Source organism: Girardinichthys multiradiatus, chromosome Y (assembly GCF_021462225.1).
Source record: "Girardinichthys multiradiatus isolate DD_20200921_A chromosome Y, DD_fGirMul_XY1, whole genome shotgun sequence".
Taxonomy (NCBI): domain Eukaryota; kingdom Metazoa; phylum Chordata; class Actinopteri; order Cyprinodontiformes; family Goodeidae; genus Girardinichthys; species Girardinichthys multiradiatus.
The window spans coordinates 41089204-41159676 of NC_061818.1; the positions used below are offsets into that span (position 1 = coordinate 41089204).

At 43.0% G+C, this 70473-nt stretch overlaps 3 protein-coding genes across 8 annotated transcripts; 2 read left to right on the top strand and 1 right to left on the bottom strand.

Annotated features, from left to right (window-relative positions):
* The first annotated feature begins 4568 nt into the window (after positions 1–4568).
* Positions 4569–16780, top strand: LOC124863710 (protein spinster homolog 1-like). The gene is made up of 12 exons (XM_047358151.1): positions 4569–4755; positions 5808–6017; positions 7168–7233; positions 11506–11642; positions 11847–11998; positions 12402–12605; positions 12680–12835; positions 12919–13108; positions 14172–14237; positions 14507–14605; positions 16019–16187; positions 16292–16780. The coding sequence occupies exons 2-12, from the start codon at positions 5816–5818 to the stop codon at positions 16360–16362; spliced, it is 1512 nt and encodes a 503-aa protein (XP_047214107.1). The 5' UTR covers positions 4569–4755; positions 5808–5815; the 3' UTR covers positions 16363–16780.
* Positions 16781–25752: 8972 nt separating this feature from the next.
* Positions 25753–43592, top strand: LOC124864201 (linker for activation of T-cells family member 1-like). Of its 5 annotated transcripts, none has more exons than XM_047358874.1 (14): positions 25753–26312; positions 38708–38817; positions 38982–39021; positions 39105–39133; positions 39446–39500; positions 39699–39760; positions 39846–39878; positions 41061–41103; positions 41191–41240; positions 41591–41611; positions 41692–41727; positions 41853–41885; positions 42008–42069; positions 42148–43592. In XM_047358874.1, exons 2-14 carry the CDS (start codon positions 38715–38717, stop codon positions 42163–42165), a joined length of 585 nt encoding a protein of 194 aa, XP_047214830.1. In that variant the 5' UTR covers positions 25753–26312; positions 38708–38714; the 3' UTR covers positions 42166–43592. The 5 variants fall into 5 exon arrangements, with proteins under 5 accessions (XP_047214830.1, XP_047214832.1, XP_047214829.1 ...); XM_047358873.1 differs by having other exon boundaries at positions 25754–26312; positions 39108–39133; positions 41689–41727; XM_047358871.1 differs by having other exon boundaries at positions 25759–26312; positions 41689–41727.
* Positions 43593–45035: 1443 nt separating this feature from the next.
* Positions 45036–58073, bottom strand: LOC124864200 (SH2B adapter protein 1-like). Of its 2 annotated transcripts, XM_047358870.1 has the most exons (10): positions 57890–58071; positions 54184–56213; positions 53949–54050; positions 53060–53151; positions 51642–51724; positions 51153–51308; positions 49785–49996; positions 49518–49692; positions 49106–49196; positions 47878–48022 (listed from the first exon to the last, which is right to left on the bottom strand). In XM_047358870.1, exons 2-10 carry the CDS (start codon positions 55852–55854, stop codon positions 48001–48003), a joined length of 2604 nt encoding a protein of 867 aa, XP_047214826.1. In that variant the 5' UTR covers positions 55855–56213; positions 57890–58071; the 3' UTR covers positions 47878–48000. The 2 variants fall into 2 exon arrangements, with proteins under 2 accessions (XP_047214825.1, XP_047214826.1); XM_047358869.1 differs by lacking the exon at positions 49106–49196 and having other exon boundaries at positions 45036–48022; positions 57890–58073.
* Positions 58074–70473: the final 12400 nt, after the last annotated feature.

Sequence of the window (70473 nt, forward strand, 5' to 3'; positions counted from 1 at the left end):
AAGTCACCTGGTTGAGCTGTAGAATTAGAGGCTGATATTGTTCCTCTAGTTTAACAGGTGCATTATTTTCTCTGCTGCTAGGGATGTCTAGAAAAAAAACAGTTCAATGTTTTAGGAGGAGAGGGATCATCACTGATCTGCTGCCTGCTGCTCTTGTAGTCTGCCATAGTCTTGAGTCCTCTCCACATGTTCTGTGGGTCATTGGTGTTGTAAATATGAATCTGAGAATATTATTTAATATTAATATTTTACAAAATAATATTCCGGTCTGTTAAGGATTGTCCTGTGAATACCAGCCCCATTACGGCGATGGTATTAGAACAGAATAGAAAGGTGTGAGACGAGCTCTAACATTATTGAACAGCATAAACTCTGTACATATATGGAATAAATTCACACAATTTCTTAAAATACAAGAATTTATGAACAAAAATAAGTCAACTCAAAGTCAAACATATTTCAATCAATAAACTCTTTACTTTGCTAAAACAATCCAACTAAACTACCAAGCAGAATTAAAGAATAATGACAACTAATGGACTATGTACAATATAAACAAGTTGATTAAAGATGATTAGAAATTATGACCAAAAGAGTGATGCAACATTACCATGCAATGTTTATGTTTGAGAACCAAGGATTATCTTGAAGAATCTGGAAATGAAGTTAAGTTAGTCTTGGAACCAACTTAGAAAATAATCAGCAACCTTTAGACAACCATTCACAATGTAAGATCAGATAAAATATTATTTTAATAAAATAATGTTTTAAATAATGATCTGCTGAATAAAACCAACCTCCTGGATGACTAATTCTCAACGGTGTCTAATTAACTGCCTTCATTTATTAAAATAATATTTGAAGAAATATTTTGAGTATTTTGGAAAAGAGCCAAATCTTTCTGGAGAAATGGGTTTAATGGTGTTTACTTAGTTATCAACTTTAGTAAATGATGTTCAGGGATTATTATTCACTAGCTTGAAAACTAACAACCTTTCTGTTGACTAGCCTTGATGCTAGCACACGTGTTCTTACCGGCTGGCCGTTGGGCTAACAAAGAAGCTAGCTAAAGTGCTAAGCTAGAGATAGCTTAGCGCCAGAATCAACACATACCTTTAAAATACCAGGTTAATAAAAGGGTTAAAATGCATAAGCGCTGACGGCGCGTTATGAGCAATGTTCTGGTTAAAACCACCCTTTAAATAAAGTTTATCTTAGCTTTAAAACATACAAAGAACCCGAACCGGCCTCGGTGCTACAGGTAGCCTGCTAGCACCAAGATAGCCGAGTTCCACAAAACAAACTTCATAACATGAAAACGTTTAGATCATTTCATCCTAAACCAATCTGTTAATCTGCCCAAAACCCAACCTCTGAAGCTGTTGAGGGAATGTCGTCCCAAGGCGAAGTTTGAAGAAGATATCCGTCGTGAACAAAGAGTTAGCTTCCCGCTAACTTCCTCAGTTTCTCCCGATCAGAAGGTGACCAGCTGTTCGTTACCGTAAACACGGTTGCGGCCGTCGTCTTTCCTCCAGACTCGGCTTGTCGAAACAGCTTCTCTCGGAACACCGTTTGCTTCTGCGGGGCCTCGAAGAGAAAATGTAAGCAACTCTTACACCTTAATTTCTCCGTTCATGAATGAAAATACCGGATATACAGACAGTATTTCATTCTACTTAACTTTTGCATATGATCGGTCCTTGGATCCAGTTGAATTTATGTCCTTTTGCCAGCAAAAGACATTCAGCGCGCTGTGTTCCCTCCTGACCCGATGGTCATCGGTGTGGAAGAGAAAGACTTGTGGAAAGGTGGGGCTTTTATTTGGGTATTGGCGCCACAGGAAGTCCGCAGTTACCCCATTTCCTGGCTGTGCTGGAAGAAGGTTAATGCACTTTATTTTGAAAGGTTCCAGGAAAGTATGTACCGGAGTTTTAGTGTTGAACACCCATGGCTGTGTGGTCCCAACATTGGTATTGAACTGTACCTCAATGCGTCTCCTGTACTTCTGCTTTGCCAGTTGTATTCCTTTTTTCAGCTCTCTTCGGGCATTACTGTAAGCCAGCCTGTCAGATGACCTGTAGGCAGCATCACGGGCTCTGAGCAGCGTCAGTACAGCTGATGTGTAGCCCTCGAGATCTGATCTCTCTTTGAAAACCTCCCATTGAGTGATCTCGAAGCAGTCCCAGAGCGATGAGGTGGCCTCCTCAGTCCAGACCTGAACAGTTTTGATGATGGGCTTTGATCTGCAGGTCAGGGGTCTGACAGGGATGAGTTGAGCAGTGATGTGGTCAGACAGGCCCAGATGTGGACCAGCAGCAGCCTCGAATGCCCCTTTGATGTTACAATAGACCTGATCCAGGATATTTTTATCTCTTGTTGGAAAATTTATGAATTTGTGCAATTTGGGGAGAACAGTCTTGAGTTCTGCATGATTAAAATCTCCACCCACTATCACAACTGTCCTAGGGTGAGCGTTCATCTGTCTGCTTATCAGGCAGTAGAGCTCCTCCAGAGCCATCTTAGTATTAGCTTTTGGTGGATATAGACAGCAACGATCAGAATGGAGCAGAACTCTACCAGCTTGAACGATCTGCACTTTACCACCAAATATTCCAGGTCAGGTGAGCAAAATGTTCCAATGGTTTTAGTGGCTATGCACCAGGAGTTGTGTACATACAAGGCCAGACATCCACCTTTACTCTTGGCTGATGCTGCAGTTCTGTCTGCCCGGAACAAAATGCGCTCCTCAAGCTCCATAGCAGCATCAGGGATGTTGTTATCCAGCCATGTTTCAGTGACAATCATAGCACAGCCGTTTATCCTTCGGGAGGCGATTCGTACACAAATCCCATCTAGTTTGTTGACGAGAGACCTGACGTTAGCGATGAAAAGGTTGGGCAGAGCCGGTCTGTGTGGTTTTGCTCGTAACCTAGCGTGTATGCCGCTCCGTTTGCCCCATTTTTGTTTGGGTTATCTTTTCTGTCTCTTGGGCCACAGAGGTGTAACAGTAAAAACCTCCTCTAACCGTCGTAGCTCTGGTGGGATAAAATCCCGCTTTAGAAATACAAATTGGGAAGTCTGATCCTTAATTTTCAGTAGTTCTTCCCTGCTGCACTGTTTTAGTGCTTCAGCTGTCTGACCAGATAACAAAAAACAGACCAAAAACATTAAAAACATAAAAAAATAAGAAAATAACGGAGAGCTTTGAGCCGCTGCGTGTTTACCTGCCGCCATCATGAGCCGCATTAAGACACTTTTCCATGTAAATGACGAAAGTTCATATAGAAGCCTTTTAAAGTTGACCTTCCTTTTCCAAACTTCTACAACTATATATTCAAACTGGTTCCTTCTCCTAAAAGCCTGAGCTGACTCCCTCCTTTAAACCGCTATAATCTTAGCCGTCATCAGTCCAGTCCAGTCAGGAACCAGTTCCAGGAAACCACTAGCTCGCCTCCACACCGCCAACCCTACTTCCTCCTGCCTGCCATGTCCTTCTTCCACCCAGCCTCCCAGGCTCCTCAGCCAGCCTGAACTTTTTCTTTTTAATTGAAGGAGGTTCATTTAGCATTATTAAGGCATATCAGTAATGACATATACAACATCTCTCCATAGGGCACATTTAAGCATAAATGAAAGCAGATCCAACAACACAAAAATAAAATAAAATACAGGGAACAAATCAAATACAAAAGTAATGATGTTATGACCTGTGCAAGTCCATTAGGGGTGAATGTCGCATATTCTTCATATGCTACCAGAAGGTGATTTTCCAGAAGAGACTTTTGAAGACATAAATTGGCTTTATTTTCCTTCATTTGGAAGTTTTCTATAATTTTGCTAGGATAATCAGGTTGTTTACAATCTAGTCAGACTTTCTGTTTTCCAAATTAATACCAAATATAATATGATTTCTTGTGAAGGGAGTGATCTGGAGTCTTGTTGATAACCAGTCCAGCATGTCCTCCAAAAAGTCCCAGAGTAGGCCTTCATATTGTGGAAAAACACATGATCGGTCCTTTCCATGTCCGTTTCACAGACAGCAGTTATGATCAATGCCAAAAACTCGTTGGATGGATAAAATTACTCAGAACTTAGAAATGGATTGCTTTTATTTTATGTCTTACAGGTAAGAAATATATTTGGTTCTAATGTTTGATTTAGAAAAAAGTTGCTTGATAGTTTGTGTTTGATTGTAATTCGGGTACGTTGAAGAAGCTTATCTAGAAAATGACTGATGTAAAATGTAGTTAAATCAGTTTTATTTGAGGGAGAATCGGAGTGTTAACCTTTTCACAGCATCGGGAAGCTTTAATTACCTCATTAAATGACGCTTGTCTGCAGACAATATTATATTTTAAGCAAAGGTCGAGGCTAGCCAGTCAGTGGCCATGGTCAATAAGCAGGAGTGTAATAAAGCACATATTTTTCAGCCAGACAGGAGCCAGTCTACCTTAATCGATCCCGTCATGTGACTCGCTGATCAAGTCATGTGACTCGCTGATCAAGTCATGTGAGCCTCAGAGCGGAAGTTGGCTCAGCTGGATGATGGCGGCGGTGAAGAAGTGTCATTTCTGAGCGGTTCGGTGGAAATCTTTTAGATTTTAAGTCTAATTCCCCTTTTCTTTGAGTCTCCTGACAAGTTTTAACTGTAAACGGACAACATGGCTTCTATGTAAGTTTTATAACTTTCAGTTGGAAGATTTGAAATCGGCAGCAGAAGGAGCCAGAGAGAGTCGTCCTGATTCACCCCAACAGGTAAACAACACCGGGAGGGGTCGGGGGTTCTGGGATGGTTCTGTTTCTGTTTGTTCCTGTTTCATGGTACTGGTGCCGAATTAAGAAGGGAACCTGAAAAATGTTTTACGTTTCGTTTAACTCAATAAAAAATCAACTTTCCGACTTCTGCGAAGCAAAGAAAAGAAAATTGGCTGAAATTTGAGTGGAGTTTGTTGCGTTGAAAAGCAGCAGCTGTTTGGCTGGAGGTCTGAAATCCTGCAGTGTGGAGATCGAAAAGAAGTTTCCGTTGATTATTTTTGTTTTAAAATAATCCGAATTTTACACAACAAATATGGATCAAATCTCTGTTTGATTCTTTCAATGTTTCTCAAAATCCTTCATTTTCTTTTTGCAATTTGAGTTTTTTTAATATCGTTTGTTTAGAAATATTCAGTGTAAAATAATCAGAAATCAGAAGTGTGTTCCTGCTATGGAGCAGTAGTAGTATCGTATTGTAGTGTCAGCAGCATACATGTAGAAACTATTAATAATCTTATTTATTAAAGATTCCAAACAGCCAACAAGTGAAAAGGTCTTTTAAAGATGAAACCTGGTAGTCCTCATCTCTCTGTTTGAAACTAAGGAAGTGTTGCTTTTTCTGGATATGCAAACACCTGGACGTACCTGCTTTGAGTAACCAGTATTTGTTTGTTGCACTGAGTTTAGGAAACACACGGTCTGGTAACCTTCACTTCTACAGAACTGTAGAGTTGTCATTTTTCTCTCTGTAGTTCACATTAACTGGGAGTTTGGTTCCTCTTCTTGTTAAAAACCAGTTTAACATCCAGAGTCACATGGCTGTGCTTTCACTCCACTTTATCCGCTTCATCATCATCTTCTTATCTGCTCATATGAAGCTCTGCAGCAGCAGCAGACCCGGTGCGGTTCAGATGAAGGAGGTTCTACAGAAACAGGATAGACAGGATTTTTCCGTATCGCAGCTCTGATTGTTGATTTCTCTTTCAGTTTTTGTGTTGGGAACATTTTATAGAATCTCCATCAAGTGTAATAAAATATCTTGGGTTCCTCAGCTGCCGCCATGCCTCTGGGTGAGCACATGTCGGACTCGGCGCCGTTCTTCTCCTCCGACAACGAGACCGAGCCTCTGGAGGGAGGGGCTGAGAGGCAGCGGGAGGAAGAGGAGTCAGCCAGCGGGGTGTCCAGGGTCCGAGCGCTGCTGACCGTCTTCATCCTCTGTTACATCAACCTGCTCAACTACATGGACCGCTTCACCGTGGCAGGTACAGAGTCCATCAACAGCTTCTCCACACAAACATTTTATTTCCACGCATTTTTCATTAATTTACAGGCTGTGCAGAACCAATAAATCAAAACCTGAACGTTTCTGGAGTGAGGCTGAGCAATGAAGCCAATAAAAAAACCTGAAAGTCGCTTCCACAGAGAGGAAGATCATTCCCAAGAGGAAAACATCTCAGCCAGCTGGAGATGATGTCCCAGCAGATTCAGTCCAAGGTGTGAAGCTCAGAAAAATGACCAGAAAGCCAAGAGCTCCATCTCTGACTCTACAGACCTCAATTACCAGGTTAAAGGTCATGACACTGAACCAGTATGGCTGTTTGAAAGAGGTGAAGGAGAAAGGTTCTTCTATCTAAAAACAGGATGACAGCAGGTCTGAGGTCATAAAGCTGCATCTTGATGAAGACCAGGACTTCTGGGACGACATCCGATGGTCAAGCACGGTAGTGGAGGGCTGATTATATGGGCTTGTTTTGCAGCCACAGGTCCAGGCCATGAGGAAACTGAGTGAACCATGATCTCCTCTAGAGATGAGTCAAATCAGTCCGACAGCTGAACCTTGGCCCAAACGGGTCACTAAGAGAACAGTGATCCCAAACACATCAGGAATCAGACCCAGAATCTGATTCCTCTGAATACAGACGACCAGCAACTCTGCTCTAACAAAACTGGCTCCCAACATCAAGTCCGGGTCCACAGGTCCTGGTCTCCCTGTTTGGGTTTAGGTCTCAGGATGTGCAGATGATCCACAGTGAGCTTCTCTGTTCTAGCAGGTAAAGGTGTGAAGAACAGATGGATGGAGTTGCTTCTCTGTAGACTCCAGACAGCCAGGAAAGGTTAATCTGGAAACATTTAAAGAACTTGACCACAAGTCAAAGTTTTCTTACTTTTATTTTTGACTTTCTACGAGTTTCGGATGGATTTAACAAAATCCAAACTAATTTTGACTTAAAGAAGATGCTAAAGAAGGATAATATGGATCAGACGTCCTGTAGGAGGTAGAATCCTCGGCTTTAATATGCTGAGGTCAGAACCAAATGAAAGTTCAGATTAAACTAGTTTCTTCGTTGTTCTTGTGGAACATGTCAGCAGTTTGTTTCTTCCTGTCAATAACCCTGATTGTTGTTCCTCCAGGAGTCCTTCCTGACATCGAGAGCTACTTCAACATTGGTGATGGGAAATCTGGCTTATTGCAAACAGGTGAGAACACTTTACTGATACCAGAACAAAGTGGATCTTGATGAGTGGGCCCGCCTGCAGTCAGGCTCTGGTCCGAGAGAAAGCAGGTCTTTATCTGAGTCCTGACTCAGCAGGAACTGGGTTCTGACCCAGATTTAAATATTCAATTCAGTTTATTTATAGAGCGCCAATTCACAACACATGTCGTCTCAAGGTTCTTCACAACAGTCAGGTTCATACATTCCTATTAATCGTAATCATTGAACAGTTCAGTCAGATTCAGTTATTTATTCAAATTGGATAAAAAGTTTTTCTATCTAAGGAAACCCAGCAGATTGCATCCAGTCAGTGACTTGCAGCATTCACTCCTCCTGGATGAGCATGTAGAGACAGTGGACAGTCACTGGTGTTGACTTTGCAGCAATCCCTCATACTGAGCATGCATGTAGCGACAGTGGAGAGGAAAAACTCCCTTTTAACAGGAAGAAACCTCCAGCAGAACCAGAACCAGGCTCAGTGTGAGCGGCCATCTGCCACGACCGACTGGGGGTTTGAGAGAACAGAGCAGAGACACAAAGAGAACAAAGAAGCACTGATCCAGGAGTACTTTCTATGGGAAGGAAAAGTAAATGTTAATGGATGTAGCTCCTTTAGTGGTTTCATCTAGAAAGAAAGAACAGATAAACTCTGAGCCAGTTTTCAAGGTTAGAGTCTGAAAGAGAGAACATAGAGTTAGTCACAGTAGAAGCTCAGTCAGTATCCATGTCTAGGAGAGAGAAAGGGTTAAACACTAAAAGACAGGGTCATGTGGATCATCTGTAGAAGGTGAGCATTAAGTTGTTGCCAGCAGAAGCTTGGATGATGACCCTCTCCAGAAAGGTGTCACAGGTAGACACAGAGTCAGGCCAGGTGTAGCTTCTAGGAAGAGAAAAGAGAGAACAAAGTTAAAAGCTGAAATAACAGCAAATAATACAAAATTGGAGAGTAGTATGAGAAAGTAGCAGAGAGGGTGAAAGTGGTCAATATGTCCTCCAGCAGCCTAAGCCTATAGCAGCATAACTACAGAGATAGTTCAGGATAACCTAAGCCACTCTAACTATAAGCTTTATCAAAAAGGAAAGTTTTAAGCCTAGCCTTAAAAGTAGACAGGGTGTCTGCCTCACGGACTAAAACTGGGAGCTGGTTCCACAGGAGAGGAGCCTGATAACTAAAGGATCTGCCTCCCATTCTACTTCTAGAGACTCTAGGAACCACCAGTAAACCTGCAGTCTGAGAACAAAGTGCTCTGTTAGGAACATATGGACCAATCAGATCTCTGATGTATGATGGAGCTAGATCATTAAGGGCTTTATATGTGAGGAGGAGAATTTTAAATTCTATTCTGGATTTAACAGGGAGCCAATGAAGGGAAGCTAAAATAGGAGAAATATGATCTCTCTTTTTAATTTTCATCAGAACTCTTGCTGCAGCATTTTGAATCAGCTGAAGGCTTTTAACTGCATTTTGTGGACATCCTGATAGTAAAGAATTACAATAGTCCAGCCTTGAAGTAACAAATGCATGGACTAGTTTTTCAGCGTCACTCCTGGACAGGATATTTCTAATTTTGGCAATGTTCTGGAGATGAAAGAAGGAAATCCTAGAAACCTGTTTAATATGGGATTTAAATGACATGTCCTAGTCAAAGTTAACACCAAGGTTTTTTACTTTATTATCAGAGGTCAATTTAATGCCATCCAGGTTAAGTGATTGACTAAGCAGTTTCTTTTTTAAAGACTCCGGTCCAAAGACGACAACTTCTGTCTTGTCTGAATTTAGAAGCAGAAAATTTAAAGTCATCCAAGTTTTTATATCTTCAAGACATGCTTGTAGTCTATCTAACTGGTTGGGTTCATCAGGATTTATGGATAAGTAAAGCTGAGTATCATCAGCGTAACAGTGAAAATTTATCCTATGCTGCCTGATAATTTGACCTATTGGAAGCATATATATAGTGAAGAGAATTGGCCCAAGTACTGAACCCTGTGGTACTCCACAATTAACCCTGGAGTTTAAAGATGATTTATCATTTACATGAACAAACTGGAATCTGTCAGACAGATAAGATTTAAACCAGCCTAGCGCTGTTCCCCTGATCCCTACAGCATATTCCAGCCTTTCTAAGAGAATATTATGATCGACTGGATCAAATGCAGCACTGAGATCTAACAGAACCAGAACAGACACAAGTCCATTATCTGAGACCATAAGAATATCATTAGTGACTTTCAGCAGAGCTGTTTCAGTGTTATGATGAGCTCTGAAACCTGACTGAAACTCTTCAAACAGGTCATTGCTGTATAAATGTTCACACATTTGATTAGCAACTATTTTCTCAAGACTTTTAGATAAGAATGGAAGATTGGATATAGGTCTGTAATTTATTAAATCATCTCGATCAAGCAAAGGTTTCTTAAGTAAAGGTTTAATTACAGCTAACTTAAAAGCCTGTGGTTCTGATCCATTTACTAAAGATAGATTAATCATATCTAAAATGGGGCTGGTTATCAGAGGGAACACTTCCTTAAATAATTTGGTTGGGATTGGGTCTAACATACAAGTTGAAGGTTTAGATGAAGCTAATATTTCTGATAACTCAGGAAGCTCCACAGGATCAAAACAGTCCAAACACAATCAGGTTCTGCAGTTATTTCCAATGTTGTCTCACTTGCTGAGGATGAAGTAATCATCTTCAGGAGTATGTCAAAGATTTTATTTTTAATAGAATCAATTTTATTTAAGAAGAATCCCATAAAGTCATGGATGCTAAGAGCTAAGGGAATGGATGGCTCAACAGAGCTATGACTCTGTGTAAGTTTAGCAACTAAAGAGAAACCTAGGATTATTCTTGTTCTCTTCTATTAATGATGAGAAATAAGCTGTTCTAGCTTGGTGAAGTGTCTTTTTATACAACAGTAGGTTATTTTTCTAGATTAAGTAGGAATCCTCTAGGTGTGTAGAGCGCCATTTTCTCTCCAATTTTCTAACGTTGTGCTTTAAAGTATGCAGCTCTGAATTAAACCAAGGAGCTAGCCTCCTATAAATAATTACCTTCTTTTTCAAGGGGGCTGCATTGTCTAATGCATCACGCAATGATGAAGAAACACTATGAACAAGAGAATCAATTTGTGAAGGGGCAGAAACAAAATTATTGCCCTCCACTGTGCTTTTCAGTGATAATGAGGAAATTAAAAGTGGAACAGATTCTTTAAAGGTTGTTACAGCATCGATTTTTATGAGATTTTCCTGATTTCCTCCTTTTAGATTATATTTTAATCTGTTCAGTTTTGGCCGTGGGTGAGACACTGTCTTAATAGGGTAATGGGTGGGTAGCAGTACAGAAGCTGCAGAGAGGAGTGTTAAACTACGACCCTACTTCCTGGTCTGAACCCTGGGTTGTCAGAGTTTTGGAGAACTAATAAATTCGGTCAGATTCCTAGAAAGAAGAGCTGCTCCATCCAAAGTGGGATGGATGCCGTCTCTCTGGATCAGACCAGGTTTTCCCCAAAATGTTCGCCTGTTATCAATATAACCCACTTTGTTTTCTGGACACCACCTAGACAGCCAGCAGTGGAATGACAGCATGCGGCTAAACATGTCGTTACTGGTCCGATCGGGGAGGGAACCAGAGAAATATGTGAAGCGTGTCTTTCATACAGAACCTCCTGAGCTGTGAGAAGTCAGAGATTTTCTGCTATCCAGTTCCAGGTCTGGAGAACCTAGTAGAGCTGCACGATATTAGGAGAACATTTCATTAGGATATTATCTCTTGAGTATTGCTCCGAACCACATCGATTCTGATGATTCTCTTCACATTTTAGCTGGCGCTCTCCACTAACTTCAGCTTCTCAGCCATTACACAGAACCATCAGTCCACTGGGCCTCAGAGATCAGCACACACTGATAAGTCCTGACCCGGGTATGCAGCTCTAGAATCAGAACCGAATGCAGTAGTTTTCCTCTGGATGTGACGCTAACTTGTTGTTCAACGGGATCTTGGTTTTGAACTCAATAATTTCTCCTCCCATCTAACGAACTACGTGATTGGTCTCCTGCTGCTATCCTGGTCCAGATGGTACCAGAGTGGCCTCCAGATAAGAAGAGCTGTCTCTAATTAAGCCTAATTAGTTTCTAATGAAACCTCCAGACTTTTGCAGGAAGCACCTTCAGTGATGGAAATGGTTCCGATGGAGATATCTGATGTAAGCTCTGCTGCTGGAGATCATCCTCTGCTTTCTGTGTTTCTCTGGACAGTTTTTATCTGCAGCTACATGATCCTGGCTCCAGTATTTGGTTACCTTGGTGACAGGTACAACAGGAAGTACATCATGTGTGGCGGCATCACGTTCTGGTCCGTGGTGACGCTCACCAGCTCCTACACGCCCAAACAGGTGAGTCAAGCTTTCAGAGAGCAGGTGTGTTGAAGCATCTGTAGAGCCGCACAGAGACCGGGCTCACACTGGACCCGGTCGGGTTTGCTACAGTGAAGCAGGTTTTTCTGATGGTTCCTTGATCTTCCTCTCACACCTCTGGGAAGCTGTGGTGGACCCAAAGCTCATCCTGCTGCCTAACTATGCGTTTGTGTCTGGCTGCAGCATTTCTGGGCCCTGCTGCTGACCCGAGGTCTGGTCGGGGTGGGCGAGGCCAGCTACTCCACCATCGCTCCCACCATCATCGCCGACCTCTACGTCAAAGAGAAGAGGACCTGCATGCTGTCCATCTTCTACTTCGCCATCCCAGTGGGCAGGTCGGTCTCCTCCAGATCCGCCCTCAGAGACGAGACAGAAACGGTTAAAAATGTCCAAAACACCGAAGCTCTCCGGGTTAATATTAATGCCATCATCATTATTATTGTTATTATTATTGGATCTTCATTGTTCCATGAGAACCCAGTAGTCCAGTGCTGTTATTATTATTTAGTGTTCATTTATTTTCATGGTATTATTAGAAGTTATTATTAATAATAACTACGATGTGATAACCCGGATGTTTGACTTTCTGACCTGTTGGCGCAGGAAAAGAGGCTCAAAACATGTTTTTGATTGAAAATCATCTAAAAAGATGTGCCAGAAATGCTCTGGATTTTATTGACTTGTGTCCTCATGATTTCCTCCTCTGACCTGGAATCGGGCCGTTTCTCCTCCTGCCAGCGGTCTGGGATACATCGTAGGATCTCAGGTCAGCGTCGTAGCGAAGGACTGGCACTGGGCTCTGCGAGTGACCCCGGCGCTTGGTCTGATCGCCGTCCTGCTGCTGCTCTTCGTGGTCCAGGAGCCGAAGCGAGGAGCCGTGGAGGCTCGGGCGGAGCTGCACCAGACAAGCTGGGTGACCGACCTGCAGGCGCTCAGCAGGAAGTAGGTGACCTAACATTTAAGAACTCTCAGGTCATTCTGTCTCATTGTGCTGACCCGGTCTGTTCTCCATGCAGCTGCAGCTTTGTCCTCTCTACCTTCGGCTTCACGGCCGTGGCGTTTGTGACGGGCTCTCTGGCTCTCTGGGCCCCGACGTTCCTCTTCAGAGCTGCTATCTTCACTGGGAAAAAGGCTCCCTGTGTGGACGAGGCCCACTGCGCCTCCTCAGAGAGGTGTCTGATCTGATCTGGTCAGAACTGATCCAACACCTATCAGTTCTGCAGGAAAACTGACCGTGGTCCTTTTTCCTCCACAGCCTGATCTTTGGCATCATCACCGTTATCACAGGCATGCTGGGCGTCTTCAGCGGCGTGCAGGTGAGTCGGCAACTGAGGAAGAAGACGCCCCGAGCTGACCCGTTGGTGTGTGCCGCCGGCCTGCTCCTCTCGGCTCCATTCCTCTTCCTGGCCATCGTGTTCGCTCAGGGAAGCACCGTCGCCACATACGTGAGTTCATCTAAAACCAAACCCACGGCGACCTTCAGATGTGGGTGAAGGTTTCCACACAGCTGTCCATGAAGCAGGGATGTGTTGAGGTCAACCTTTAATGTGACAGATATCCAAAGTACTGGACAACATGTGGTTGAATGTTCTCCTGAACCGGTCAAAAGAAACTGGACAGATAGGCTGCCGAGCAGGCAACAGGTTCTCTGAAGAACTGCAGGACTGGTCCAGTTTCTGTACGTGCTTGGGATAAGGAGGAGGGTTGTTCTCCAGAAAATATCCAGGCCCAAGACCTCCTAGCTGATTCTATTATGGTCTGATAAAGCCAAATTGGACCTTTTGGGTCAGACTTCCAGAGGAGTACCAGCCCCACAGCGCAACACCGCAGCAGTGGCAGCATCATCCTGTAGAGATATGTCTCTTTAAAGTGGATCATCTTAGGAACCGGTCCAAATCCCAGTTATTTTTGGCCCAAACGTTGAAGCGTCTGCTGGAAAGCTGAGGATGAGGAGAGATTTTATTTCTCAGAATTTCAGTGAGTCCAAGACGACTTTCAGGTCCATGAGGACAAAAGATTTCTGAAACAGCCGAGCCAGAGTCCAGAACTAAATCTGACAGAATATCTGTGGGCTCACCTGAAGAGGGTTGAGGGCAGGAGATGACCTCACAGTCTGAGAGATCTGGAGAACGTTTGGAGACAGAGTGGTTTCGTTCAGAATGAAAGTCACCCAGAAGGTTCTCCAGCAAGGTGTTAGCTAAAGACTGAGCTCCTCAGGTAGAGGGTTGCAGCACCTCCAGGGATATCTGACACATTAAAGGTTATTTCTCATGTTTCCATCACAGGGGTCTGGATCCGGTTCTGTTTACCAAAACAGACCATCTGGTCTTCATCAGGCCCGTCTGGGACACTCTGGAGGTCTATCCCAACAAGAAGTCCTCTGCTGAAGCAGAGTTAAAACTCTTCAATACATTTACAAACACCTCCAACATCAGAGGCCAAGGGAGAACGTCTGGTTGGTTTTTTCACACACATCCTGAGAACCATTTCTCTTCTCTGTGTCCTCAGGCCTTTATTTTCTTCGGGGAGACCTTCCTGTCCATGAACTGGGCCATCGTGGCTGATATCCTGCTGGTGAGAACCTTAAATCTAATGTTGGTATATTTCCTGAAGTGTTTTATTAGGAACTATAGAACATCTAACCAGACCAAAGCTTGTTTAGTTTCCCTCAAAGAAACCAGACCTTTCTTTGAACCTTCTCAAGATCTTTAATAGATCTTTGTAATTCAGGACTGGACTGTATCATCTGTAGAACCTTTGGTCCAGAGAAATTTAAAAGACGTTTTGTCTGCTTGGAAGGAAAATGCTGATTCCAGTTTTTAGCTCCATCTCTGTGTGTTCAGTACGTGGTGGTCCCGACCCGCCGCTCCACGGCTGAAGCTCTGCAGATCGTCATCTCTCACCTGCTGGGAGACGCTGGAAGTCCATACATGATTGGCGTGGTACGTTCCCAACAAACATCCACACACCTTCATCCCAAACATGAAACATTCCCACGCTGAACAAACAAGTTAAACAGACCTGAAGCTCAGCAGTGATGAAGCTTCAAAATAAGAGCATAGATAAATCATAAACTTACCAAACCCAGGTCTGATTACTGCCAGACCTGTAGAATCAACAAATCACCTAAACAGAACCTTTCTGAAGTAGGCTAAAAGATCTCAGAAAGCAACCCATCATCTAAAGAACTTCAAGAACCGATGAGAAACAAAGTATCTGATATCATTCAGTCTGGAAATGGTTCCAGAGCCGTTTCTAAGACTTCTGGGCTCCAGAAAACCTCAGTGAGAACCATCGTCCACACATGGAGAACACATGGAACAGTGGAGAACCTTCCCAGGAGAGGCCGACCTAGCAGAATGACTCCAAGAGCTCATCAACGACTCACCCAGGAGGTCCCAGAAGAACCCAGAACAACATCTAAAGGTCCGCAGGCCTCACTGCCTCAGTTAAGGTCAGAGGTCATTATTCAACACCAGGAAAGAGAGACTGGGCAGAGATGGCCTCCATGGGAGAGTTCCAAGGCCAAAACCACTGCTGACCCAAAAGAACACAAAGGCCCGTCTCACATTTACCAAAAACATCCTGATGATCCTAAAGACTTTTAGGAAAATATTTTGTGGACTGACGAGAGAAGAGTGGACCTTTTGTAGAAGGTGTAGGTCTGGTTGCATCTGGTGTTAAACTAACACAGGGGTTCAAATCCAGAACATCATGGCTACAGTTAAACATGGTGGTGCTGGTGTGATGTCTGGACTGCTTTGCTGCTTCAGGACCTGGACGACCAGCCGTAATTGATGGAACCATGAGTTCTGATCTCTAGCAGAAAATCCTGCAGGACAATGTCCCACCATCAGTTTGTGACCTTATATTCAAGATCACTTGGGTTCTACAGCAGCATGCAAAACACACCAGCAAGTCCACCTCTGAATGGCTAAAAAAAGAGGGTTTTGAAGTGGCCTAGTCAAAGTCTAGACTTTAATCTGATAGAGATGCTGTAGCCTGACCTTAAACAGGTTCTTCATGCTGCAGTACCCTTCAGTGTGTCTGAATTAAACAGTTCTGCTAAGCAGAGCGGGTCAAAGTTCCTGGACGATGTTGTTGAAGATGCACTAAACCCAAACGGTTCTGAATATTCCACCGGGTCAGACTAAACTATGATTGTGGAAAAACTGGAAAATGGATCAAAATGATAAGTGGGTCAGGTAAAGTCCAACTTTCTGTAACCCGGTTAAACATTGAAGCGTGGTTCTGATGGAACAGATGACTGAACTGTGCTAAATATTCCTGTTTTTGAATCTGGACTTCAGCTTCAGATGTTCTCACCAGCTTCCATCTTCCCGTTTTCTTCCCAGCTATCCGACAATCTGAGGAAGACCGACTCGTTCCTCTGGCAGTTTCGTTCTCTGCAGCTCTCTCTGATGCTCTGCTCCTTCATCGCCGTGGTGGGCGGGGCTTTTTTTCTCGCCACCGCCCTTTTCATCGAGAGTGACCGCAGTCGGGCGGAGAACTACGTCCCCATAGGTGAGGCCTGCCTGCTGGCTTGAAGTCACCACAAGTAGAATCTTCAGTTGTTGACCAGAACTGGATCTCCTGAATAAACTGATCGTTGTCCTCTCGTTTCCCAGCTGACGAGCCGATCGTCGTACCGAAAAGTGGGCGGTCCACTCACGTGCCGGTGTCCAGTGTGCTGATTTGAAGCTCCTCCTCCTTCAGCTGATTGGACGATCTACAGAAAAGCTGTTTAATTTTTTTAAATAAATAGGAGTTCCTTTTATAAACTTGAACCTTCTCAGTTGGGTTGCCTAGGAGACGGAACCAGGAGCGGCCCGGTTTACTGGTTTCATGAGCAGCTGATCTCGGACCAGAACCTCCAGAAACCGCCAGCTTTGTTTTCCAACTTTCTGAGTCTCGCAGTCTAAGAAGCAGGTTTGTGGATGTTGTAGCTACTTTTCATAACCGAGACAGAAGAAAGTTCTGACCCAGTTTGGGATGTTCCCAGGGATTTGGAGCGAGAACTGTATCCAGTCTGCAGGTCGGCTGCAGCACATTTCAGCTTTTTAATTCATGTTTGATTTCAGACTCGTTTTTGTCAAATAATAAATTAAATGTTCAGATGCTTGTCTGTTATTCTGCAGAAACCCTCATGTCAAAGTTAAAAACATCTTTATTTCTTTTATTCCTCCATAGTGGGTCGTGGGGGAGCTGGTGCCTCTCCAGCAGTCTATGGGGGAGAGGCGGGGTCCACTCTGGACAGGTCGCCAGTCCATTGCAGGACAACACAGAGACACACAACCTCGCACACACTCCAGATTCACACCTAAGGGCAACAGAGAAAGACCAATTAACCTAACATGTTATGCCTTTTTTGGATTGTGAGAGGAAGCCAGAGTACCTGGTGAGAACCCACGCATGCACGGGGAGAACATGCAAACTCGATGCAGAAAGACCCCCGGCCGGGAGTCGAACCCAGGACCTTCTTGCTGCAAGGCACCAGGGCCACCAACTGCGCCACCCTGCAGCCCTATCTTTATTGCTATCATTTCAAATTAGATTTATTTAAAAACCCAATAATAGTTTTCATACTTTAAACACAGTAAACCTTAAATATTGTAAAACAATTCTTCCAAAATGATCTTGATTGTATTAATTTGCTCTCCAGCAAACCCTGAATCCAATAAAATTAAATCTGTTTTTATTCATTCTAAAAATAATTTATCTTTGTTACACTAAGAATTAGTGCATTAAGTAACCCCGGTTTACAATTATTACAAAATAAAATCCTTCATAGAGGACCCTCTACAGGTCTATTTGATTACAATGCAAAGGCAATATACCTGACAACTACATCCAGGACCTATGGTGATGTACACCTGTCCAGAGGTTCTGGTGCCGGATATGTGAAGAATTATCAAAGTGTCTGAGATGTAATATTTCACCTTCCCCCTCACTTTGCTTGTGGGGCAACTTAGATGATTCAATTCAATTCAGTTTTATTTATATAGCGCCAATTCACAACACATGTCGTCTCAAGGTTCTTCACAACAGTCAGGTTCATACATTCCAATTAATTGTAACCATTGAACAGTTCAGTCAGATTCAGTTATTTATTCAAATTGGATAAAAAGTTTTTCTATCTAAGGAAACCCAGCAGATTGCATCCAGTCAGTGACTTGCAGCATTCACTCCTCCTGGATGAGCATGTAGAGACAGTGGACAGTCACTGGTGTTGACTTTGCAGCAATCCCTCATACTGAGCATGCATGTAGCGACAGTGGAGAGGAAAAACTCCCTTTTAACAGGAAGAAACCTCCAGCAGAACCAGAACCAGGCTCAGTGTGAGCGGCCATCTGCCACGACCGACTGGAGGTTTGAGAGAACAGAGCAGAGACACAAAGAGAACAAAGAAGCACTGATCCAGGAGTCCTTTCTATGGGAAGGAAAAGTAAATGTTAATGGATGTAGCTCCTTTAGTCGTTTCATCTAGAAAGAAAGAACAGATAAACTCTGATCCAGTTTTCAAGGTTAGAGTCTGAAAGAGAGCACATAGAGTTAGTCACAGTAGAAGCTCAGTCAGTAGCCATGTCTAGGAGAGAGAAAGGGTTAAACACTGAAAGACAGGGCTATGTGGATCATCTGTAGAAGGTGAGCATTAAGTTGTTGCCAGCAGAAGGTTAGGGGCATTGTCCAAGCTTCTGCTGGCAAATAATGCAAAATTGGAGAGTAGTATGAGAAAGTAGTAGAGTGAGTGAAAGTGGTCATTATGTCCTCCAGCAGCCTAAGCCTATAGCAGCATAACTACAGAGATAGCTCAGGATAAACTAAGCCACTCTAACTATAAGCTTTATCCAAAAGGAAAGTTTTAAGCCTAGCCTTAAAAGTAGACAGGGTGTCTGCCTCACGGACTAAAACTGGGAGCTGGTTCCACAGGAGAGGAGCCTGATAACTAAAGGATCTGCCTCCCATTCTACTTCTAGAGACTCTAGGAACCACCAGTAAACCTGCAGTCTGAGAACAAAGTGCTCTGTTAGGAACATATGGACCAATCAGATCTCTGATGTATGATGGAGCTAGATCATTAAGGGCTTTATGTGTGAGGAGGAGAATTTTAAATTATATTCTGGATTTAACAGGGAGCCAATGAAGGGAAGCTAAAATAGGAGAAATATGATCTCTCTTTTTAATTTTCATCAGAACTCTTGATGCAGCATTTTGAATCAGCTGAAGGCTTTTAACTGCCTTTTGTGGACATCCTGATAGTAAAGAATTACAATAGTCCAGCCTTGAAGTAACAAATGCATGGACTAGTTTTTCAGCGTCACTCCTGGACAGGATATTTCTAATTCTGGCAATGTTCCAGAGATGAAAGAAGGAAATCCTAGAAACCTGTTTAATATGGGATTTAAATGACATGTCCTAGTCAAAGTTAACACCAAGGTATTTTTACTTTATTATCAGAGGTCAATTTAATGCCATCCAGGTTAAGTGATTGACTAAGCTGTTTCTTTTTTAAAGACTCCGGTCCAAAGACGACAACTTCTGTCTTGTCTGAATTTAGAAGCAAAAAATTTAAAGTCATCCAAGTTTTTATATCTTCAAGACATGCTTGTAGTCTATCTAACTGGTTGGGTTCATCAGGATTTATGGATAAGTAAAGCTGAGTATCATCAGCGTAACAGTGAAAATTTATCCTATGCTGCCTGAATAATTTGACCTATTGGAAGCATATATATAGTGAAGAGAATTGGCCCAAGTACTGAACCCTGTGGTACTCCACCATTAACCCTGGAGTTTAAAGATGATTTATCATTTACATGAACAAACTGGAATCTGTCAGACAGATAAGATGTAAACCAGCCTAGTGCTGTTCCCCTGATCCCTACAGCATATTCCAGCCTTTCTAAGAGAATATTATGATCGACTGGATCAAATGCAGCACTGAGATCTAACAGAACCAGAACAGACACAAGTCCATTATCTGAGGCCTATAAGAATATCATTAGTGACTTTCAGCAGAGCTGTTTCAGTGCTATGATGAGCTCTGAAACCTGACTGAAACTCTTCAAACAGGTCATTGCTGTATAAATGTTCACACATTTGATTAGCAACTATTTTCTCAAGGATTTTAGATAAGAATAGAAGATTGGATATAGGTCTGTAATTTATTAAATCATCTCGATCAAGCGAAGGTTTCTTAAGTAAAGGTTTAATTACAGCTAACTTAAAAGCCTGTGGTTCTGATCCATTTACTAAAGATAGATTAATCATATCTAAAATGGGGCTGGTAATCAGAGGGAACACTTCCTTAAATAATTTGGTTGGGATTGGGTCTAACATACAAGTTGAAGGTTTAGATGAAGCTAATATTTCTGATAACTCAGGAAGCTCCACAGGATCAAAACAGTCCAAACACAGATCAGGTTCTACGGTTATTTCCAATGTTGTCTCACCTGCTGAGGATGACGTAATCATCATCAGGAGTATGTCAAAGATTTTATTTTTAATAGAATCAATTTTATTTAAGAAGAATCCCATAAAGTCATGGATGCTAAGAGCTAAGGGAATGGATGGCTCAACAGAGCTATGACTCTGTGTAAGTTTAGCAACTGTACTAAAGAGAAACCTAGGATTATTCTTGTTCTCTTCTATTAATGATGAGAAATAAGCTGTTCTAGCTTGGAGAAGTGTCTTTTTATACAACAGTAGGTTATTTTTCCAGATTAAGTAGGAATCCTCTAGGTGTGTAGAGCGCCATTTTCTCTCCAATTTTCTAACATTGTGCTTTAAAGTACGCAGCTCTGAATTAAACCAAGGAGCTAGCCTCCTATGAATAATTACCTTCTTTTTCAAGGGGGCTGCATTGTCTAATGCATCACGCAATGGTGAAGAAACACTATGAACAAAAGAATCAATTTGTGAAGGGGAAGAAACAAAATTATTGCCCTCCACTGTGTTTTTCAGTGATAATGAGGAAATTAAAAGTGGAACAGATTCTTTAAAGTTTATTACAGCATCATCTGATAATGATCTACTATAATGAAATTTTCTTTCAGGTGTGGAGTACTCGGTTAAATTAAACTCAAAGGTTATTAAGAAATGGTCAGACAGGACCGGGTTATGAGAGAATATTGTTATGTCTTTACACTCAATGCCATATGTCAGCACAAGGTCCAGAGAATGAAGACAAAGGTGGGTAGGTTTGTTAATGTTTTGAGCAAAGCCAATTGAGTCTAAGATAGCATTAAAGGCTATATTTAGGCTATCACTTTCAGTGTCAACATGAATGTTAAAATCCCCCACTATAATAACTTTATCTGTATTTAACACTAAATCAGATAAAAGGTCTGAAAACTGATCTAAAAATTGAGAGTAAGGACCTGGTGGACGGTACAAAACAACAAACAGAAGTGGTTTTAGTGCTTTGCAATTTGGATGAGGAAAACTAAGGATTAAATACTCAAAAGAGTTGTAGCTATTGATTGGTCTGGGACTAATCAATAAATTGGACTGAAAGATGGTTGCTGCTACTCCTCCTTGCCCAGTATTTCGAGGAATGTGAAAATTTAAATAATTAGTAGAAGTTGACTCATTTATAGTAACATAATCCTCTTGCTGCAGCCAGGTTTCTGTGAGGCAAAGTAAATCAAACTGATTGTCACAAATCAGGTCACTAACTAACAATGTCTTCGAAGAGAGAGATCTTATGTTCAGTAAGCCGCATTTAATTGTTTTATTTTTCTTTTTATTCTGAGTTGTGTTTATTTTTATTAGATTTTCCTGATTTCCTCCTTTTAGATTATTTTTAAATTTATTCAATTTTGGCCGTGGGCGAGACACTGTCTTAATAGGGTAATGGGTGGGTAGCAGTACAGAAGCTGCAGAGAGGAGTGTTAAACTACGACCCTGCTTCCTGGTCTGAACCCTGGGTTGTCAGAGGTTTGGAGAACTAATAAATTCGGCCAGATTCCTAGAAAGAAGAGCTGCTCCATCCAAAGTGGGATGGATGCCGTCTCTCTGGATCAGACCAGGTTTTCCCCAAAATGTTCGCCTGTTATCAATATAACCCACATTGTTTTCTGGACACCATCTAGACAGCCAGCGGTTGAATGACAGCATGCGGCTAAACATGTCGTCACTGGTCAGATCAGGAAGGGGACCAGAGAAATATGATCTGATAATGATCTACTGTAATGAAATTTTCTTTCAGGTGTGGAGTACTCGGTTAAATTAAACTCAAAGGTTATTAAGAAATGGTCAGACAGGACAGGGTTATGGGAAAATATATCTTTACACTCAATGCCATATGTCAGCACAAGGTCCAGAGAATGAAGACAAAGGTGGGTATGTTTGTTAATGTTTTGAGCAAAGCCAACTGAGTCTAAGATAGCATTAAACGCTATATTTAGGCTATCACCTTCAGTGTCAACATGAATGTTAAAATCCCCCACTAGGACTATGCTTTCTACGTACCGTCAACCAGCCGGCCTGAGGCCCCGGCTGCACGGGCTCTGCTGAAGAACTGCTAAAGCTACAAAATGCTACATTTATTATACGTACCATTATCACTAAAGGAGGCAGAGGAGTAACTGAACATCTGACAGAGAGAGCAGGAGAGAGGAGGAGACTCAGAGAGAGAAACAGCAGAACGGGTAGCCATGGTGGAGCTAATGCTAAGCTAGCGACCCCTTACCACTACTAGAAAACCATGTAAAACACGGAGAGTCCCCAAACGATAGATGCAGCAACAGGAAGTATGTGTTTTAACGTGCTTATGTATTAGAAGAAGTAAGAGATATCACAGTAGAGAGAAATCAGATCAAACGAGAGAGCTTCACACACCAAACAATCCACCGAGTGCAACAGCGAACACAGGAAGTGACGTTACCCAGAGCTCCAGCAAGTTCACAAAGCTTAAATTAAGTTCACATGGTTTTCACTGTTTTATGTCTCGCAAAGAAAAGTATCCTCATGAAAAACACAAATGTTCTTAGTAGTAACCAGTATAGAGACCTTTTGTTGGATTACATAAGTGGAGACACCCTCTGCCTCCACGTCAGATCAGTCTCTCTGGGCTCCTTTAATCGGCTCCATCACCTAGTGGGGGTGGGGGACCAGACGCCCCTCCGCATCTGCCCACACAGGGGCGGATACGTGGGGGGTGTCTGGTTTTGGGGCATCTAGGTGGGGGGTCTGGCGCACGGAGATCTCCGTTTCTGTCTTGGGTCCAGGGGGGCAGGTCTGTGGCTCCTCACACTCGCTATTGCATATGTTTATGGAGAAACCTTGATCACACATGCGCACTCACACTCAGACCTTCAGGTGTTACCAGATACACAGGTGTTCTATATTGAGCCGCATTTACCACTAAATACATCTTGCATTCATTATTACCGTGCACTTTAAGGTAACATAGCTTCTTCTCCAGATGTTCCAAACAATCAGCAGGAGAATTCATCAATGAACTTTGCTCCAGGCTTCTGCTGCTGTCCATCCTTGTTCTCCCTGCAGATCTTCCATCTGCTCTTTATGCTTTTCTTGTACAGAAGAAGCTTCTTGGTCCCCTTATTGTTTGCCTGCTGTGCTCTGAGATGTACCCCCACCTGTTTCTTGATTCAAGCTCTGGTGGCAACATTCTCAGCTTCTTCTCTGCAACAGAACCTCCCAGCTTGAAGTTCCTGATGCTCCAGAAGTCTGTTCCCTCAGCTGTAATGTTCTCAGCAGCAGTTTCCTGCATGTGAAGCTATTTAAATGTAAAGTGATGATGCTGCAGCTTCTCTTTGGAGGGAACTATTTCGAACAGAAGAATATCTGCTCCTCTCTTCTAACAATCAGCCTGATAGTTAGAAAATCAATAAAGCTTTGTTATAAATGAATCTTTTTCGCTGTTGAATCATCTGTCTGGTTCTGATTGGTCCAAACGGGCTGTGACATCACCGACTGCTGCAGATTTTAGATAAGCTGAGGGAAAGTTCATGTCGTGTTGCTTTCCACACAGCAAGGCTGAAGCTGAGCTGCAGAAACACAAAACACACGTTAAACCACAGAACATCTGAGAGCTGCTCATCTTCACAGAAAACAAGCTTGAATCCAAATCTGTGAAGGAACATCTCACTTTGCTGCATTGTAGGATTTTCATCTTCAGTTTTAGTTCAGTGTGAAGCAGCAGGGAGTGGACTTCATTAGCACATTGGGTCGTTGGTTCTGAGCTTCTTACGTCTGTGGAGGTAATCAGGTCAAAGTAACTTGGCACAGACTCAGGAAGAGACAGAAGAACCTGTGTTGGATTGTCAGACTGGTTCTGGCCTTTGTTTTTTTACTTGACAGCTTAGAACTGGTTATGGACTAGTCTTCAGTCTGGCCTTAGTCCTGGTTATGTTTTATTCTAATTTTATTGTATTTTTGAATGTGTCCTGTCGCTGCGTTTCATGAACACCATATGGAGCAGATGGTTGCCTACATGTGCCAGGGCAGTTTTGCTCTACAAAGAGGGGATCTGGAGCTAGAATCCTAATTGCATGATTAACGTTTAATTAATTAAATAATTAATTCCAGATTCAATCCAGCATCAGTGTAGGCCACATTGATGTTATAGGGACATGTGTGTCTTTGAACTTCAACCATTTTAAGTAATCGTTTGTTGGTTTGTGTGTGTGATGGTGGTTAGGGGTATGTGTAGAAATAAGAGTGTTTACGTTGAGTTTGTCACCTGGTTGTGTACAATTGTAAGTGTGGCGAATACAGTAGAAGGCCTTCAATCCACAGCACCTAAGAGCAAGAAAAGAGAGGTAGACATAAAGCTTCACCTCAGGTCAACCGTACGCCCAGCATTGAAGTTGGTCGCCAGCAAGGCACAGGAGCAACAGCCCCCGCAGGCTTCAACCAGCCCAACGCATCCCCGGGGGAACCATAGGTCACCAGACGGGGGCCCACCACTCCAGGACGTGGCCCAAGCACCCACACAGATGACATCCCACCTAAGCGGACACCCCCCAGGCAATCACCATAACTCAGGTTTCCACCGAACGAGCAAAGGCTCCATGGCAGGCGCCAGGAGACCACATCATGCCCCCTGAGCACAGCCCCTTTCTCTGTGGTGTTTGTCTGTGGTAATGTGTTGTGATGTATGCCAATGTGTATATCAAAAAATGCATTATCACTGGGGTTGTGGCTGGGGTGTACGAGACCCAAAGCCCTAGGTGTCTCTAATGCATTAAAATTGAGGTGCAGGATGGGGCCAGAAATAGCAGAGAGGCCCACCTCCCATGCCCAACATTCCCATCACCCCCAACTCCAAGACCCTACTGCTGTGTGGTGTTGCATGTGTAGGGGAGGATGGGGTGGACGTCAAGGCATCAGCAAGGCATCTCCCTAACTGGTCCTCTCTTGTCCCGCTAGCACCTACATCAGCCCAGTGCCAACCCCCAGACCCCCCAGAGATCCCCAAACACACTACAGGGAAGCCCCACAGAGTTCTGGTTTTAGACAGTTCTGAACCAGTATTTTAGACTCTCAGACCTTGGCAGGTTTTGGGCTTTCAGACATTTAGGTTGTTTTCAGATGCTTTTGTCTTTCAGAACAGTTGAGAAGCTGTTTCCTGTTGCTTTTACAGTTCGTAATCTTCTACCATTTGGTCTGCATCTCATGTCTTCGTCATTTATCATCAGTAAAATTTTTATTAGTCTGTTTACTTAGCTTGATAAATTTTGTGGTGCGTTCTGGTTTTACGTCTGTCCTGTTTTTAACCTCGTTTCTGCACCTGTATGACTGTATGAGAACTACTCTTATTAGACTTTGGTTTGGACTTTATATCTGTTCTGGACACAATTTAGACGGTCCTTTTCGAACAGGGAAGAACGTTTTTTGGGGTTTTGATAAAAGAAACCCACCAGATTTTGGAGACCTTTGCCTCTTGAACATCTTTTAGGACAAACTAGTAAAAATACATAAAATTTATGGTCCTCAGGAGTTCTCCAACCTTTGCTCTGCAGGTCTTGTACCTTCTGCTCAGGGGGTTCCTCCAGCCTACTCTTCCTCAGGTTCCTCTAAACCTTCTGCAGAAGACGTTAGGAGGTTGAGGGGAGTGAGGAGGTGGAGGAGGACTCGGCTTCCTCTCCTCGGTGTGGTTTCCTGTTTGTAGGTAGGAGGATGTTCAGACGGTTGCAGCAGCTTTCTCACAAAGTTGCAGCTTTTTACCAGCCGGCGACACTCTGAGGTGTCACAGTTGCAGCAACACTCTCAACTGCAGGACTCACCTTTCCAGTTTCCACCAACAGTTTGCAGATGAGCTGCTGAAGGAGGGCAAGTTGATCGGCCCACACACTCCTCACCACAGCTGAACTTTTCTGGTAACCGCTTGGTTGGTGAGTCAGACCTTCAGTAAGTGATTCAGAGGCTTCTGAAGGCTTCAGGTGGACCATCTGCAGACAGTTTGAAGGCTCTGTTTACTTGAGATGATACAATAAGAGACAAAGTTCATCTGACTGAAGAGGGTAGAGAAGGAGAAGACATCTTGAAAGATGGTGGCTCTTTGGTTCCAGTAAGTTTTTTTGTGAATCAGACAGTGAAGAGGAGACCATCTGCAGTGCCTGAATCTTCATCCACCGCCATCCATCCAACTGAATCTCCGCTCCCTGTCATCCACGGCTGCAGGTCAGTTTTACCTTGGAAAGGTTAGGCTGAGGAGAAACATCTCAACTTGGCTGCTGGTGGACAGTGAATCTCTTCTTATTCCAAGTTGACATGGAAGCATTGTGGCTTCATGACGTTTATTACCTGCAGGCTGTTTCCAAAACAGATAATATTCAGACGTATCAACTGAAGCAATTCCTGCTCTGGGTTTTTTAGATTGAATTGTTTGCCTGATCCGTTTTATTTCAGAAACAAATCAAACTGAACACATGGATACCTGAGCAGGGTTTTACATCTGAGAAGATAAAACCTGTAGAAACCCTGATGAGCTCCTTCGATCCTAACCTGGTTTCTTCCATTCTTTGCTGTTTGCGGCTCAGACTCAGGTTTCTCTTTTAAGCTTTCTGTTAACATCTCTGTCAAAGACTTTTAGCCATTAATGGCTGCATATCTGTGAGCCTGCAGAGAGGTAACACTCCCTAGAAACCATCATAATGACCTGGTTCTGATCCAAAGTTCTGGGTATAATAATGTCTGTTTTACAGAAGTGGTTATGAGGGCAGAGCAGCAGCTAGAGCAAAGAAAAGGCACCAAACTCCACCCTCAGAGCCGCATGAAGCCATTTTATCTGTAGCATGACATGCAGACAGGTTCTGAGAAGGAACCATACCTGATTAGAAGATCGTTAGACTTCCTGCAGTCGAGTTTGTTAACCTCGATGTGGAACCGACAGGAAGTTAGTTGCTGTTTAACACAGTTACTGATTCAAACATTCATTGTTTTTCATTTCAACACGTTGGACTCTGGCTCGGTGTCGTTGGGTCTTCGTTTCCTGGAGAATCTCAGTAAATCGTTAAAAAGTCACTCAAACAAAATCAGATTTCTTTCACACAGAGTGAAACATTTTAGCATTTATTTTTGTTCTTTTATATGATTCTGTGTCCCAACTCATGTGAACCCAGCATTCAATTCAATTCAGTTTATTTATATAGCGCCAATTCACAACACATGTCGTCTCAAGGTTCTTTACAAAGTCAGTTCAATCGAATCATCCAGATTTCAAGTCAGGTTCATTCATTCCAATTAATCCTAACTATCAAACAGTCAGATTCAGTTATTTATTCAAATTGGATAAAAAGTTTTTCTATCAAAGGAAACCCAGCAGATTGCATCCAGTCAGTGACTTGCAGCATTCACTCCTCCTGGATGAGCATGTAGAGACAGTGGACAGTCGCTGGTGTTGACTTTGCAGCAATCCCTCATACTGAGCATGCATGTAGCGACAGTGGAGAGGAAAAACTCCCTTTTAACAGGAAGAAACCTCCAGCAGAACCAGAACCAGGCTCAGTGTGAGCGGCCATCTGCCACGACCGACTGGGGGTTTGAGAGAACAGAGCAGAGACACAAAGAGAACAAAGAAGCACTGATCCAGGAGTACTTTCTATGGGAAGGAAAAGTAAATGTTAATGGATGTAGCTCCTTTAGTCATTTCATCTAGAAAGAAAGAACAGATAAACTCTGAGCCAGTTTTCAAGGTTAGAGTCTGAAAGAGAGAACATAGAGTTAGTTACAGTAGAAGCTCAGTCAGTAGCCATGTCTAGGAGAGAGAAAGGGTTAAACACTAAAAGACAGGGCCATGTGGATCATCTGTAGAAGGTGAGCATTAAGTTGTTGCCAGCAGAAGCTCGGATGATGCCCCTCTCCAGAAAGGTGTCACAGGTAGACACAGAGTCATTCAGTTGTTCTGAACATTACAACAGTTCATCAGACCAATAAAAATTATTTTTAATACAGAAATATTCTGTTCTGGTCCACACCATCATGGAGAAGACTGCTGACCTGACAGATGTCAAGCAGACAGTCAAGGAGAGGAGGCTGCTTAAGCTGTTCACTGTGTGTTGTAGCCAGACATTTTTGGAAAGTTGAGTGGAAGGAAAATCTGTGGCAGAATAAGCAGCACAAACAGCAGAGATAACTGCAGCTTTGAAAGGATTGTGAAGCAAAGCTCATTCAAGAGTCCAGAGGAAGAGTGGAGAGGACCAGAATCCATGTTTCCTGAAGTCCAGTGTGAAGTTTCCACAGTCAGTGATGATCTGGGGTACCATGTCATTTTCTGGTTCTGGTCCACTGGGTTTTCTGACAACACCCAGAATATTTTATAGCACTTCATGCTTCCTTCTGCTGACAAGCCTTATGGAGATGCTGATTTCATCTTCTAGCAGGCTTGGTACCGGCCCACACTGCCAGAGGTGTCAATGCCTGCTTCATCGCCGTGGTAACACCGGGAAACTGACCTGACCAGAACCTCACAGAAAATGTATGGGTCAAGGGGAAGATGAGAGCCACTAGAACAAACAATGCAGACAAACTACAGGCTGCTACCAAAGCAAGCTGGGCTTTCTGAACACCTCATCTGAAATCTTTGACTCTGGGTGGAACCGCTCTATAAACACTTTTCATTCGTTGGACCGAGTCTCGGAAATAAATGAGTTTTATGATGATATTCTGATTTATTAAGGTGCATCTGTAATCCAGATTACCTTCTTTAGGTTGTGAGTGGGGTTCTGGACATACAGGTCCTTCTCAAAAAATTAGCATATTGTGATAAAGTTCATTATTTTCCATAATGTCATGATGAAAATTTAACATTCATATATTTTAGATTCATTGCACACTAACTGAAATATTTCAGGTCTTTTATTGTCTTAATACGGATGATTTTGGCATACAGCTCATGAAAACCCCAAATTCATATCTCACAAAATTAGCATATCATTAAAAGGGTCTCTAAACGAGCTATGAACCTAATCATCTGAATCAACGAGTTAACTCTAAACACCTGCAAAAGATTCCTGAGGCCTTTAAAACTCCCAGCCTGGTTCATCACTCAAAACCCCAATCATGGGTAAGACTGCCGACCTGACTGCTGTCCAGAAGGCCACTATTGACACCTTCAAGCAAGAGGGTAAGACACAGAAAGACATTTCTGAACGAATAGGCTGTTCCCAGAGTGCTGTATCAAGGCACCTCAGTGGGAAGTCTGTGGGAAGGAAAAAGTGTGGCAGAAAACGCTGCACAACGAGAAGAGGTGACCGGACCCTGAGGAAGATTGTGGAGAAGGGCCGATTCCAGACCTTGGGGGACCTGCGGAAGCAGTGGACTGAGTCTGGAGTAGAAACATCCAGAGCCACCGTGCACAGGCGTGTGCAGGAAATGGGCTATAGGTGCCGCATTCCCCAGACCTGGGCTACAGAGAAGCAGCACTGGACTGTTGCTCAGTGGTCCAAAGTACTTTTTTCGGATGAAAGCAAATTCTGCATGTCATTCGGAAATCAAGGTGCCAGAGTCTGGAGGAAGACTGGGGAGAAGGAAATGCCAAAATGCCAGAAGTCCAGTGTCAAGTACCCACAGTCAGTGATGGTCTGGGGTGCCGTGTCAGCTGCTGGTGTTGGTCCACTGTGTTTTATCAAGGGCAGGGTCAATGCAGCTAGCTATCAGGAGATTTTGGAGCACTTCATGCTTCCATCTGCTGAAAAGCTTTATGGAGATGAAAATTTCATTTTTCAGCACGACCTGGCACCTGCTCACAGTGCCAAAACCACTGGTAAATGGTTTACTGACCATGGTATCACTGTGCTCAATTGGCCTGCCAACTCTCCTGACCTGAACCCCATAGAGAATCTGTGGGATATTGTGAAGAGAACGTTGAGAGACTCAAGACCCAACACTCTGGATGAGCTAAAGGCCGCTATCGAAGCATCCTGGGCCTCCATAAGACCTCAGCAGTGCCACAGGCTGATTGCCTCCATGCCACGCCGCATTGAAGCAGTCATTTCTGCCAAAGGATTCCCGACCAAGTATTGAGTGCATAACTGTACATGATTATTTGAAGGTTGACGTTTTTTGTATTAAAAACACTTTTCTTTTATTGGTCGGATGAAATATGCTAATTTTGTGAGATAGGAATTTTGGGTTTTCATGAGCTGTATGCCAAAATCATCCGTATTAAGACAATAAAAGACCTGAAATATTTCCGTTAGTGTGCAATGAATCTAAAATATATGAATGTTAAATTTTCTTCATGACATTATAGAAAATAATGAACTTTATCACAATATGCTAATTTTTTGAGAAGGACCTGTACTTTATTTTGGACTGGTGTTGGATTATATCTCGGGTGGTTCAGACCAGCCAGGAGACCGGCAGGATTTCAAACACATTTAGGTATTAGTTCATCTTCCAGATCCTTAAATTTCCTTCAGTTAGTTTTGGACCTTTAAAAATGGTATTTGTATCACATTTTAGAACCGTTTGTTCAGGTGTGTTTGCTGGGTCTAGATTCATTTTCTTTCTGCCTGTGTGCTGGTTCTGATAACCTTTTGGTAACTGATAACATTATGAATTAGTTTAGTATGTTTTGACCCGTTTCGAACGGTTATCTGGGCTGGGTTTAGGATTTATTTTAAATTTTGTGTTCTGGACATTATTGGAACTTTCTGCTTAGTTGAACTCATGTGTATGAGTTGGGACTGGGTTGGACCCGTCTAGTAGACGTGCTATGTAAGTTGGTGTTGGGCTAATTTCTTATCCAGATTTCTACCTCGTATATTTAGACTGATTTCGTTCTTCTTTTGTCTTGATTGGACTTTGTCTTGCATCGGTTGGTTTTAGGTTGTGAATTAGGGTTCTAAGAGCCCATGGAGTGGACGGTTTTTTAAAAGCTTTCTGGACTTTGGGCATATTTTCGATTCAGTTTGGACTTGGTTTTAACCAACGTCGGTTGAAAGGATTCGGGTTTCTTGTATTTTATTTCTGATTGTTTCTTTGCCTCTTTAACAATTAGTTCTGGCCAACATTTTTTTGTGATTAGTTTCAGACTCCGTTCTATAAGGTTCTAATATAATTTAAACTTATTTTTTGTGATATTTCTGGATTGTATTTGATTATTTGTGATTTTTAGGTCTTTTAAGGTACTATATAACTAAAGGTTTACTTACTTACTTAATTTAGAGCAGATACTGGCCGTTAGGTTCTGGTTGTTGTTCAGTGATTTAACTATGCTGGACTTAGCAACACAGCTCATTTTCATGGTTATTTGTTTTTTCCTCCAATTTTTAGAAGTTAATTTATGACAAATTTGTTTTTAATCTTGTTTTTGGACCATTTTGGACTAATTTGGACTCTGTCTTTGGGTTGCAGTTTGTTGTGGAATATTTAATATTGATACTGTGCAATGTAAATGAAGTTGTCATCAGGATATAAAGACATCAGAACTGGAAGGAAGTTTCACACGTTGCAACAGAAGGTCTGCTGAGATGCTAAAGCTTCACTATTCACTGGAAAATGTCACGATCTAACAATCAGGAGGTGCAAATCAATCTTTACTGTGAGAGTTTTTGATTCAGTTGAAGATACATCTTGCATTTTTATAAGAAACTGCTGCAAGTCAGCAAAGTTAAGCTGCCTATCATTGGGGTTGTGGCTGTCTAACGTTATCTGCCTTTTCCTGTCTCGCTTCCTTCCTGACCTTCTGAGACACATTTCTGTTTGCAGTCTGCATTTAATAAACATCTCCAAGTTTTAATTTCAGGGTTAAACATGGCTGTGTCTCATGCTGTGAGGTTGATAATAAGAATGAGAGTAAATGTTGAGGTAGTGGATCTACTGCTGAGGAGGAGACTGGAAGTGTTGCTTCCTCTCTGGGTTGAGATGCAGTTGTTTTCAGAACTTCGTGGCTCTTGAGCCTGCAGATGACTGTCTAATGGAGACTTGAGGTCTTCAGAGGAAAGACAATGATCGGTACCGTCAGCGGCATCATGTGGCACACAGTTCTCCTTCCTGTGTGATGTACCGCTGCGATCAGGAGCAACATTACCTCCTGGCTCTAGTGGTGCCTCAGGAAACAGAGGGAGACAAATTTAAAAATATCCAGTAAATTCAGATCATTTTTGAGAACAAAACGACTGAAAATCAGTTATTGGTGGTTTTGTTGCTGAGAGTGAATCAGACTGTTGCACTAAAGAGGTTTGCTTCTCCCTTGTAAGGGACCTTTAGCTGGTTCTGGTCTGGAGTTCAGACTTAGTATTTATTGGATTTCTAACTGGGTTTCGAATCGTTTTTAAAGCTGATTGCTCATTTTAAAATGGTCCTCGAGTTCTTTTCAGAGCCCACATTGGACTTGTTTTTAACTGGTTCTGAGTTACTTTTCCTTTATTCTGAAACGTGGTTTTAAACTGGTATCAATTCAAGTTGGTTCTAGGGTTCTGGAGCTTGTTCCCAGCTGTTGTAAGACTTAGACTTTATTTTTAGTTGATTTCCATCTAGCTTTGGGCTTGTTTTAAACTGGTTCTGGGGTCAGCTTTTCCATAGTCGGACTCAGATTTACATTAGCTTTAACTAAATTTTTTTTATTGTCTGGTGAATTTCTGTTCAGTAGAATTTCTGTTTAGTTTTGGACTTTGGGCCTCGACTGGTTTGACTTTTGTGGTGGTTTTGGTATTTTGGAGTAGCTTTAAATTGGTTTCACACCGGGTTTCTTTCTCTGCTTCTGGACTTGATTTCAAGATGTTTCAGCTTAATTAGATCCTTGCCAGTGTCTGTTTTTATTAGTGGCGTTGTTCAGATAGGAAATGGGCAGAGAGACACGGGAGGAAGAAATGCAACAAAGGTCCCAGGTCAGGAATCAAACCTGGGACTTATAGCCTCTGAATGTGGTACATGCGCTCTACCTCTACACCACAATGCACCTCATTCCAGTAGTGTTTGACTTGGTTTCAGATATCATTTTGGGACAGGTATAAACTGGTATTTGAGTCATATTTCCACTAGTTCCTCATTTGATTTTATGTTGGTTGCAAGACGTTTTAAATCAGTTTTGGAGTTAGTTTGAAACTGGTTTAAAACCTGCTTTCTGACAGGTTTAAGTGGTTTTCTGGGACTGCTTTGTGTCTTTTGGTAATTGGAAATCAAAACGAACAAAGATCCCACTCTAGAGCCGGTAATAAATCCGTCTACCTCCACCATCAAACATTACCAGAAGGTTTCTTTTATTGAAAGTGAACACAGATAAACTGGCGTATGCTTTTATTCCAGTAAGGTCAGACTGTGATGGCGTCTTTAGTGGTTTCTGTAAACATCATCTCATAAAAAATGCTGGTACCAGGGAAAATGGATCATATCAGAACCGCTTCTTAAATACCGGCATTGTTCATCAGAAGTAAGATTTAAAAAATCTGCTATTGGTCCATAAGCACTAAATGGTCTTTGGGCCAACATACATCTCAGGGTTGCTGGCACCTGAGGCAGCCTGTTGGTTTGTGAATTCAGGGTTGGTAACCTCAGGGGGTCTTCCAGTGGACTACTCTGACTTGGAACCTTTGGTTTGTCCAGGTCCAGACCATTGGTCTGATACACCTGTCACACTGTTGCGTATATGTTTTTAACACCATCCATACACTTTAGGGCTTGGCCTGGAATGACCTACTTTCTGATAAATGTAGCTCATTCTCCAGACAAGGTTGAAAAGCGTAGCCTCTAACATGGACATGTTCTGCAGTATGACATCACACCCACTCCTCATACTCCTGACCTATTCAGAACCAAAGTGGGTCAAAAGGGACACATATTTCAAAGAAGTGACCGGACTTGACGTTCTTCAAAATGTCCATCATTTCCTCACGTTTAGACCCAGGAGCAAACGTTTTTAACAAACCACCAAACTTTGCAGGAAACAGTCTGACAGCAGCTGGTTTCTGATTCAAACTGAAACTGTTTTCTGCAAGTTTAAAATGATCGCGTGGTCTTGGATTTATTTCAGATGGCTCTGAACATTTCTGACTATTTTGAATCAACTGTTTTGGACTAATCTAAGACAGTGTTTGGCTCTATTGGTTGATGTGGTCATTTTTCCTACAGGCCCAACTAGTTCTGGTTTGGTTTGATATGAGCTTTGAGGCAGTGTTACATTGGTATTGACATTTTTCCAATTGATTTTAAAATGGGTTTAGACGCAGGCTAAACTGGTCGCAGATAAACTATTATTCCCATATAGGACATGTTTTAACCTTGGTTTATTGATTTGGTTTTATATGCACTGAACTTCAGGGCCTGGTTTCTTATCCCTGTTTGGTACCTATGCATTTCATCCCTTCCTACTTCCATTTTGTACCCATATATTTAACCACTAAATAACTTTATGTATGTATTTTAGCTATCGAAAATGAGTAAAAGTCATTGATTGAGTCCAAACTGGATTACAGTCTGTATGAAACGTCCTGGCGTACAACATTTTTGTCCAAACTTTCTTTGATTTGATGCAACTAAATTACAAAAATTAGAAAATAGTGAATGGGCAAAATAACCAGAAACTTTGAAGATGGCTCCAGGAGCCATTTTGGGTGGACTGCAGAGAAGAGCTTTAGAGGCTGTTGGTGATTTCAGTTTTAGATGTTCTGGCTGGGCTGTGGTCATCAGGTTCTCCCAGTGGATCATTTTACACATGAAAAAGGAGGCGGGGTTTCAGCTGTCAGTGGGTCCATGAAAACACAACCGGTTCTGTACAGAGTAGAGCGAGACAGAGTGGAGCAGAGCCTCTTAAAACGAGCCAGTGGAAAAACTACATCAATACAGGGGTTGGACAATGAAACTGAAACACCTGGTTTTAGACCACAATAATTTATTAGTATGGTGTAGGGCCTCCTTTTGCGGCCAATACAGCATCAATTCATCTTGGGAATGACATATACAAGTCCTGCACAGTGGTCAGAGGGATTTTAAGCCATTCTTCTTGCAGGATAGTGGCCAGGTCACTACGTGATACTGGTGGAGGAAAACGTTTCCTGACTCGCTCCTCCAAAACACCCCAAAGTGGCTCAATAATATTTAGATCTGGTGACTGTGCAGGCCATGGGAGATGTTCAACTTCACTTTCATGTTCATCAAACCAATCTTTCACCAGTCTTGCTGTGTGTATTGGTGCATTGTCATCCTGATACACGGCACCGCCTTCAGGATACAATGTTTGAACCATTGGATGCACATGGTCCTCAAGAATGGTTCGGTAGTCCTTGGCATCTAGCACAAGTATTGGGCCAAGGGAATACCATGATATGGCAGCCCAAACCATCACTGATCCACCCCCATGCTTCACTCTGGGCATGCAACAGTCTGGGGGCGTACGCTTCTTTGGGGCTTCTCCACACCGTAACTCTCCTGGATGTGGGGAAAACAGTAAAGGTGGACTCATCAGAGAACAATACATGTTTCACATTGTCCACAGCCCAAGATTTGCGCTCCTTGCACCATTGAAACCAACGTTTGGCATTGGCATGAGTGACCAAAGGTTCGGCTATAGCAGCCCGGCCGTGTATATTGACCCTGTGGAGCTCCTGACGGACAGTTCTGGTGGAAACAGGAGAGTTGAGGTGCACATTTAATTCTGCTGTGATTTGGGCAGCTGTGGTTTTATGTTTTTTGGATACAATCCGGGTTAGCACCCGAACATCCCTTTCAGACAGCTTCCTCTTGCGTCCACAGTTAATCCTGTTGGATGTGGTTTGTCCTTCTTGGTGTTATGCTGACATTACCCTGGATACCGTGGCTCTTGATACATCACAAAGACTTGCTGTCTTGGTCACAGATGTGCCAGCAAGACGTGCACCAACAATTTGTCCTCTTTTGAACTCTGGTATGTCACCCATAATGTTGTGTGCATTTCAATATTTTAAGCAAAACTGTGCTCTTACCCTGCTAATTGAACCTTCACACTCTGCTCTTACTGGTGCAATGTGCAATCAATGAAGACTGGTTACCAGGCTGGTCCAATTTAGCCATGAAACCTCCCACACTAAAATGACAGGTGTTTCAGTTTCATTGTCCCTGTATATACAGGTCCTTCTCAAAATATTAGCATATTGTGATAAAGTTCATTATTTTCCATAATGTCATGATGAAAATGTAACATTCATATATTTTAGATTCATTGCTCACTAACTGAAATATTTCAGGTCTTTTATTGTCTTAATACGGATGATTTTGGCATACAGCTCATGAAAACCCAAAATTCCTATCTCACAAAATTAGCATATCATTAAAAGGGTCTCTAAACAAGCTATGAACCTAATCATCTGAATCAACGAGTTAACTCTAAACACCTGCAAAAGATTCCTGAGGCCTTTAAAACTCCCAGCCTGGTTCATCACTCAAAACCCCAATCATGGGTAAGACTGCCGACCTGACTGCTGTCCAGAAGGCCACTATTGACCGGACCCTGAGGAAGATTGTGGAGAAGGGCCGATTCCAGACCTTGGGGGACCTGCGGAAGCAGTGGACTGAGTCTGGAGTAGAAACATCCAGAGCCACCGTGCACAGGCGTGTGCAGGAAATGGGCTACAGGTGCCGCATTCCCCAGGTCAAGCCACTTTTGAACCAGAAACAGCAGCAGAAGCACCTGACCTGGGCTACAGAGAAGCAGCACTGGACTGTTGTTCAGTGGTCCAAAGTACTTTTTTCGGATGAAAGCAAATTCTGCATGTCATTCGGAAATCAAGGTGCCAGAGTCTGGAGGAAGACTGGGGAGAAGGAAATGCCAAAATGCCAGAAGTCCAGTGTCAAGTACCCACAGTCAGTGATGGTCTGGGGTGCCGTGTCAGCTGCTGGTGTTGGTCCACTGTGTTTTATCAAGGGCAGGGTCAATGCAGCTAGCTATCAGGAGATTTTGGAGCACTTCATGCTTCCATCTGCTGAAAAGCTTTATGGAGATGAAGATTTCATTTTTCAGCACGACCTGGCACCTGCTCACAGTGCCAAAACCACTGGTAAATGGTTTACTGACCATGGTATCACTGTGCTCAATTGGCCTGCCAACTCTCCTGACCTGAACCCCATAGAGAATCTGTGGGATATTGTGAAGAGAACGTTGAGAGACTCAAGACCCAACACTCTGGATGAGCTAAAGGCCGCTATCGAAGCATCCTGGGCCTCCATAAGACCTCAGCAGTGCCACAGGCTGATTGCCTCCATGCCACGCCGCATTGAAGCAGTCATTTCTGCCAAAGGATTCCCGACCAAGTATTGAGTGCATAACTGTACATGATTATTTGAAGGTTGACGTTTTTTGTATTAAAAACACTTTTCTTTTATTGGTCGGATGAAATATGCTAATTTTGTGAGATAGGAATTTTGGGTTTTCATGAGCTGTATGCCAAAATCATCCGTATTAAGACAATAAAAGACCTGAAATATTTCAGTTAGTGTGCAATGAATCTAAAATATATGAATGTTAAATTTTCATCATGACATTATGGAAAATAATGAACTTTATCACAATATGCGAATATTTTGAGAAGGACCTGTATGCACTACTGGTCAAAAGGTTTACATACACATTCTCACCTAATGGGTTTCTTTCTTCTCATGACTATTTACATTGTAGATTCTCACCAATGGCAACAATCCTATGAATGAACAAACATGGAATTATATAGTAAACAAAAAGTGTGAAATACCTCTAAACATTTTTATATTTTAGATTCAGCCTCCCTTTGCCCTGATAACAGCTTCGCTCTCTTTGTGTTCTCTCCATGATCTTCATGAGGTGGTCACCTGAAATGGTTTTCCAAAGAGTCTTTAAAGAATTTCCCAGAGGTTCATTGAGAGACGATCAAAGGTTAATATTTCAGTCATCACAGCAAAGGGCGGCTACTTTAAGGAACATAAAACATATTTAACGTTCTTTTACAGTTTTAGTTTGCTACATAATTCCATATGTGTTCATCTACAGTTTTGATGCCTTCAGTGAGAATCTACGTACAATAGAAATAGTCATAAACATAAAGAAAACCATTAAATGAGAAAGTGGCTCTAAAACGTTTGAATATATTGACTCCAATATTCCAGCAGCGTAGAGTTATTTTGGCCCAAACAGGAATCAGAACCAGGGTCAACAGAAATCAGGTGTAATATACATTTTGATTAATTAAGCATGAGGTTTGATCATATTTAGTTGTATAATTCATGAAAATATATAACTAAAATGAAGAATGAAATGTCCCGTGGTCGATACAGCGACCCGTTTTAGACCAATCCTAAATGTGGTTAATAACCAGTTTAAAGCTTCATTTTAAACTGGACTTGTTAACAATTTAGTTCAGATCTAGTTTCGGTTTGGTCCAGACATTAAGGCGGGTTTCATTTTAACTCGGATTTGGTTCTTGGTTGGGGGTTTTGTACTGATTAAAACTGGATCAAGGTTTAAGGTCCATTCTTGACTGATCTTGGGTTTGGACTTCCTTCCAGGGGAACTAAAATTTGTTTTCAAAATAAAGCTGTTTTTTATTAACCTTTTGTTCAGGGTTCAGATTTACTTTTAAATGTTCACATAAAACTGGTTTTATTTGGACCTTGAATGTCCTCCTCAGATGAAGGATGGAGATCTCCGGGCTCACCCTGCTTCTGTCGGCCACCGTCTTCATCGCCACAATCCTGCTGGCCATCATCTGCCTGGACTGCAGGAACAAAAGTCCTCTGGGTGAGATGAAGCTTCACTTCACACATCATTCAGATGCAGCAGATATTCCACCCTGTGGGTTTTACAAACGGACCTCCCAGTCCACATTCAGACCACAGCTGTCCGACTCAGATGTTTGGTTTCAGCAGCTGGAGGGTTTAGATTTTGTTTTTGTCTGTCTCCAGCCTCCATCAGTCAAACGCCTGCTTCAGACGAATACGTGACGTAAGTCTTCTTCTGCTCTTACCGATTAATTTACCGACCAATGACAGGTCGACTAACGGAACTCTCTTCTTTCGTTCAATCAGAAGTTCTGGATTCAGCGTCATCCATCCATGTGAGTCCAAAACCCCTGAGATGGTTGACCCAACCCCTGTAGAAACATCTGCTTTGAATTCAATGTGTTTGTTGTATTTGTTCTTTAAAATTGATTGAGGATCCTGAAATCTGAGTCGGAGTTCTGGAATGAAAAGCTGTGGTAATCTTCTAAGCGGGTTAAATGTCTGGCTATGATCAAGCCTTTGAAAGGCCACCAGAGATAGGTTTGCTTTTACAGGACCAGCATTCAGGATCATCCTGTTTTATGATGATGTTTTCACTCATGTTGAGGATGATGAGAAAATAGATGATCTGTCCATCTGAGTTGCAGGCCATCCACGCCCAGAGCCGAACGCCATCCACTCCCCCTCCAACCTGATGCCTCAGTGAGTCACTTTACTTTAAAACCAAACCCAGAACTTCCCAAAGCTGACTGAAGATCCAACTGGAGTTTTTAGATTTCTGGTTAAAGTTCAACAATCTCCCACAGATTTTTTTTAAGATGACTTTATTTAAAATAAAATGAGGTCATTTTACAAAATCAGCCATATTTTTTTTTTATTTGTTATTTGTGTTTCTTTCAGCCCAAATTCTGCTGATCGTGGTTCTGAACGGAGACTCCGACCCTATACGCCAACAGAGACGGGTGGGTCTGTCCCTCCTCTGTGTTCAGTCTTATTTAGGAACTTGTTCATGTCAGGTTTTGCCCCAATGATTGTTTGTCTTCACAGAAAGTAATCCGAGTTACGAGAATCAGGTTCCGGGTAAGAGCTGCCATTATTTCTCTGTATCAGATTCAGTCAACAATGTGCAGCAGTGGATCACACACTGGGTTTAGAAAGCCAGAACATACAGACGGGTCTTCATGAGGATCTCCGTCCCACTCTCAGCCTGTGAACCCAGGAAAGGAAAATGCTGCAGTCTGAACTGAAATGACTTGATTACGCTTTTAAAGCACAAAGTCCCATTTTCATAAAGAAGAAACTGAAGTTTTTCTCCTTTCAAACTCCTGATTTATTTTTTCAACCAAGTTTTTCCCAAAGAACTCAGACTTGTTGCCTTTTATTATCAGCAACTTGGATAGGTTCTGTTAGAGGGAAGAACGTCACTTGGACTATAGAACTATATGGAGCAGCCTCAACATTTGGTGACTTGTAAGGCACCTCAGGATGACTTCTTGGATGTTGCACTTGTCTGTTGACTTGGCACTTGGACTGGGTCAGAATCTGTTGAACCTGTTGGCTCAGATTAGGGTCCAGTCTGGCTTCGTGACTTGTTGGTTGGATGACCACCTGTTTTGACTTGGATCAGACTTGTCAGCTGTAAGATTTGGTCTGATAGGTTGGAAGTGTTTGTTGGACCTGCTAGTTGATTTACAAACCCGTTGGACCGACTTGTTCTGGGGTCAGATAAGCCTCTTGTCTGACTATGGAGCCTGAGATGATATCCATCAGTCCCAAGGTCTCTATACTGCTGAGGACCTGTTAGTTGGTTACAGACTTGTTGGACAGGAACGTCTTGGATCGGACTCAGGATTCCTTGCATGGTGACTTGTCAGGTGACTTCGGTATGCACAACTTACTAAAATCAAATTGGAATCCTTGGTTGATTAGGAACTAGGACTGAATTCAGGACTTGTTAGTCAGTTGAGGACTTGGATGATCTGCTAGACAACATGTTTGATTACTTGTTGCCGGGGTGTCTTCATTGCCAACTTGTTGAACCAGGCTTAGGTTGTTTTCATCCAGGAACTGAATGGACATGTGTCTTTAAGGATTATTTGATGGGACGTTTTGGACCAGATTTGAGATTTGCTCCATGGTAATTTGTTTAATAAATAATGGACCTCTTAGATGATTGGGGACTTGGACTGGATGAAGCACTTGTCAGGCAGGGAAACAGTTCTGATGAGAAGGCATTTTTGTTCTGTTGTCTTTTTTCTGCAGGAACTGATTTCCCGGACAGTGACGCTGAAGACAATGGATACATGTAGGTCTGGTCCAACTCCGATACCTGCTGCTCCAACCCTCTCTTACTAGAATCTGATCAGGTCACATTTTTCTCTGATTTCTGCAGAAAGGTACTTCCTGAAACCGAGCCGAGCCGAGCCTCAACTCCCAGTTCAGGTACAGTCTGCAGAAATCTTGCTTTAGACCAGCTGATGGCACAACGATAAGGAATTTCTGAGGATATCGCTGATGTTTAGTCTCACCTAAAACATTCCTTTAATATCTTCATCCCAGACGGATGTGTGAAATATTACCCATCTTCCCGTAAATTTAGCTGCAGCATGTTTCTTAGAAATACAAGAAGCTATGCAGGCCTCCACAAAGCATAACACCTCCTCTACTGTGCTTGTGCAAGCATGTTGTTCTGGAGGCATCAGAACTGCAGCTATTAGCCTGAAAAGTTAAGTTCGTTCAGCAGAAATCTCGACATGTTCAGTTGGTCACGTATCTGTTTGTTTCACCCACAGATAATCACTACGTGAATGTTGGTAAGTGTTTCTGAAGGAACATCGTCCTGGCACCTTTTCTTTCTGCTTTATGTCTGCATTTCATACTTTCATTTCAGAAGAAGCAAAACCAGACTCAGACTCAGACTCAGACCCCGGTAAGTTTACATGTCTGGCCCCGCCTCCACAGTGCTGATTGGAGAGCTCCAACCAGCAGAACATTTGGGTTCTGATCATCCATTAAAATTAATCTAAAGTAATTTTCTTTGTTTTCTTCCTTGAGACTACCTGAATGTGGACAAGATACACCAACCATGTGAGTGAAACGTCCAGCTTCTCTACTGGACCTTCTTCATGACACACGGTGTCAGATGGGACAGAAAATGCATCCTTAACCCTGCAGACATGTTGCCCTTCTAACAAACTGACTTCCTGCAGGTTCAACACCTGACCTGTCATCTCAGAGCGAGGACGACGACAACTATGTGAATCAGCCACCTGTAGGTGTAACTGCTCGCCTGTGAGGTAAACATCCACCTGTGGAACAGCAGACGACTCAGTCTGTTTCCTGCTTTCAGATGATCCCCAGCGCCTGATTGGAGGAACCGACCAGCTCTGACTGCCTGATTGCAGCGTCCTCTTCAGCCTCATCTTCATCAGAACCTGAAACTGGATCCTTGCAGAGGCCTGACAGAGATGTTTTATGTTTTACTCTCATTGTCTTACCAGCGGCGAAACGCCAACAGGCAGCCTGACATTTAGAAACGTTGACTATACACTCAGGCCCAAAACGTTTAATTTTTCTGGGAGATTTAGGTTGAAAGTGATCTTCTCATTTCACCAACATTGTTCTTCTGGCTGCAAGTATTCTGGAGCGGTCCAGCCAGAGTCCAGACCTGAATCTGATAGAGAATCTGCGGAGGGAACTAAAGATTAGGGTGATGGCAAGGAGGTCTTCTAACCTTAGAGCTCATCACCAAAGATAAATCATGTATACCAGAGGAGCCCTGCAGAAAGCCGACTATGAACAGTGATTAGAAGGGTTTGCTTGGTGTGATGCCAATAAAAGGCTTTTCTATCAATCAGAAGGGTCGACATAAGTTTGACATTTTTTATTAAAACGGAAATAAAAACTGAGACTCTTTTCCAGTCATCAAACTATTTGGCTGAATAAAAAAAAAAAAAGGTCAATCGGACAGGGGTATGAATAGTTTTGGGCTTTACTTCGTGTCACTAAAAGCAAGACTTCCAAAAAACCATTAATACAGAAGTAAGGAAGTGAAAACATAAATATTTCCAGTTTCTGGAATGATCAGGGAAGCTCCAGGACCGAAACAATGAGTGGTAGAAGATTTCTGGTCATCTAAGATGTCGTCATAGAAGCCTGCAGCTTCAGACATTAATCTGTAATCTCTGAAGCTGCAGATAAACTACAGATTTTATCTGCAACAGATAAAATCCCCCAAACATAAGAGTCTGGAAATGAAACCGAATGAAACCTCTCTGCATTACTGGAAAATTACCGATCTACCAGTCCACAACACCTCCTGAGGCCAGTACAGTTTAGTGGTTTTTAGTCCAAAGGATTAATTATGAAATGAATGAAAAGTTCTGAGTCTGGTTCAGGTTTATTATTGATCACCGCTGCTCCAGAGCTTCATGTTCACCTCCTGAGAATTTCCTTTAAATGTGATCGTTTTAAATCCAGAAGAGGCATCTCTGAAAGACTCGTTAAGGTTGGGAACACTAACATCAGACAAGTCCAGATTAATCCAGATTAGCACCAAGGCGAGGAGACTTCCTGCTGTCAGGCGTCAGGTTAAGATTAATTCATTGCAACATCGCAAATGATCCATAAGTAGTTTTTCCTGGTGTCAAACATCCTGAGGCACCAGCATGTTTCAGCTTTACTTTCATTTTACTGACAACTCCTGAGAATATCTTAATCCATGTCTATTTAATGTCTTCATCACCGTTTCATCTAGAAATGTTTTTATCTGAATTAAAGTGAAAATTACACAAACCTGAGACTCTGACTTCATTACTTTAGAGCACACGCCGTAAACATGTCAGATTATAGCGCCCCCTAGGGGCCAGGTTGTAATCTGTAATGAAGACTAGTTTATTTCATGAATTTAGGTGAAAACATTTGATAGTTTTTAGGAGAAATAAAAAATATTTTAAAAATCAATAGATCCACCTTCCTGTGGTCCAGGTGTGGATGTTACAGGTCCAGAAGAAGAACCCAGGATGTTCCCAGACCAGATGGGACATATAGTCTCTGCAGAGTGTTCTGGGTCTGACCCGGGTCTGGGTCTCCTCCCAGGGGGACACATCCAGGAAACCGCGAGCAGCAGCTCCACTCTGAACTCCACCAGGATGACGGAGCTCCTGGTGCTCCACCAGGATGGCCAGAGCCCGGCCATCCTACAGAGGAGCTTGTTTTAGTTTGCTTGGATCCAGGTTCTGGTTCTTTCGATCATGATCCAGATCTCAGTAACATAGGTGGGCTCAAAAGCAGCAGACACAGCTCCATCTTCATCACCACCTTCATTGCTGCACAGCGGAGCAAAGCGAACTCGCTCCAACGCCGGTCAGAATCCGAGCCTGAAGACGACAACAGAACCGCATCATCTGATAAACAGCAAACATGAGACCGGGAAGTTCCCCAACCAGGAACCGTCCTCTCAATGACTGCACCCTGCAACCCTGACCACGAAGACCACAAGCTGGATCCGTAACCTGGTGAAGGACTGGACGAATCCAACCAGCACCCAGAACCAGATCCACACTGGACCTGACAGCTTATGGAAGTGACTCCTTCAGAGCAACCTGCAGAAGGTCTTACTGACCAGTAGGTCCACAAAACACTCGTGGACTGAACAATCAAACCCATATTGGCCCCTCAAGGACTCTGAGGATCAGGTCCACCTCTTCTCCAACACCCTGCAGCAACGTCTCTGTATCAGCAGGCTGGATGTCTGCTCCCTGAAGGTTGGGACGAGAGTAAAACCGCCCAAAATAAGGTTGGACCAGGATCAGGTGTCTGGGTCCATCCATGTTCCAATCCTCACATAGTCAGGACATTCGGATCATGACTGAAAGAACCAGATTCTGGATACCAGCAGCTGGAATGGCATTGTCTTAGAGACCCGGTAAGATCCTCAGAGTAGAGCTGCTGCTCCTCCACGTTGAGTGGAGTTAACTGGATCCCGTCAGACTGGGCCTGTTCCACCAGAAACAGACCCAGAACTCTCTGAAGGATTTCATACAAGCTTGAGATCCCATCTAGAAGGAGCTGGAGTGTTGCTTAGAAGAAGGATGCTTGGGTTTTCCTCCTGGACCTCCCACCTCCAAGAACTAATCTTGACTAAGGAGAAGACAATGACTGAACGGATCAGAACCTTAAGAACCGATTCTCCACAGAGAAACCAGGAGTGAAGAAATAAAAACACCACACATCAACTTCAATGTTTCACTATATTTATATTATATCATTAAATTCAACGTAGTACCTGAAACTAACCACACAGGATGGACAGACGGTTCTGTCCTCCACCAACGGTCCCAGCAAAGACAGAAAGAGACAGAAAAAGGCACGAAGAGTCTTCCAATGAGACGAGGACACGGGACATGAAGGAGGGGGACTGAAGAAAGACAGCGCAGGAGGATGAGCAGACAGACAGAAAGGCACAACTAGAAATAAGAAGGTATGTCCTCTGAAATGTTCTCCAGATGTTGATGACTGCAGGATGGGGTTGAGGAGGAGAGGACAGCAGGAAAACAGGAAGGGACCCCGTCAGCCAAATAAAAAAGGCACAAAGACGTCTGAACTGGGATGGAGTCAGAACCAGAGTTACAAAAGAAAACACTTTAATGCTATTAATCCGACCATCATTATTATTTTTACTACGACTGTCCATGCTGAGGTAAACGGTTCCTACTCCAGACCCAAAACGTTACACAGCGCTTCACTTCCAGCCCGGAGTCTCTGGGATCAGAAACATCTTCTGGAAACAGAAGGTTTTAATCAGCGAAGTGAATTATTGCTCGGTTTGTTCTTAAACAGCAGCGACGTTCCCAAACATCCAGTATTCCCTGACCTCCTGGTGGCTCCGCTGGGAAAGAAGGATTAATAGAAGAAGAAGAAGCTGCTGATTGAAGCCAGAACCAGAGAGGGAGACTTTAAACTACACTGATTACACCAGAACCTTCTGGTGGGCTCACATCTACATCTGCATGGGTCTGCAGTGTTTCCTGTAGCAGAACCTTCAAGTCCAGTTTCTACAGAACCACCCAGAGGTGAAATCTACAGGGAGTGAATAAGAGCATGGGCGTGTCTATCTGCACTCTGGGCTCTGATTGGACCCCTCTCTGACGGACCGTAGCTGAGCTGGGCTCTCCTAGAAGAAGTTAGGAGGAAGGTACCGAGCACCAGGACGTCTCTGACTCTGGGTCCAGATGTGGACCATTTTTAAAGGAATATCCCCCCGTTATCAAAACACATAACGGGTAAGAACAGTTCTAAGCAGTTGCCTCCTTTCCAGGGAGAAACATTGGATTCCTTGTGAAGAAAATATGGACCTGAAGGCAACATTCTGTGGAAAAATCTGTAAAACAAATCCTCAAACTGAGTCAGGTAAAGTCCAACCTCCTGAGACCCGGGTAAACTTTGAGTGATGGTTCTGATGGTAAGGATGGCTAAGCTATGGATCAGTACCTAAAGTCAGAGCAGATCTTCATATTAACATGTTTGCTGCAGGAGGACTGACCCAAAAATCCTGAAACAAACAGAAGAATTCAGAAGAAATGGAGTCCAAAAGGAGTCCATCGCTTCTGGACCGTCAATTAACTGCAGTAAGCTGGTGGACCTGGAACAGATCTGAGTGGTTTATAGGTTTAACTGAAGACCAGATCAACTGTTTTATATACAACTGGGTCAATGTGAGGAGTACATTACAGGTCATCATTTGGTTCTACTCATTTCTACCAGCTGGGTGATCTCAGCAGGACATCTCCACTTGACCTCACCAACCTCCTCATAACTCAAGTCTCAGTTTGAGAGTCATGAACAAGGCGTCTGGACTGGATCGGTCCGTTCGGACACTTCAAAGGTTGAATAAATAAAGCAAACGTGAAGAAAGCCGGACCTCCACATGTAAACGGACCCATTAGTGTCTGTTCTACTAGTAGTGGAATCGCATACGTTCAATGAAAAACTCCTATAAACTGACCCCAGGGTGAAAGGTCAGAGTCTAACCTGTATCAGTCTACAGGTAACAACATGCCTGTTTGCACAATCAGAACCGGTTCTGATGTCCACCCAAATGTTTCACAGTCCTCCTGGATGATAAGATCTCCTTATCATCTGACCTGACACGACTTGAGGGACGCTCCATCTTCTCCTAGCTTCTGTCTGTGGACCTGGGTTAGCTTTGGGATTCTTGAGAGATCCGACTGAAGAAAAGGGGCAGGAACCCTGATGATCTAATTTAGACTCAACTCTAGTTCATGTGTTTGGTTTAGGAACCTTTCCCCCTGAACAATTAATAGCTCAGCGCTCCGGTTCTGGACTGAAACTGAATGAACATGCCTAAGCCCAAAGAAAAACTCTGAAAAACCTTCAGAAGGTCTGGAGAACTGCTCATCCAGACCACGTTAACTGAGGGAAGTCTGGATCCCCGAAAGGAAAGTAGAAAGAAATAGACCCGGATCAGAAGTCAAGGTGAAGCTTGGATTCGGTACCAGCGACGGTGTAAGGTTTTGGGTCTGCTTGCCGCAGTAGAAACACAGAGTATGTTTGGCTGTCTTGGCAGGACCACCGTGAGGTATTGGATCTGCTGGCTTCACCAGCTTGAGTTCTCACTACTCACACGTAGGATTCAGAGTCTTCTGTGAGGCGGACCGGCAAAAGCCCGAAGCTTATCTGACTAGAAAGTGAAAAAAGTACTGCTTGTTAGTGTCGTAAAGCTGCTCTCACCTGCCTGCTCCTCTCTCTGTCTCATTTAGTGTTGGGACCGCCCCTCCTCCTCGCTAACAAATTAAAATACTGGTTATGAATGGCTGTGATGGATACCGCATCATCTAATCTCACTTCATTCCACACATAAACCCAGGCATACACCTCCTCCTCCTCCTCCTCCTCGCCTCTTCATCAGAAGAAGGAGTACTGGTTATCGATGGCTCGAGGGACCCTCGCTCCATCCCTCTCCTCTCCCTCCACAGCTTCTAACTGTTGCAGAGGAGTCTCCCTGTCCCTCTCCTCCCAGTCCTCCACTCCTCCTCCGCTGCCTCCACTTCCTGCTCCGCCTGCTGCTGCTGCTGTACCCAGGGGTGGTCCCCGTCCTCCAGGCTCGACCTCATTTCCTCTCTCCTGGGGGGGGCTCGGTGGCGGCGGGCGTCCCGGGGGCAGCGGGGGAGGCTGAGGTGGACTACGGGGTCTGCTGCTCGAGTCTGCAGGAGAATCAACAGAGGAGGGGAGTAAATAGGAGGAAGGCAGAGAAGAAGAGGAGGGACAGAAGGGAGGCGGGTGAGTGGGAGGAGTTAGGTGAAGCAGCTCCGTGGTTATGGACTCCATGAAACATAAACATCAACTCTCAGTGATGGCATCATTTACACATCCTTTAGTTTCATATCAACCCAACCGAACCTTTCTCTCCATGCAGGTTTACATGTGGTTCTGATGTTAACACACTAAATATATTTAGCGGGTTTCAGACTGCAGCTCAGAACGATGCAGATCAGAGGAACACTAACAGAGTCCAACTGCTTTTCTCCAGGTCCAATGAGTCTTCATTGGTTCCCTGGGTGTTTAGACTTGATTTTGATCTTCTTCTGTTTTTAGAACCATTAATGTTCTTATTGCAACATATTTATCTGATCTGTGTGAAGATCCATCAGGTCTCCTGAAGTTAGAACTACAAGCTGGAAGGAGGCATTATTTCCCATCAGCCTTCCTGAAGACCCGAGGGACACTGAGCGTTCTGCTTCTACTGATGTTCTAGATTAGACTTTTAATCATCTAACTGTCATTTCATCATTTATCTGTTCAGCCCAGGACAGAAATGACTGGATGTTCTGGTACTGGTGGTATGGGTGGTACAGAACCGTGTAGAACTGGGCAGCATGGACTCATAACATATAGATGTAAATGGAATGAGATGGTACCGGATGGGATATTCGGGACTGGTTGAAATATCTCCTCCTGCTGTTTCCCAGCCAGTGATTCATATGGAATATTTTTCAGAATAATAATTTTTGATATAATAACTATTTTTCCAGACTACGTAGGAACCCTGTAATGTACAACTGGTGTCGGAAACGACCACACGCAGAACCTTTTCCTGAACATCTGCGCTACTGTTTCTGAGAATGTTTTGGACTGGATGCCCCTCACCGAGCCGGAGCTCCTCAACTAAGCTTCAGAACCTGACTGGTTCTGATAAGAAGTCACTATGAGAGTCTGGATAAAATGGGAAATACGTCCTCACTGCCACACACACGTCCTCTCTTTCAGCCGAGTCCGGTCGCACTTACACACAGTCAGAGATGGGGGTTGATGGAGAATCGGGATGGCGCGTGGTGATGGCGTCGCAGACCGCAGGCCGACTGCCCGCCCTGTCCCGGCCTGCAGGGGGTGAGCCAACGATACAAGACAACAACAGAGAGGTCAGATGGGCCAGGCAGATGGACGGTGCTGCTGGGATTCAAACAACTTCTCCTCTGCTTAATGTTTGAAACATATTAGAAAAACAGTGATATTATACATCTGAAGCCTGTGATGAAAGCTATGAGAATGGCGAACCATGCAGAACGAATAGAGAACATGGACTGAAGCATGCAGGAGCACCGGTCCAGGCTATGGTGATGCACACAGCTGACTAAAGATGGCTGATCAGAGCAGATCAGGAGTGAACACAAAGCCGTCTGCTCGTCGTGTTGGTCCTACCTGGCTGTCGGACTGCGGTGGACCCAACGAAGCTGATGAGCGTGACATCAGAGGCGCCGCCGGACTCTAGAGGGATCGGGTGCACCCGGAAGTGTTCCAACATGTCAAAGATGGACTGAAACCAGAGGTGCTGCACTCGGCACTGACCGTCCTCATTCAGGGACAGACGGAGGTGCTGTGAGAGACCCAAGATGTTCACTGAACTGCAGAGACACGAAGACAGTCTTCTCTCTGTGTCTGGGAGTCGTTCCCAGAACTGAAACTCACCTTGGCCTTTCCCTGGAAGTTAAAGGTGAGGACGTATTCTCCTCGCCGCGTCTCGCTCTGTCGGACCAGGAACACGCCGTGGCTCGCCGGGCCTCCAGCTAGGACCAGCTGAGCCGCTTTGAGACGAGACAGGGTGCCGTGGAACCACTGACACTCACTGAGCGGGTGCTCCACCGCCTCAGATGTCACCACGTCAGAGAAGAGGAATGACCCTAACAGGAGGGAAAGACAGAAGGTTACAGAACATAAGTGTCGTTTATTTTCCATGTTTTCTGGAATATAGCAGCAGGTTGTTTCCTCTGAACATCAGGCTGTTTCTCCAGCTTTTCCATTCAGTCTTTCTACTCATATGCTAAACAACACCAGGGTTCTACTGATGCTGCTAACCTGGATCCATGGACTTTTATTCAAGAGTTCCTTTAGACCTAAATGAGACAACTCATGGCTGATGTCTTCAATCATGGTGCCACCATGTAGGATCCATCAATTAATAAAATGCCTCTGCATAACAAACTAATTATACATAAACAGATTCACAGATATTACATTCTTCAAATTCTGAAGTTTACATACACTCCGATTACTGTGCCTTTAACTATTAATGAAAGCTCAGATGATGATGAGGTCATGGTTCTGTAACCTTCTGTCTAGGAAGCAGCCGGCGCAAAAGATCCACGTTCATCTGTTCAAACAATTATATGTGGCTATAAACCGCATGGAGATGTCCAACCATCAAACAGTTCCCTGAAATGAACGGGTTCTGGTGAGAAATGTGTGAATCAACCTCAGAACAAAAGCTAAAGACCTTGTGAAGATGCTGCTGGAGCTGGCAGGAGAGTCATTATCCACAATGAAACCAGTCCTGAACCAACATGGACTGGAAGAAGCCAGCACTAAATATTAACAGAACCAGCCAGGATGAGACTAAAACTGAGGTGTTTGAACATTATGACCCCTGTTTGAAGGAAAAAGGTGGAAGCTTGAACCCTGAGAACAGTACGGAGGTGGTACCATCATGCTGTGGGGATTTATTGTTGGAGCGTTTCACAAAACAAAGGCCTCATGAGGAAAGAACATTATGTGGAAATATTGAAGCAACATCTGCAGACATCAGCCAGGAGGTTAAACTTGGACACAGATGGGTCCCCATGGACAATGTCAGATACAGAGTGGCTGAAGGACAACAAAGTCCATGTTCTGGAGAGGACAACATAAAGTCCTGTTCCTAGTGTTCATTTAAGCCTCTGAACTGTAGTCTAGTTGTTGTTGTACATTTAAGATGATCCTAATAAAACAATAAGGCAGATTTCTGCTCTCCCTCCAAACCAAATATTTCAGTTCTTCACCTCTGGTCTGGGTCATGATTACCTGTCGCATCTGGCGTCTCAGCAAAAGGGGTGCCCAGACTAGCCCCGCCCCCTCCAAAATTCCTGCCATCTGGTTCGTCAAGTGGAGCTCGAGGTGGAAGCTCCGGAGGAAGCGGATCCATCAGAGTGGAGGAGCCTCCGATTCCTCCGTAACAGACTGACAGGAGCAGGAGGATCAGCACATGGTTAGATGTTTGGAAAATTACACAATATGTTGATTCATTAAAGCAGTACAAAGACTTCATGTTTCTTTCTTCCAGCCTTGAAAAGAAGTCCTGACCCAGCTCTGATTTCTGTTTGCCTTCAACTGATCCAGGTGATCTGGATCTACAGTTCTCTGAGCTTTCTGAAGGTTCTTTAGAGTTCTTCCTTGGACTTTGGTTGCTCTTTCACCTTCATGTCAGAAAGTGAAAGAGCAAAGTGTAATCTAATGAAATGAGAGCTGGCAGAGTCCTCGTCCACCTGTGGAGACAGGAAACCAAACACTCACCTTGTGAAAGGCGCTCGCTGATCTCAGGTGTTCCACTGAGGTCCAATGAAGCAGCACACACACCTTCAGCGTCTTCCTGCTCACTGCAGCAGGAAAAAGACAGTTAAACACACTAACATCTGCTGGACATCTGGGCCATATTCTCAAATATTTATCAGACTGAAAGTAGCTCCTGGTGACGTCATCCTAAGAAAAATCTTAGAAAAATGATCAAATTCTCAGATTTTTCTTATAATTTCCCCTCGATAAGATAAAAGTTATTCATTTAGCATCTGAGACCTTCAGAGAGCTCCTAACGTGAGGAGATGTTAGTGAGGAGGACCTTTAGTGACCCTAAGAGTGTCTGAAGCAGAGAAGATGGAGGAAAGACAGAGAGAAAGGAGAGATCTTCTCCTCCAATGAACAACAGTAAATGAATAAAACGCTACCAGCTCCATGGTGCAGAGATCCACCTCCTAAACAGTCGAGTTAATGAGAACAGAACCTTCTAGAACAATCATATAATTATTAATATAGAGATAAGATTAACTTTATCATCCCTCTAGGAGGAAATGAAATAGTTTCAGCAGCAGGACAGGTTAAAGGTCAACCTCTAGTAAGATGATATTAGGAAGGATCAATAAATACTAGAAACAATAATTAATAACCATGAATAAAAAATTACAAACAATATAATACAGAATTATCTAAATATTTACTGAGTATAAAATGCTTCAAAAAATTAATTTGGAAAAACTCTTTAAGAAATATAGATCTACATAAATAGAAAGTGTCTCCAACAGTCCAATAATCTGAGCTCTATATCCAGAGCAGGAAGATATAAATGAGGTGAATCTGCTGTATTGTTCATGATGATGTCAGCAGTCTAAATGATCATCTCCAACATCTGTGGAGAAGTTCTCTGGTGCTGCTATCTCCTCTCTAGCTTCTGAATGCAGCAGGAACCAGAGCTGCTCACATTCCAGGTTGGTGCTGAAAGCAGAGGGAACGACGCATTGATCTACTGGTTCCCACCGTGATCCCAGAACTAAATCTACCTTTAACACTCCTCTCTTCTCCTCCACCAGCAGGCTCTGCTCCTCTGTTCACTTCGCTTACTTCCAGTAGATCAGAATACGGCAGCAGCCCCGGCGCGACAGCAGAGTTTTCAATTTTAATTTTCATAGAGGCGAAATTAATCATGTTGGTTTTTACGGCACTCAACTTTACCACGTTCAGTATTTCACACCTTTAATTAATTTTAAGTTCATTTTTGTTACCTTGACCCCGCATACACAGTTAAACACTGAATTGAATATGAAATGAATTAATATGAAATAGATGCAGTATGAAAACCACCAGCATGGGGCGTGAACATAATAATCAAATGGTAAATAAGCTACTTTCAAACATTTAACAGAGTTAAACAGCATCACTACCTGAGACAGATGGCGTTCCTGATGTCACTCAGCCAGGCTCTCATTTGAACAGCATCTCGTGTTTCGATCACATACTGGGCCGACCCCTCCAGCTAAGGAAGAGCAGAACTCTGATCAGAAAGAAGCCCGCTCCGTTTGGGCTTCGAGGAAGAAAACCCTGACAGCTAAACTAGTCTGCAGATGATAAATATGTCAACTTTTATAAAAGTTAGCTGAGAGAATTTAGAAAAAAAAACTCTCTCCTTTAAAAGTCAGACAAGTTGTGATATAATTTACATATTTATGCTAAATCCGTGTTCAAATTATGGCTTCATGGCCAATAAAACCCATGCATCTAAATAAATAAAGTAGAATCTGCATCTCAAATTGTCCCGTTCTAAACACCAAGTAAGATTTCTGCTGTACTTTGAGTTGTTTTGTCACATTAAATAGGTTGTGGTGGTTCTGTGGAAACGTTTCAGGCATGTAAATACTTTTAGAAAGTACTGAAAGGTTTCCATGAAATGTTGTCAACCAAGGCAGCAGGAGACTGATTCTGGCGCTGAAGTAAAGCTTCATAATAAAGCAGAAAAAGCTGGAAAACCTCTCCTGAAATTCCAAGGCAGGATCTTCTAACTGAATCTGATTAGAAGCTCCTGGTCTTCAGTGACATTCTGGGTCTGGTATGTTTCCTGATGCATGAAGCTCATTCGATTCAAAATGAAGCACAATCTGAGAGACAGAACCGGCCCACAGGCAGCGGCGCTGAGGTTCTAAAGACAACCCGGTTAACTTCAATTTAACAGGACAAACTGGTCCATCTGTGACCAGACCGAGGAGCGGCAGAATCTCCAGACCTCTACTCTTCCAGCATCCTACAGTGAAGACATACGGCGAACTGGATCAGTACCTGCAGTAGGAAGGTATTCTCCTTGTCAGGGACCTCCAGGGCTGTGGTGCTCCTCACATCCATGATGGAGAAGCAGGGAACGGTCAGCCGAGGCTTCGAGGACTGAAAAACAGACAGGACCTCGTTAATAAAACTACTTGCTGCTTCAGAGGAGGAGGATCCCTGAAAATATTAACTTGTGTTTTTATTTCCACGATGTGAAACCTTTGATCTCTCAGGCAGGGAGAAGACTCACCTTTGGTGGGATGAAGAATTCCAGGTAGTATTCCTCTCCCCCTTCTCGGTCCCGCTCTCTGAGGACCAGACGACATTTATGCCAGCGGCCCCCCCTCCAGGGCACATTCCCACCACTGGCCAGAGGCTGCACTGGAGCCGCCTGGGCCCCCGCTGACGCGGCCGAGCTGTTGCTTTCTGCGCCATGATGCAGCAAACCGAACGAGAAGCCGGAGAAGCCGTGGTTCCCACCTAACTCGTCGTTAGACGAGCTGACGCTCACCCCGCCCTCCCGCACCAGCCGCCCCACCTTCCTGGGAGGACCGATGGTAGCGGCGCTGCTTGGAGGTTGCGGGTTGGTGCCGGGGTGAAGGGTATGAGTGAGGATTGGAGGTGGTGAGCGGGACAATCTGAGTTTCTCCAGACGATGGCTCCACTTGTCCTTCTCACCTCCTTCGCCGTTGCTTCGCCGGCGGTCCCGAGCAGCCTCGGACAGAGACAGCGAGGTGGCGCTGCTGGATGATGAGGGAGGCAGGGAGGAGGAGGAGGAGTGAGGAAGGGAGAGGGGCATTGACAGGGACACCGGCATCGAGGAGGTGGGCGTAGGAGGCTGTGTGGCAGAGTTCCTCTTGGCCAGGCCGGAGTCCTGGACGCCCAAGGTGTAGCTGTAGCTGGAGGGCATCTGGCTCTGAGCCGCGTCGCTGGAGGAGCTTCTCCAGTGCAGGATTCCTCGGACACTTCCACGCACGCTCCGACCCACGTTCCGCAGCGAGAAGCGTTTCTTCAGTTTGTTTTTGGAGCAGTTGGGCGTGCCGTTGCCTTTGGAGTCAGGCGGAGGAGAGACAGAAGAGGGAAGAAGATGAGGAGTGTGATCAGCCTCAGAGGACTCTGCTTCCGGCTCTTCGTGCTCCACACCTTCGCCAACTAAAGCTATTCCGGGCCAACTGTCCTCCTCCTCCTCCTCTACTGGGGCGTCTCCGTTTCCAGGGACGAGCACGGCTCCCCTCTCCTCCCGCCTTCCGTTGTTCCCTCCCACCGAAGAGCAGCACGATGACGAAGAGGATGGTGGCAGGACTTGACCCTGGGCATAGGAATCCTGAAAGCGATCGCCACTGCGGGTTTCCAACACCAGCCGGGACGGGGCAGGCTTGGACGTTACCCGCGCCATGCTGGAGGGGGGGCTCTGGAGGACTGCTCCTCCAGTTCCTGACAGGGGCGAGACCGCCTCCTCTTCCAGGGAGGTAGCATCTGATGGAGGAGCCCAGCTCACCATCTCGTTGCGCCCCGGAGCACAGCTCGGCGGGAGTCCCCCCTCCAGTTCACTCTGGAAATGACGAATGAAGCGGTCAGTGAAGCGCCGGCAGAAAGCAGCAGCAGAGTCTGTTGTGTAGTGTGGGTTTTCCTGGAGAAACGCCCGGAAATGGCGTGCAAAGTCGCCAGCCGCAACACGTGCATGGAGCTCACAGAATTCGGTCCAGCTCAGGGAAGGGGAGGGGGACGGTGTGGGGGTGTCGGACAGGGAAGACGGGTGAGCCTGGGGTGGCGAGCTCACCAACGGGGGGAGAGGGGGAGGTCTGGAGGACAAAGGTAGCAGTGAGGGAGACGGCGGGGAAGGAGACGGGGAGGGTGACGGAGGTAGAGGGGAGGAGTTGGTGGCCTGCGGGCTGGGCGGGGTTAAAAGAGAGCCGTTCATCCTGGTGAAATGTTTAGGACTTCAGTCGAATCACTTCAAACATGCACAAAATCAGTGGAAGTGAATGCACAGCTGGACTAAATACCCGGGGCAAACACAGCACATCTGTCTGCTCATTTAAAGCTGAGTGTGAAGCAAAGTACAGGACTCAGCATGTCCACAGCAAAGAGTTCACAAGATCATAGTCTGGACCCATAAACCATGGGCTTTAAGCCATTCAGAACGCTGCAGCTCGGCTGCTTGTTACATTATTTTCTGGGGGCTAACAGCAGCTTGCTCCTCAAACAAGCAGAAGAGTATGATTTAATAGATCTGTCTCATCATCAGCTGACGGACGTCCAGAGATCTGAGGCCACATGCTGGAAAACACACAGAAACAAACATTAACCAACAGGAAGCACATGACGGAACAACACGAGACCCTCCAAACTACAGCTGAGGTGACCTCAATTACCGCAAAAGTAGAAAGTACTGAAAAGTTTCCATGAAATGTTGTCAACCAAGGCAACAGGAGACTGATTCTGGCGCTGAAGTAAAGCTTCATAATAAAGCAGAAAAAGCTGGAAAACCTCTCCTGAAATTCCAAGGCAGGATCTTCTAACTGAATCTGATTAGAAGCTCCTGGTCTTCAGTGACATTCTGGGTCTGGTATGTTTCCTGATGCATGAAGCTCATTCGATTCAAAATGAAGCACAATCTGAGAGACAGAACCGGCCCACCGCAAAAAGAATCACGAAAACCATGAATCACTTAAAGACACTGACTGAGTTACTCATTTTAAAGTGCAACTTGAAGCACTAAACATTATTTTCTCCAATGTATATAATAGAAACGTATAGTGTTCCTTTAGGGAAATGAAACTATATACAACATTTCTATTGTTAGTTGTAATTTCAATTGCAATTATAACTATTTGTATAATGTTTTCTATGCAGTGTTTTTTTTTTCTTCTTAGTTATTTAAATGCTATTATCTCACAAACATTTTGTAGGAACAGTTTAGTGTTGAATTAAGAATAATTCCTAAAATACAAGTTTTATTTTGTGAGATGGTGAAACACCAGTTCAGTTGTGGGTGGATTTGCTCGTATTTAGATCCATTCCAGTTTAAAATGTATTAGAACTGCACAATATCTGGAAGGCAAGATATTATAATATTATCGTAAAATATTGTAAAGACAGTTTAAATTGCCCAGAAGCCCATTTGTCCTAACTCTCCTTGGCTGTGGCAGGTTGATGACTAAGATCGGGTCTGGGAATAAAGGCAGTGAAAGTCCATCAACCTGGCTCAGCATGGTACCTGAAATATTAGATCCAAACTCATTTTGCATCCAATCTGTCCTTTGTAATGGCGATATTGCACTAATTGTGATTACAACTGTGATTCAATCCATTGTGCAGCTAAAACTTTATAATACGCAAGTTATTCTACACTAAATGCAGTGTTAAAACGTGCCTCCAGGCTTTACTTGTCGTTTTGGATTTAATTAGCCGTTTAATCAAGTGCTAAATCTGATACTAGCTTCATTTATGTTTTATTTGGATAATCCTTACATTATATATTCCTAAACTAAACGATTTATCAGACTATTCCTACTAATTTATTGATTCCATAAATAATAATAATTTCATTATTCAGATGCTGTTTATTTAACCCGTAGAACATATTTTTGACCCTGTGGTGTCGGACTGTATAGCTGAATAAATGCTGAGTCCTTCCTGCACCACAGGCTGATGATAAATCACAGCTAACTGCAGGTTAGTGACTCAAAGAGCAGCGTTCATGTGCGATTATTCAGCTCATTAGCCTGCTAACAATAGCTACCCGTCTGAACGCAGTCCTGCCGTTCACTGCCAGCTTCAATCAGCTCCACTGGTTGTTTTAAACTGGTTTGTGTGGTTTGTTGTGGGTTCTGCTTCAAAGAATCCACAAACTGAATCAGAAAACTGTAGCTAACAACAAACATTAGCTCCGAGCTAAAGGCTAACTGTTAGCCCCCTAACTAGCTGCTAATAAATGAGCGACCGCAACGTACCTGTTCATCCCAGCCTGGTGTCTCATCTGCGGCTGAAATGGCCGCACATATCGGCATCCAGCCTGTCAACACAACAAAACAACCATTTCATCAAAGCTTGTTGTTGTTGTTGCTAAATATGAATATTGCTATGCCTTTACTGAACCCCTTTTTCTCGCGCTGCTTCATTTCTCGCGATATTTACAGGAAGGTCCGTCTTATAAGAACATGCAGCTCCAATATTGAACTACCTAACTCATCTAGTGCTATTTGTCCCCAACGGGGAAATAAAATGCTCCTAAATATTATATTATTTTACAATATAATAGTAATAATAAACCCAAAAACATCACATTAGAAATATTCCATTGAATTAAACTAATGTATGTATAAAATATATTAAAAATGAAATGATCTAAACAGTATAAATATGAAACAAAAAAAAAAAAATGTAAACAAAATTTCAAATCTGTAAAATGAAGTAAGAACTTAACAATATAGAAGTTGTGAAACATAGGTAAAAAATTTAATTATCAAAATTTTCCTTTGGGATTTATAAAGTATTTTTAAGTTTTATGAAATTGAATATTAAAAATTATTAATTAAGTAAAATCAGACAAAACAATAAAAGAAACATATAACTAACTTAAATTAGAAATCACTCAAAAATGAAATTAAATATCTAAAATAATTAGGTATTTCAAAATGAAATTAAATAAAAATAAAACATGCATACATTCTATGAATTGAACAAATGATGAAAATAAAATGTTTCTGTTCATATATATTTTAGTTTAGTTTTTTTTTTCATTTATATCTTTAATTTAGTTACTCTCCTAACCCACTTTATATGAAAAGTAATTTCTACATAAATAGATACAAATGTGAAATAAAATGATATCTATTTCCATAAAGTAATTGTAGCAACTATCAAATTCCATCCATTTTTAGTCGCTTCTGGGTGCGGGGAATCCAGGTCCTAACGCTCTCATAAGGTAATGTCCAGACTGGGAGATAGGTTTGGGAATGCTCCCATGTATTAAATACAAGCTGACTATTGAATGGAATCCAAAATCCAGGGTGGTAGTTTATGGGAGCATGCAAAAAGGTGGCAATTATGGTCAATAGGTGGATATGATGAAGCCAAACCAGTATACAACAGAGAGCGGTAAAAAACAGTATGACCTCCACACACCCCAACACCTGATGCCCTCTAACCCTGACACCTATATAGATTTACCCCACACCGCCACCAGTGGTGGAGTAAAATATAGGTCAGAGTGTCAATTCACATATATACCAAACAGAATTATCAAAACTAAATAAGACAGACCAAAACTATGACCAAACACCAAAAAAAAAAAAATCTACAAATGGCTCCTATGGTAATGCTTTATGATTATGATACAAACAGTTGTATGAATTCCCCGTGCAAGCATGAGACCCTCTCTCTGGGTCTCATGCTTGTCCTAGATATAATCTTAACAGTGTGGCATTACTCTAAGACTAAATAAGAGAAGAATGGATCAACACTGAGGGGTTCTAATACTTTTGTCAGTTCCTGTAGAGAATCAAAGAGTAAATCAAGCAAGGAACTAAATTTTCTATAACAATCCACCCTCTTCGATCATAATGAAAATATATGTTATCGAACACCCAAGAACATTTTTACTGAATGACAATGAAGGAAAGTTCAAAGAAAGTTTCAAAATGTGAATTGATTAGTAATAAAATTAATAATAAAAACGAATTGAAAATTGATTATATGAAGCAAGTAGTAATAAAAATTGACTAAATAATGTAAAATGAATAATGAAATATTATTACAAAGCTAAACACTACAACAAATCAAATCTACTATAACTGTCATCCTCTTTGTTGGAAACAATTTGTCATTCTGATGGAAACAAAACATCTGTTCAATCAACAACATTTTAAGGAACGATCAGATAAAATGAATACACAGATAATAGAAAGAATTCAAACACTCAAAAAATTAAATGAAGAAAATATAATAGAATATTAAATTAGTACACCAATATACTAGCAAAATGAAATGTGTGTGTTCGGTACACAAGCAAGGTAAATTTATTAGAAAGCGTCATCATCATGAGAGTCACTGTCAGACTCATCAGAGCAATCCATGGGTTCCTCTACACCTGTAAGGAGAGGCATCTGATATGACCTAGAGGAGTCCTCCTTTGACAGAGCTGTAGTGATCAATCTGTTAATTAGTGCGCAGACAGGGAACGGCACAACATCCACAGAAAATGAGAATACCTGTGAAGATGGCAAAGGAAGTCATACCTGTAATAATAAAATCCTTCCATTTACCAAGTGTCAGCAAACCAATCAGGTAAAGGATCTACACCAGAGTCTTCTGTCATGTGATGAGCCAGGGTCCGCAATTCATCTAGGGCTCTGGCTACTGAACCATCAGGAGCTGTATTATTTGGAATAAAAGTACAACATACAGCGGTTGGACAATGAAACTGAAACACCTGGTTTTAGACCACAATAATTTATTAGTATGGTGTAGGGCCTCCTTTTGCAGCCAATACAGCATCAATTCATCTTGGGAATGACATATACAAGTCCTCCACAGTGGTCAGAGGGATTTTAAGCCATTCTTCTTGCAGGATAGAGGCCAGGTCACTACGTGATACTGGTGGAGGAAAACGTTTCCTGACTCGCTCCTCCAAAACACCCCAAAGTGTCTCAATAATATTTAGATCTGGTGACTGTGCAGGCTATGGGAGATGTTCAACTTCACTTTCATGTTCATCAAACCAATCTTTCACCAGTCTTGCTGTGTGTATTGGTGCATTGTCATCCTGATACACGGCACCACCTTCAGGATACAATGTTTGAACCATTGGATGCACATGGTCCTCAAGAATGGTTCGGTAGTCCTTGGCAGTGACGCGCCCATCTAGCACAAGTATTGGGCCAAGGGAATGCCATGATATGGCAGCCCAAACCATCACTGATCCACCCCCATGCTTCACTCTGGGCATGCAACAGTCTGGGTGGTACGCTTCTTTGGGGCTTCTCCACACCGTAACTCTCCCGGATGTGGGGAAAACAGTAAAGGTGGACTCATCAGAGAACAATACATGTTTCACATTGTCCACAGCCCAAGATTTGCGTTCCTTGCACCATTGAAACCAACGTTTGGCATTGGCATGAGTGACCAAAGGTTTGGCTATAGCAGCCCGGCCGTGTATATTGACCCTGTGGAGCTCCTGACGGACAGTTCTGGTGGAAACAGGAGAGTTGAGGTGCACATTTAATTCTGCCGTGATTTGGGCAGCCGTGGTTTTATGTTTTTTGGATACAATCCGGGTTAGCACCAGAACATCCCTTTCAGACAGCTTCCTCTTGCGTCCACAGTTAATCCTGTTGGATGTGGTTCGTCCTTCTTGGTGGTATGCTGACATTACCCTGGATACCGTGGCTCTTGATACATCACAAAGACTTGCTGTCTTGGTCACAGATGCGCCAGCAAGACGTGCAACAACAATTTGTCCTCTTTTGAACTCTGGTATGTCACCCATAATGTTGTGTGCATTTCAATATTTTGAGCAAAACTGTGCTCTTACCCTGATAATTGAACCTTCACACTCTGCTCTTACTGGTGCAATGTGCAATCAATAAAGACTGGCTACCAGGCTGGTCCAATTTAGCCATGAAACCTCCCACACTAAAATGACAGGTGTTTCAGTTTCATTGTCCAACCCCTGTAAAGAACCAAACATGGAACAAACACCTCCCTTTTCAGCCAACATGTCTAAAGTCATTCTGGTTTGCCAAGACATAAGAGAACTGGAGGATGATTGGTCAGTTACGCCGACCATTACATCTCTGGTAATGTTTGCTAAGCTCTGTATATTATAGTGGACATAATTAATGCGATCAATGTTTTTGTTAGGCGTAATCCAAAGAAATGTTGATTTAAACCCATTGACTACAGGATTGGCTAACTTGTACTCATCTGGAACGCTACGTGGAACCCCAATAGCATCGAAATAAGTGGGATTATGTCTGAAAGAAAAGTCCACTGCACGTTTATGACGAAGAATCGAGGATGGAGAAGTTGGCAGATGTCTAAGCAAAGCCACTGGTAGAGCTAATCTAACTAAAGTACATGTTCCTGACCAAGAAGAAGGCAAATAATTAAACAGTGTCTTTCCACCACAATACTGGAAGAGGTCAGCATGTGCATGAAGGAGTGAACTAGCATTATCCCAGGTTGTAACATTTATGGTATCTGAGCACCAAGACTTAGACATGTGACCCACAAAGCTGTAATTCCTCCTGGTAAGGCATGTGTAATTTCCTGCTCTAGGAGTGAAACCAGGAGGGATGGTGTGGTTGTTAGCAGGTGGGAAAAGGTCACTCAAAGTGGAACAATGTTTAGGTGAAGGAGTCATGAGTAGAGCTAACATGCAGTCAAACCCAGGGCAGTCTGTGTTATATAACAAAGGAGCAGGGGTAGTGAAAAGCTGTGGTCTGGCTGATGAACAGGCAATACACTCTGTCATGTTATTGCTTTTAGCAGTAAATGTTATCCATTCTAACCAGGTGTTTTTGTCAGAAAATCCAGTTTCAACCTGCAATATTACTTCAGGTGATGAGACATTTAAGTAAGTGACCAATGCTTGAGGAGGTGTGGTTAGGCTAGGAGAAGTGCTAACACCAGAAATATCTAGAACTTCATCAGGAGGTTTAGGCTGATCCACAAACTGAATTCAAAACAATCCCAGTGGGTCTCTTCCCGAAACATCAGCTCCTAAAACCAAAACAAGTTCATTAAGATCTGCACGATAAGCAGTAGGCCAGGGATTCTTCCACATTCCCCGGACAGTTATTACCAGGGGATTATATCTAGAGTTGTCAGCTCATTGGGAGGACTTGTCTCTAATCAAACGTGTTGCCGCAGGCCCTGTGGAATATAGTTAGTTTGGGTTGACATAACATTTTGGATTTGAATTCCAGTACATATAGGTCCAGTCCAGACACAACTTTCCAATTGCTAGCCTCCCAGGTGTGCGGACACAAATGTACACATCTGCATTCTGAAACCAACTGTCGTGACCTTCACAGGAGACCACATCACAGAGGTCAATCCTTGCTGCCACTGTGGTATTCCTAGGAACCTGTATGGTTACCAGCCCTGAGTTCCTCTCTACGATGGCCATCGGGACTGCTCTGCCTGTCCTGATGTGCTTCTGAACAACAAATACATGCAAAGGAAAAAGACAAAATAACATAACAATGATGAATACAAAGAGTAACACATATGCAATAGTCTTTCCCCATCTCTTGTAATTCTTCATTTTGGAAGATTCGTGACTGAAAGGACGCATCCTCTTCTAATTCAATTCAATTCAATTTATTTATATAGCACCAATTCACAATACATGTTGTCTCAAGGCTCTTCACAAAGTCAGGTTCATACATTCCTGTCATGATGTAGGGTTGTTTGGTTTTTGGTTTTGGGGTTTTTCCTTATGTTTTTCACTGTTCGAGTTTTGAATCATATTTCTGTTTATTTTCCTGGTTATGTTTTTGTTTTGTCGTCTTGTTCATGTTTTGTCAAGTTTGGTTTTCAGATCTAGTTATGCTTTTGCTTCATGTTTTTCTAGTTTGTGTTCAAGAGTCTCTGTTTTGCTCCAGTCACATTTTGTTCTGTTAATTAAGTTTATTCAGTTCACCTGCTTCAAGTTAATCTGTCTCCTTACTCCACCTGGTTTTCACGCCATATATTCACACCTGTTCTGTTAGTCATCGTGGAAACATCTTTCACTCTCATGCTTATGTCTTGTCTTTTTTTTGATCATGCCATGCCTGTCTTGCCTGCCCATTTGTTTTGTTCCTGCCTCCTGCTGAGTGTGAGTTTTTGTAATTAAACCTTTTCTTCACTTACCATCACGCTGCCTGCTCATCTGCATTCTGAGGTCCAATTACAAGTAAACCGTGACAGAACCGTGACACATTCCAGTTAATCCTAATTATCAAACAGTCCGATTCAGTTATTTATTCAAATTGGATAAAAAGTTTTTCTATCTAAGGAAACCCAGCAGATTGGATCCAGTCAGTGACTTGCAGCATTCACTCCTCCTGGATGAGCATGTAGAGACAGTGGAGAGGAAAAACATTCTTTTTTTTTTAACAGGAAGAAACCTCCAGCAGAACCAGGTTCAGTGTGAGCAGCCATCTGCCACGACCGACTGGGGGTTTGAGAGAACAGAGCAGAGACACAAAGAGAACAAAGAAGCACTGATCCAGGAGTACTTTCTATGGGAAGGAAAAGTAAATGTTAATGGAAGTAACTAACTATATGTGAGGAGGAGAATTTTAAATTATATTCTGGATTTAACAGGGAGCCAATGAAGGGAAGCTAAAATAGGAGAAATATGATCTCTCTTTTTAATTTTCATCAGAACTCTTACTGCAGCATTTTGAATCAGCTGAAGGCTTTTAACTGCATTTTGTGGACATCCTGATAGTAAAGAATTACAATAGTCCAGCCTTGAAGTAACAAATGCATGGACTAGTTTTTCAGCGTCACTCCTGGACAGGATATTTCTAATTTTGGCAATGTTCTGGAGATGAAAGAAGGAAACCCTAGAAACCTGTTTAATATGGGATTTAAATGACATGTCCTAGTCAAAGTTAACACCAAGGTTTTTTACTTTATTACCGGAGGTCAATTTAATGCCATCTAGGTTAAGTGATTGACTAAGCAGTTTCTTTTTTAAAGACTCCGGTCCAAAGACGACAACTTCTGTCTTGTCTGAATTTAGAAACAGAAAATTTAAAGTCATCCAAGTTTTTATGTCTTCAAGACATGGTTGTAGTCTATCTAACTGGTTGGGCTCATCAGGATTTATGGATAAGTAAAGCTGAGTATCATCAGCGTAACAGTGAAAATTTATCCCATGCTGCCTGATAATTTGACCTATTGGAAGCATATATATAGTGAAGAGAATTGGCCCAAGTACTGAACCCTGTGGTACTCCACAATTAACCCTGGAGTTTAAAGATGATTTATCATTTACATGAACAAACTGGAATCTGTCAGACAGATAAGATTTAAACCAGCCTAGTGCTGTTCCCCTGATCCCTACAGCATATTCCAGCCTTTCTAAGAGAATATTATGGTCGACTGGATCAAATGCAGCACTGAGATCTAACAGAACCAGAACAGACACAAGTCCATTATCTGAGGTCATAAGAATATCATGAGTGACTTTCAGCAGAGCTGTTTCAGTGCTATGATGAGCTCTGAAACCTGACTGAAACTCTTCAAACAGGTCATTGCTGTATAAATGTTCACACATTTGATTAACAACTATTTTCTCAAGAATTTTAGATAAGAATGGAAGATTGGATATAGGTCTGTAATTTATTAAATCATCTCGATCAAGTGAAGGTTTCTTAAGTAAAGGTTTAATTACAGCTAACTTAAAAGCCTGTGGTTCTGATCCATTTACTAAAGATAGATTAATCATATCTAAAATGGGGCTGGTAATCAGAGGGAACACTTCCTAAATAATTTGGTTGGGATTGGGTCTAACATACAAGTTGAAGGTTTAGATGAAGCTAATATTTCTGATAACTCAGGAAGCTTCACAGGATCAAAACAGTCCAAACACAGATCAGGTTCTGCAGTTATTTCCAATGTTGTCTCACTTGCTGAGGATGAAGTAATCATCTTCAGGAGTATGTCAAAGATTTTATTTTTAATAGAATCAATTTTATTTAAGAATAATCCCATAAAGTCATGACTGCTAAGAGCTAAGGGAATGGATGGCTCAACAGAGCTATGACTCTGTGTAAGTTTAGCAACTGTACTAAAGAGAAACCTAGGATTATTCTTGTTCTCTTCTATTAATGATGAGAAATAAGCTGTTCTAGCTTGGTGAAGTGTCTTTTTATACAACAGTAGGCTATTTTTCCAGATTAAGTAGGAATCCTCTAGGTGTGTAGAGCGCCATTTTCTCTCCAATTTTCTAACATTGTGCTTTAAAGTACGCAGCTCTGAATTAAACCAGGGAGCTAGCCTCCTATGAATAATTACATTCTTTTTCAAGGGGGCTACATTGTCTAATGCATCAGGCAATGATGAAGTAACAATGAACAAAAGAATCAATTTGTGAAGGGGAAGAAACAAAATTATTGCCCTCCACTGTGTTTTTCAGTGATAATGAGGAAATTAAAAGTAGAACAGATTCTTTAAAGGTTGTTACAGCATCGTCTGATAATGATCTACTATAATGAAATTTTCTTTCAGGTGTGGAGTACTCGGTTAAATTAAACTCAAAGGTTATTAAGAAATGGTCAGACAGGACAGGGTTATGAGAAAATATTGTTATGTCTTTACACTCAATGCCATATGTCAGCACAAGGTCCAGAGAATGAAGACAAAGGTGGGTAGGGGCCAGATTCCTAGAAAGAAGAGCTGCTCCATCCAAAGTGGGATGGATGCCGTCTCTCTGGATCAGACCAGGTTTTCCCCAAAATGTTCGCCAGTTATCAATGTAGCCCACATTGTTTTCTATGGTGCATTAGACTTCTTGTCCAAAAACTCCTTTTAACAAACATTGCACTGCCCAAGGGATTATTATGCCCTTGTAAGAACAGTGTTCTTCACCAACCTTTTCAATCACTCTCCAGTGATTAGCTTACAGTTTGTAGCCTTGGGGCGGGCCGCTGTCCTCACACGTTAAGCAAGAGATGATCCAGGTAAAAGATTCCTTGGATCCTGGGGACCAGGAGAATCCAGAGGAGCTGGAAGCTTCTTGCCATGAGATACGTGTATCCACGGGATTTGCTCTGCCACCTTCACAGCCGTGTGGGTGACCAGCAGGATCTGAAATGGTCCTCTCCAGCGCCTGAACTTCCAGTGTTTCCTCCTAAACTCTCTGACCAGAACCATCTGTCGAAGATGTGTGCCGCGCATTTACACACAGAGATAGTTTTTGGCAAAAGAATTGCTCCGAGCAGGTTAGAAACCTGAACATGGTTCAAAATGGGTTTTCCATCACTTTTAAAAAAGTCTGTGTTTCCACAATGCCCCGAAATCATGGACTATACCAAATCCGTACCTACAGTTTACAGTTTGATTTTCGGCTAATTTGCAAGCTTCAGTCAGGGCCACAAGCTCAGCAGCCTGGGCAGAAAAGTGTTTTGGCAGTGATCCTGAAACAAGAGTTTCATGGGACGAACACACTGCAACACCCACCTGAATACTACCAGTATCAGGGTTTCGAGAAGCCGAACCATCAACAAATAAAATCATCTCTGGATTCTCCAGAGGTATCTCCTCAGAAAGGTCAGGCCGGAGTGTGCAAATTTCCTCCAACACTGAAAGTATCATTTTCATAATAGATCTGACCCACATACAGAGAGCACTCCGGAGAACGGAATAAATATATATATATATAAGATGTTTATTGTGACAAAGATAATCAGTTGACGTAACGGACGATTCTCCAACTGTATGGAAAGAAGGGAAGAGAAACGGTGAGAACAGGGAACTGAATGATGTCTAACTAAGAGCAGGGGTTTAACATAGTAAAGAGGACAGGTTACTAAATAGGCGTGGTCAGGTCACCAGGGGAAGAGGCATTCAGGATCCAGTTTGTAGAAGTCTCTTCAGGTGTTGTTCAGTGTGAGCTTGGAGCAATAATAGGAAAGAGCTCAGTGTGTAGATGCTTACGTTGGAGGGTGGAACAGGGTACAAGTCACTGGAGACCACTGGCTTGATCTGAGACACATGGAAAGTAGGATGAATACGAAGACTAGCAGGTAACCGAAGGTGAACGGCAGAGGGACTAATACCAGTCTCAATCTTGTAGGGACCGATGAAACGAGGCGAAAGCTTCCTAGACATGGATTTAAGGGGTATATCACGTGCTGACAACCATACCTTCTGTCCAGGTTGGTATTCAGGTGCAGGTCTACGTTTCCGATCAGCAAAACATTTTTTTTTTTTCAGCAGTGCAGTTCAAGGTCTGAATGGTGGAGGTCCAGATAGATTTGCATTGGTGGACATGTTGGTGGACTGAAGAAACCGCAATATCCTTTTCGTCGGCAGCAAACAGGGGTGGCTGATATCCGAGGAAGCTTCAAAAGGTGAACATCTAGTAGCTGAAGAAACGTGGGAATTTAAAGTGTACTCCACCCAAGATAGGTATGAGCACCAATCTGAGGGGTTTGTGGACGTGAGACATCGTAAGGTTGACTCCAGCTGCTGATTTAGTCTTTCGGTTTGGCCATTAGACTGAGGGTGAAAACCTGAGGTCAAAGAAACCTTAGCTCGTAGAGCTAAACAAAACTGTTTCCAAACCTGCGAGATGAATTCTGGACCACGGTCGGATAATATGTCCTGAGGGATACCATGAAGACGAAACACATGTTTAGTGAGTAGTTTGGCTGTCTGTAGAGCTGAGGAAAGTTTCCTGAGGGGAATGAGAAGACACGCCTTAAAAAAACGGTCCACTATTGTGAGAACTGTTGTCATACCTGAGGAAAGAGGAAGTCCAGTAACGAAATCCAATGGTATGTGAGCCCAGGGTTGATTTGGGATACTGAGGGGTTGGAGAAGACCTGGGGGTGACTGGTTACTGGACTTATTTCTGGCACAAGAGACTACCAGCTAGATGCAAATCCAAACGAAGTCAGTAGATAAGGAAATAAATCCTCGAAGTGTAGATAGCTTTGTTCGTCCAGAAAATGGTTTCCAAACACTTTGCTTAGCCTGCGAAGGAGCATAAACAAAGTTACAAAAGAGGTCGAAAAACAAAGCATAGATTTAGAGCTTGGTTGGAGCTTGTTACCACTGAGGGCAAAACACTCTGGCATCGAAGAGCTGGCAGCCTCCTGCTTAAGTACTCCACAAAGTAATCAGTAGAATGAGTCGCATCTGTCACCCAGCACACCTGAGAACTCCAGCACCGTCTGAAAACATTGAGCATATGAAGCAAGCACAAAACACAAACAAAACCCAGATCCTGACAGAAACACGGTTATGAGGCTCCCCATCTTCTGGTGGGGGAGAAGTGTTGCTGGATTGAGCACAGTACACCTTTTAACAGTTATGCCTGGCATGTCCAGAAGAATTGATGTGTATCTCAGCCAGCGAGCAGTAGAAAGGTGTGATGTTTTTTGTTCAAGCAGAATAAGAGCAACAGAGTGTGGAACCAAAACTGTGAGGTCTGCATATCCAACAATGTCTCTAGAAGCCAACACAGCTTTTTCTGCAGCTGCCAGAGCACGAAGGCAGTTAGGGAGTCCAACTTAGCAGAAAAACAAGCAACAGGTCGCTGTTTACCTCCATGATCTTGGAGGAGAACTGATGTCATGCATCCATGCTTTTCATCAACAGCCTGAAAAAAAGGTTTGTTAGGATTCGGTAATCCTAAAGTAGGAGCCTTCTGCAAAGCCAGCTTAAGTTGTATGAAAGCTGCTTCTGCTTCAGGTGTCCAAACAATATTCTCCTGAGACAAAAAACCTTTACCATGTATGAGAGCACCCAACGGGGCTTCCATACAGAAATAATTAGGAATAAAATTCCTGCAATATTAAGTCATGCCCAAAAATGACATCAACTGTTTTTTTGTAACAGGTTTTGGAATGTTTTGCACTGCATTCACACGCTTTGAGGAAAGAGTTTTACCTTCAGCAGAAATAACATGACCTAAAAAGGTTACTTGTAGCTGGACAAGCTGACGTTTAGAAAGAGAGGCCTTGTACTCCTCTGAATGCAAATGTTTCAACAGTGTGACAGTGTCCTTCTCACATTGCTCCTTAGTAGGACAACAAAGCAGAAGATCATCAACATACTGCAATAAAGCAGAACCTGAGGTCAACTCCAATGACTCAAGACTAGCTTTCAATGCAGCATTATATATAGTCGGACTTTCACAATAACCTTTTCGTCGACATCCTCCATTTCTATTCCTTCCGACATTTTGGTACATCGTAATCGTGGCTAGATGCAGTTCTTTGTCAGATGCTTCTTTTTTACTCCGCTGCCGTTCTTCAAACATGAGTTGAGCATGTTTGGCATGTCTGCGAACATCAGCAAGGTGAGGATGATCCGCTCAGCCCACAATGCCCCCTTAAGATGTTGTGTTAAAAGTGGAAGCATTCCTTTTATGACCGCATCACAAACAAGGTCTCCTAGACCCTTGCTTCTGTACCCACTTCTGTGGGTGTTTCTATTCCACTACTTGGTCACTGGTTCGATCACTCTGGTGATGAAATCATTAGTGTCTTCATCACCTTTCTGCTTGCAGGCATAGATGTTAGTCATATTGATCTTTTGGGGAAACTCTGTCTTGACGGCAACCACCAGGACAGTAACGGCATTCCTAACATTTGATCCCAATCTTCATTTTTCAAAAGTAGGTTTGGAACAGGGAGCTTGTTATGGATTTTTGCGATGTCAGACGCAGTTATTTTACGTGTCAGGATTCTGCGTATTTCAGCACCAGTAGGACGATATTCCTTGCAAAAATCAGAGAAACTGGTGGAAAAAACTTCACCTGACTGAGATAGGTCAGGGAGACGTTTTGCGCACTCCTCGATGTCAT

What these genes read in the sequence shown, in the direction of transcription:
- LOC124863710 (XM_047358151.1), top strand. Translation starts at nt 5,816, where the DNA reads ATGCCTCTGGGTGAGCACATGTCGGACTCGGCGCCGTTCTTCTCCTCC. An exon ending in CTGCAGGCGCTCAGCAGGAA is followed by an intron (nt 12,606 to 12,679) that starts GTAGGTGACCTA and finishes TTCTCCATGCAG; the next exon opens with CTGCAGCTTTGTCCTCTCTA. An exon ending in GAAGCACCGTCGCCACATAC is followed by an intron (nt 13,109 to 14,171) that starts GTGAGTTCATCT and finishes CTGTGTCCTCAG; the next exon opens with GCCTTTATTTTCTTCGGGGA.
- LOC124864200 (XM_047358869.1), bottom strand. Translation starts at nt 55,854, where the DNA reads ATGAACGGCTCTCTTTTAACCCCGCCCAGCCCGCAGGCCACCAACTCC. An exon ending in AGAATACCTTCCTACTGCAG is followed by an intron (nt 53,152 to 53,948) that starts GTACTGATCCAG and finishes GCTCTTCCTTAG; the next exon opens with CTGGAGGGGTCGGCCCAGTA. An exon ending in ACTTCCAGGGAAAGGCCAAG is followed by an intron (nt 49,693 to 49,784) that starts GTGAGTTTCAGT and finishes GGTCTCTCACAG; the next exon opens with CACCTCCGTCTGTCCCTGAA.
- LOC124864201 (XM_047358871.1), top strand. Translation starts at nt 38,715, where the DNA reads ATGGAGATCTCCGGGCTCACCCTGCTTCTGTCGGCCACCGTCTTCATC. An exon ending in GCTGAAGACAATGGATACAT is followed by an intron (nt 41,104 to 41,190) that starts GTAGGTCTGGTC and finishes TGATTTCTGCAG; the next exon opens with AAAGGTACTTCCTGAAACCG. An exon ending in AGCCTCAACTCCCAGTTCAG is followed by an intron (nt 41,241 to 41,590) that starts GTACAGTCTGCA and finishes TTTCACCCACAG; the next exon opens with ATAATCACTACGTGAATGTT.